Below are 71,328 nucleotides of genomic sequence, written 5' to 3'. Positions count from 1 at the left end.
CAGGAAGAAAGCAAAAATTCATTAAGAAGACAAGAAAGAAGGAAAAGGTCAAAATGGATGTCAGAAGAGACATTGAAACTTGCTCTCCAGTGTAGAGATTCTAAAGCAAATATGCATATTGGGGCAACTGAAAATACCATGGTTTAGGTCAGGTGTACCTTAGTCCTTAAAGTGACATCGTTGCTTTTGAACACTTTTTAAACAATCTTTTACAGCAGATTACAAACATCTGATGTAATATGTCATTTGATTTCTTGGCAGTTGCTTCCAAGGGTGTTTAAAGGGAATCAAAATAAATGAAGTCCCTGGCAACTTCAATTTTTTCTTCATTTATCATGATATTGCTTATTGGTCCAATTGTGAGAATTTTTGTTTTCTTTATGTTGAGGTGTAATCTATACTGAAGGTTGTGGTCTTTGATCTTCATCAATAGTGCTTCAAGGCATCTTAGATTTCAACAACCAAGGTTGTTCATCTGCATATCAAAGGTTTTTAATGAGTCTTCCTCCCATCTGGATGCCACATTCTTCTTCAATTATCCAGTTTCTAGGATTATTTACTAAACATACAAATTGACTTGTTAAATTAATTTTCAGTGCCATCAAGGAGGTTCTGACTCCTAAAGATGCTTTGTAGGGTTTCTAAGGAGCTGTTTGTGGGTTTGAACTGCTGACCTTATGGATAGCAGTCAAGTATTTATCCTGTAGTTATTTGGTGCAAAGTTACAACCTTAACACACACAGCTGACTTTTGCTCTGTTCAAACTACCATTATTTGGTGTTTGTACAGATTTCTCATGAGCACAATCAAGTATTCTAGAATTCCTTTTCTTCTCACTGTTATCCACAATTTGCTATGTTTCACACAGTTGAATGCCTTTATGTAGTAAGAGTCAGGTAAAACATCTTTCTGGTATTCTCTACTTTAAGCCAGATCCATATGACATCAGCTATATCCCTTGTTCCATGTCCAATGAATGATGCTTACATAATTTGCCTACAACTTTTTAGGGGAAAAAAAAAAGAGTATATTTCTCTTCCATCTTGGTTTGTCAGGAAGAGTCAACCTGGGTCTAGGTGCCTGCACTTTCTGTTTCCTTGAATGTGTGTAAGTGTATGTCTCCTAGTTAAACAGGCCGAAACTAAATAAGCAATCTGTACTGGGAAATCCATTGCTTGGAACATTAAAGCCATCTGGATGGCCAGGGACCAAGTGCTAGGCCCATCTTTATTCTTTGTAAAGCTCTGCAGTGTTTCTTACTAATGAGTTGTTGTTGGTAAGCGCTGTTAAGTCAGTTCCAACTCATAGCAACCCTGTATTGGGTTTCCGAGGAGCAGCTGGTAAGTTTGAACTGTTGACCTGTGGTTAGCAGTGCAGTGCTTATCCTAGGACTTCTCTTACTGTGAGTTGTTGTTAAGTGCCATTGAATGAGTTCTGACTCTTAGTCACCCTGTATAGGGTTTCAGAAGAGCAGTTGGTGGCAGTTCAAACCCACTGGCTGCTCCTCAGAAACCTTATTATAAATAGCAGCTGGTAGAGGTGAGGTAGGGAATAGGTCACTGGGGTTCACAAACAGCTTGTACTCAACTACTAACTGAAAGACTGGTGGCTTAAATCCCCCTAGCAGTGCTATGGAAGAAAGTCCTGGCGATCTACATCCATAAGATTGGTTGTTGGTGGTTATGTGCCATGGAGTCAGTTCTGAATCATAGTGACCCAGTGTAGGGTTTCTGTGGCTATAAATCTTTAGAGGAGCAGAAAGCCTCATCTTTCTCTGTGAAGCAGCTGGTAGACTTGAACTGCTGACCTTGTGGTTAGCAGCCCAACTTGTAACCCATTATGTTGCCAGAGCGTCTTAAATCTATAAGATTACAGCCATTGAAAACTTTTGGGGGACAGTTCTACTGTGAAATACGTGACGCTGCCATTAGTTGGAAATGATTATATTGCAAGGTGCTTTCAAATTTTTATACATGGGGAACCTGAAGCCCCAGTTGTTGAACGGCTTGCCTAGCAATGTACAATGGAAGGCTTTTGATACTGAACACTCACCAACAAGAAACAAGTGCCAGGAAAAAGCCAAATGTATAGCCAGTGAACTACAGTGTGAATACACTGGGTTTTTCACGCTTAGCATTTAGGAAACATATTCAATTGGTAAACTGGAAGAGGGTCATTTCATAGCCTTTCCACTTCATAGCCTTTGCACTTTTCTAAATTTGCTGCAGCATACAGGGAGAGTTCCTGCTTCAAATCTGATATATTGCTCCCTCCCTTTATTCTTCATGTTTACTCCTTAATATTTAGTCAAAAAGCCATTAGAAAAGCCCAGGCAAGGAGAAGGACTATGCAGAGCAGTGACAGGTCAGGGGGCAGTGCTCATGCGAGAAGGACATCTGAGCAGGGCCACAGCCCTGTGGGAGATTGGCCACTACAAGGGCATTGGGCAAATAAGCAAACATATTGAGGTTAAAAAAAAAAAAAAAGCCAGATTTCTTACTGTAAAAGAGTTACAAATATAAAGCAAGATGTATTTGCAAGTATGAACCCTGTGTTCTCGTGAGTTGAAACCGGAGGAATTAATATTAATGGTGAGATGTTGCTGTTGTTAAGTATGGTCAAGTTGGTTCCCTTCCCACTCATAGCTACCCTGTATAGGGTTTTTTAGGCTTTTAAATCTGTGTGAGAAGAAAGTCTCATATTTCTCCCAAGGAGTAAAAGCAAATATAATTATAAAGTGATGTGTATGTGTGTGTTATAGGTTGAAAACTGCCCCCTCAAAGTTATGTTGAAGTCCTCTCCCCTGTGCCTGTAAATATAACCCTGTCTTTCACCCAAACCACAATAAAAATCAAATAAAACACATATGAATGACTGTATTTGGAGACAGGATTTCCTTTTGTTATATTAATGAAGTCATGCTAGAGTAGAGTGAGTCCCAATCCTAATTCCTTCTAAGTGGTATTTTATTAAAAATAAAAAAAGGAAGACTAGATATGAGTACATGGAGAGAAGACAACACGTGAGTGAGCAATGGTCAAGCTGAGGAGTGCCAAGGAACACCCAGGTTACTGACAAGAAAGGACCCTTCCCCAAAGTCCCTGATTTGGTTATATAGCAGCCAGAACAAGGAGACAATAAGTTTCTGGTTTGGGAAGCCAATCACTTTGAGGTATCTTGGTATGGCAGCCCTAGGAAACTAGGGCAGTGTGTTTGTGTGTATGTGTCCAAGCCCTACCCACTGAAAGAGCCTGGGAACAGAGACAGCCCATTAGCAATGCACATCATTCTCCGCTAAAAGGAAACAGGACTCCTTGGAGAAAGGACTGATTCCAGGGCGGGGGTAGGGAATATAAAATGAGTCTGGAACATCTTTTTTTTGTACAAGAAAGTAAGGAACTGCTCAAAGAATGATGTGAATTTTCAATAAGTTACAGAAGCCAGCTTGAAGGGAATACACTGACCAAATTTGGGAGAGTTTGAGCCTCAAGACAAAAGATGGTAACAATGGACTGCAACCTACTGAACAAAATAAGAACCTAGAAGTACACATTGATATGAAGAAATGAATAAAAAGAAAGTAGACAAAGGAGAAAGGTGTTCATGAAAAGTTAATGCCAATTAATAAATGTAGAAGAAATAATGGAATCAGAAATTCACCCTTTAGCAATCATCAGAGTGATAATTCAAACAAGAAACATCAAGGGAAGGTAAAGCTAGTGGATGAAATTTAGATGAGGAGTGGGATATTTACATAGTCTCAGGAAAACTCCTCACAAAATGCTTATCAATTACAAAGGGATTGAGTGCAATTTTACAATGGGGAAGTCTAGCAGACACCTCCCTACTTAAGTGATGGAAGGTAATAGCATCAGTAATGGGGTGGTGACAGTGCCAGCTGATGAGCTACAGTGAGAAGACCACAGTATCATTTTTCTGTATTACCTGTGTCTAATCATGAGCAGACATCAGACAAATCTATCGATTGTTGTTGGTAAGTGCCATCAAGTTGTTTCCAACCCATAGTGACCCTGTATAGGATTTCTGAGGAGTGGCTGATGAGCTTGAACCGCCAACCTTGCATTTCAAACTGACTTAGCAGTCCAGTGCTTTAACCCACAGTGCCACACCAGGACGTACCTATAATTTAATTTAGGGGCATAAAGATCAAGAGAAACTCTTCTGGATAGAAGGAGATAAAAGAGACATGACAATTAAAAGCAATATGATCCTGGACTGGATCCTTCTGCTATAAAGGTCATTCTTGGGACAGTTGCCAATATTTGCCTGGGGTGTCTGGGTGAAGAATATGGAACACTATTCTTGCAACTTTTCTCTCAGTTTAAAATTACTAAAAATAAACAACAAAAAGCATATGCTGTGTCTGACTCCAATCAGTTGCAACTGAGTTTATTCCAACTCACGGTGACCCCATGTGCTTCTGAGTAGGGCTGAACCACACAGAAATTGCCTGACTGTTCTCCCTTTGCAGTAGATCTGCAGGTCGTTCTTCCAAGGTGCCTCTGGGTGAACTCAAACCAGTTAGTAGCTGAAGCCTTAACTGTTTGTGTCACCCAGAAACTTCCTGGTCTGATTGTATTCCACACCCATTTTACCTGCTAAACATTTGTGTGGCTTTAGGGGCATTATTCCACATTGCAGAACAAGATCTCTGGATAAAATGAATACTTACATCTGCATAGCCCCACATATCCTCCTAACAGCTTTCTCCCAATTTAAAGACAGAGGACATGTGGCTGAGCACAAGACTCCTAACTTGCTCTAGAGTGGCTTTGTGGTCCTTACCTACCCCCACCGTCCTTGAGCTCAATCCTGGTGCTTTACACAGGCAGCGGAGCTGTTTGAAGGTCTGGACTGTCATATCACTGAATCACAATTGGACAATTGGCTAAAATGAAGATGAAATTCTCTTCACTGGAACTACTTGGGCAAATACAGATTCTGGGAAAATCTGCCTACCCCGGGTTTAAACCCATAGGGATTTATTTAATCCACACTGTTGTGATTGTTATTGTTGTTAGGTGCTGTCCGTCAGCTCTGACTCATAGTGTGACCTTTTGCATAACAGAATGAAACACTGCTCAGTCCTACACCTCAGTCTTTGTTACACCTGAGCCCACCGCTGCTGCCACTGTGCCAATCCATCTCACTGGAGTCTTCCTTGTTTTCACTTAACTAAGCATGAAATGGTCCCTCCGGATAACATGCCCAAGCTATGAAAGATGAAGTCTCATCATCCTGGCTCATAAGGAGCATCTGGCTGGATTTCTTTCAAGACAGATTGGTTTGTTCTTCTGGCAGTTGTGGTACTTTTAATATTCTTCTCCAACACCATAACTCAAGTGCATCAGTTCTTTCAGGGTCTTCCTTATTCATTGTTCAACTTTCACATTCATATGAAGCAATCAAAAATGCCATGGCTTGGTATGTTCAAGTATATACACAATTAGAAATTCCAACGTGAACAGACCCAGTTAGTGCGGCAGTTCAGTCCCTGTCAGTCTTGACTCCCATCTCTCTCCACATCATCAACCTTAACACAATGTGCTATTTCTCATTGTCTCTGACTTGCAACATGGCTACTGCTCCTTGGACCAGGGCTGCAAACTGGTTCTCTGGGGATCTTATTAAAGTGTCGATTTAGAGTCAGTGTATCTGGGATAGAAAGGCAAGTTCTCAGCAGGGGTCAGACCAGAAAGAACCAGTTTGAAGTAGCCTTGCACACTTGCTCCCAGGGAGAAAGATGAGACTTTCTACTCCCGTAAAGATTTACACTCTCGGAAACCTTGTACAGGGTCACTATGGGTCGGAACCGACTCGACGGCACTTAACAACAACATCGCTATATGCTAAACACATGTATTTCCATGAATTTGAGTTCCAATCAGGAAGAAGAAAAGGGAAGAGAAATGGATGTTGGCTATGTCAAACCAAAACCAAAAACCAAACCCACAATTTCAACTCATAGAGACCTCACAGGACAGAGTAGAACTGCTCCATTGGGTTTCCAAGGCTGTAAATTGTTATGGACACTTGACTGTCCCATCTTTCTTCCATAGAGTGGCTAGTGAGTTCAAATCACCAACCTGTTAGCAGTGGAACACATAACCATTGTGCCACCAGAGTTCCTGATATCTGTCAGAAATCTGTAGCTGACTTACACCTCCTTAGGCAAATCATATCACATAGTCACCCGATGCTACAGGGAGTCTGGGAATTTTTTCAGCTATGCATCCTGTCCTCCATGAACAAAATTAATTTTATAAGGAAAGAATGGATATTGGAAAGGAAACCTGTAATTTCTGAGGGTGGTAATTTTGACTCAGGTGATCCTTGGACCACATTGCAAGAAAAACAGCTAGAACCATAGAATGAGCCCAGACTCACATTTTCATAAACCATCCTGGGGCAATGAACGCTCTTGTCATAGACATGTGTTATGTTGGCTCCCTAGAGGGCACTTCACCCTCACTCATACCCCATCATTTTTCTAATACTTGTCTTTCTATTTCACCCCAATACATGAGGTTGCAACAGAAGGACTCTCGGAGGTCTTGTTCATCTATAATGTGACCTAAAGTGCTGAATCAGAGCCTCATTTCCATGACTTTGGCACTGAGATTGAAATGTTAAGTCTCTCCTGATGGCTGGATCATATGAATAAAGCCTTATGACCAGACTTTCTGTCTCATGGACTAGAGTACGTGAGGGAAGAATTCAAGCCCTACACAGAAAATGTGTTGAAATCATTTTTGAGTTGACTTTCTGGTACTGGGTAATTCTCGAGGCCTGTGTTGTCTTTGCCCGTAGAGTTCACGGCATGACTCTATTTACTCAGTCCCACGTATGTGAATCATTACTTGTGGCCCAGGGTTCTAACTCATACCCTGGCCTCAGATGCCTGGTCTCGAAGGAGGAAGTGAAACATGACAGTTTTATCAATAAACTGGCTTCAGAAGAGACCCAAGGGAGAGTTCCTATCCTCTGGCTGTTATCAGGGAACTCTTGAATGTTTTTGTATAAGATCTCTAGGCTAAGTATCTAAAGAGTTGGTTTTATTTATCTCAACCCTTTACCTTGAGGTAAATCTGCTGTTCAGTCTCTAGCTTCCACTGCTTGTAAAATGTGAGGGTGCCTATCAGTTTTCCTGAGGTACAGGCATGCTAGACAGGTAGTGTAGTTCTCAGGAAAACCATACGGACTTGAGAGTCTGGAAATCCAGGGTCATCACTATGGTAGGTCTTTAGCCAAGTTCATTAAGTTCTCTCTCATCTATAAACCAGTGTTGATAATTCCCACCTGGGGAGGATGACCTGCAGAATATATGTGTGAAGCACACAACACAACATCTAAGAAATCCCTTTCAAATAGCCCAATGCTAAGGCCTGGGGCAGAGGCACAGAGCCCCTCCAGGAAGTTGTTACTGCAAAAACAGCTGACTGACTGCAGTTGGGTTGTTTTCTTTTCTTTTTTTCCACCAGCTGATTTGAGTGCTCCCCTGGGACTCAGTACTGGTGCACAGCCGTTTGCGGTTTAGCAACAACTAGCGTCTCTGAAACCCTATACAAGGTCACTATGAGTCAGAACGGAATCCACGGTACACCACCACCACCTTTAATTTAGGGAGCTCTGGTAGCTTAGTGAGTTATGTGTTGGACTGCTAGCTACTCTGCAGGAGAAAGATGAGGCATTCTGTTCCTGTAAAGATTTACATCTTGGGATGTAAACCTGTTTCAGGGTCACTATGAGTGGGAACTGACTCAACGGCACCCAACCACAACCCTTTCATTTTCTGTAAGGTTTCCACTTTACGGGGAGCTAGAACCCAGAGGAGGGAAGAGAGACCCTTGGGAGAGAGGATAAGAGGAAGCTAGTCTTTTAAATGATTTTAACTCAGCACCCACCATATGCTAGATACATCTACTCGGATAAGCTTTAACCCAGCTCAACTCAAAGCTACTCAGGTGTACCAGAGTAGAACTGTGCTGCATTCATTGTGTTTTCAATGGCTGATTTTGTGTGTGTGTGTGTGTGTGTGTGGGTGGGGTGGGGTGGGGGTGGGGGTTGGAAAGTAGATTTCTAGGCCTTTCTTTTGAGGCTCCTCTGGGTGAACTGGAACCCCTGACCTTTTGGCTATTAGCCAAGCACTTAAACTGTTTATACCACCCAAGGACTCCTGATGTGATTTGCATGTGTTGTTTTTGTTGTTTTTGCTGTCAAGTGTTAAGTCAGTTCAGACTCATAGCAACCCTGTATAAATGTGAACCCTTCAGTTAGCAGTCCAGTGCTTATCTACAGCGTCACACCAAGACTCTTTGCATGCATATTTTCTCCTTTAATTACTTCTTGGATGATAAATGAGGGGAAGAGGAAAGTATAACGTTGACAGTTTATCTGGATACCAACTAGGCAGTTCTGAAACGTGTCAACCAAAAAATCAGTTGCCCTCAAGTTGATTCCCCCCATGTGCGTCAGAGTAGGACTGTGCTCCATACGGTTTTCAATGGCTGATTTTTCAGAAGTAATCACCAGGTCTTTCTTCCAAGGCACCTTTGGAGGGACTCAAACCACCAACCTTTTGATTAGCAGTCAAGCACTTAACTGTTTGGGATACCCAGGGACTCCTGAACCCTACTGTTGTTGTTTAGTGCCATCGAGTTGGTTCCGACTCATAGGGACTCTGAATAAGTTTCCTAAGGAGTGGCTGGTGAATTTGAATCGCCAACCTTGTGGTTTAAACAGACCTTGCAGTCCAGTGCTTTTTCCCACAGTGTTAAGAGATCAGAATTAACTGGTTGGGGGCTGCTGGCTTAGAACATGCACATATACTGCCATAGCTCTGGTACAGACTTCAGACTACAGCCTGGGATCTGCCCCTCGGTCCTAATGAACAGATAGCTACTCTTCTACTAAGACGCTAGTTCTCTTCCATGGTGCTGATAACTGCAGCTAGGGTTCTAAAAACTCATGAGTCCCTATGGGAAAAATGAGTAAAAGAAGCAAGAAAATGAAAACGATAGGAAAAAAATAAGAAAGAGAAGGAAGGCAAGCAAGTCCATAACGATACTCATTCCTTTATTGTCAACTGTGTTAATTTGAACATGGCTGGGGCCTGCAGGCTGCTGGCAGCACCAAGGTGCATTTCAGCTCAACAGAGAGGTCTCCATCCTAAGCCAAGGAGACAGAGGGTAATGTTTTATATATATATATATTTATATATTACATATGTCCGGTACAGTCATATGCGTAGAGTGACAAGAATGGGCCACTGCCTTGTTAACTGTTGTTCAAAATAAAGACCACTGCAACAGACATGGAAATTTGGTCCTAATCAAGGCCCGTACTGTGTCAATCAAATGTCTGGTACATCAAAAGGAAAAGGAGGGGGAAGACAGAGAGACTGAGATCCAGCCACCCCTGGCGGCCCTGTTCCCAGTATAACTTACACTGAGTGTGGAGTATCTCCTGTGGAGGTAAACACACACACAAACACGCACACACATACCCACATACACAAAACCGCAGGCAGGAGCTCCTCCTCAGACCACACCTCAGGCCCAGCCCTCAGACTGGGGTTGGTGAAGTCGGGTAGATTGTGCTATAAGACTGTGAAGAACAAGTGACCAGACAATGTACAGTCAACGTGTCCAAGTGATGAATGGGGCAACACATGCTGCTTCACCCACAATGAGACAGAGGTCAGTGGGAGGGTCTGCTTAGTGCAGCCATGGAGGTCCCTCTGGGCCCAGGCCACCTGGAGCATCTGATACACACCTCCTATCCCAGCCATAGCCGCACCTCTTCTCTGACTCCTGAGTCTCAAATAATCCCTTGGGCTCTGATGGAAAATGTGACTTCCTTGGAGGACAGGAACAAATGGCAATGGAGTTGCACAACCACCAAGTCCAGTAATGACAGGAGAAATGACAGCATTGTTGAATTTAAACCAAACCAAAGTCTGATCTGATCTTCAGAGCAGAACTTGAACTGTTCAAGGACTCATTTCCTAATGGAAAGAGAATAACTGAGCAATCAGCCCCCACCTCCACCTCCCACATATCAAATTTCACATAAACCTGTCAGTCTCATGCCTTCACCCCAAAGATGGAACTCCTCATAGTCTAGGATTTGGAAGCTCCCACTATTTTGGCATTTTGAAACCCTAAATCTTGATTGCTTTTATGATCACCCTTTCCCCCTCAACCAGAATATGTACTTATAAGTCAATGAAAATTAATTCTGTTTGTTTTGAATAGAAACTTACTTATCACTTGGGATACCTAGAGACATCTTAAGATGTCACAAAGGTAGGTGAGGAGTACTGTTCTAGGGACCAAATTGCAGAACTGCTGAACAAAAAATGGGTCTATTTTCAACAAAATAGTGTTCCTGGCAAAATGTGATTCAGAAACAAGGAAGACAGGCAACACTGGCCGAGACTGTGCCTGGGTCTCTTTGTCCTGTGCCATTAATGAGGAGGAAAAGCAACAGATTTCATTCCCTTTGTCAAGCCAAGGGCAGAATGACACTGATCCCCCCTACTGTCAACTGGAATGCAGTCAGCTGCAGGGAAGAAAGATCAAAGCAGGAAGGAGCAGTCATCTCAAAAATGGGAAGTTGACTTGATTGCTTGTTGACCACAGTGATGCCTTGGAGACCCAAAGAGACTCACAAGAAACACTTTCCTTGATGGCCAGCCAGCTTGTCTTAATTTCTGTTCCGATTCCTGCAAGTCTTGAGGAGGAAGCAACTAGTTGGTCTGCAATTCCCCACCTAGGGTTGGGAAGGTGGGGAGGAAGCAGAATTTGGGAAGCCGGAGTGAGTTCTTGCCAACGCTGAAGAGCGTGAGCTGTACCAGTAAGGTTATTTAAATCCTTGAAAAAGTACCGAGAGGCCAAAAGAGGTTATCTGGGACCCAGAGTGGATCACACAGGTACAACACTATCAGGACCACTGTCTTTGGTCCTCAGTGGAAACCAGCATTTTTCTAGTCCCAGAAAATGCTTAGGACCTGTTCACCATCAGTGTAGAAGGAGATGGAAATTGTGGAGCAGAGCAGGTAGAAAAAGTACTTTTTTCTCAGGTACTGGCCGCCTGCACTTGTGGAGCAGCTGACAAGGGGAGGAGCTTGAGGTCTGACTGGGGGTCCAGAGTCAGAAGAAAAGGAAGCTATGCAGTGACCACTGCAGGCCCAGACAGCACAGTTGAGGGTATCTCCCCTGATACTAACTGAGTTCCATGAATAAATAACATGAATTAAATAAAGGAGGCTGAGAAGGGCAGACAGAGACACTGTCTGTCTGATTCTCACCCCTCCACACATACACACACGCACATGCACACACACACACGCACACACACATCAGGCGGCAGATGAGATGAACCAAGGTGGACTGCCTTGCTCCCATAGTCTCTCAGATGGGCAGTCTGACCACGAAAGCTGTCACTCATGGTCTAGCACTGCTGTAGGGCGCAGAGAAGCAGGGGCCAGTGAGGCATGTGTAGTGGAGGACGGGGGCCGCTGAGGACTCTGACACCTGTAGGGGGAGGGGATGAGGTGGGTGAAGGGGGGCAGATAGAGTTAGGAAAGTGCAGGAAGCAGACAAGTGAGGTCTTCCTTCCCGTCATGCTCTTAGCCCCAGTTACCACCCTGTCTCCAGCCGTTTGGGTACAATGCCATCCCTCTCCAACCTCAACCAGTCTACCGGGTTCTCCTCCCTCCTAAGTCTAGTGTTCATCCTGACCATAGGATACTAACCAAGATCTGGACTTTCGGACTTTAGAGGTGGAAGGTCTCTCGAGAAAGCTGTCCAACCGCATGAGCCTCTCCATATGTAGTGCACGTGGGTCTTGATCTTGGTCATGAGAGAATTCCATCTCAAAGACAGCTGGAGGGGACACATCCAACTCCAAGAACATTATGTTTTCAGCCTGTGGTGAGTATATCACATCAGACATGAGCAGAGGCAGACAGTAAATACTGAGCATAGTGAGGGGGATGAAGTAGTTAGAGGAGAAGAGCTTGGGATCATCACCTCCCTTGAGTTGCCTTCTCTCCCCACTGCCATGTCCCAGTTTTTTACCCGGTATCTGGGGTGGGATCCCATTGCCATGGCAACCCGAGCATACTGGCTGATAGGCCTCTTGTAGCCCACTGCAGAGGTTGGCCGCTTCTTCATTTGACTGTTATTGCTGTAGGAAAGAAGCTATATTAGAAGGGATTTCCTTGAAAACCAGAGATAAAATAATATCACAAGGAACTGAGTACCATTCAGGTAACCAGGAGGCCCTGCAGATCACAGAGGCTGAGACTTTCTTCTCCTTACTCTTACACAACCTGATAACTAAACCTGGAATGACACAGAAAGGCACATATTTCCTTACTTCTGATAATCTAATTTTTTTCCATAGTAAAGAAGGAGAAAGGTAATTCAATCTCATTTAAACTTTCAGATTCATATACTCACTTCACACAATACCCAGAACTGCTGCTGATTGCTGACTTTGCTTTTTGTTTTCCTTCATGGGAAGCAGCATAAGAAAATGGCTAAAAACTCAATCTTGAAATACAAGGGTCCAAGAATAGGCAAAACAAAGTTGAAAAAGAACAAGATTGGAAAATTTACCCTTTCCAATTGAAAAATTTACTACAAAGTTACAGTAAACAAGATACTGTGGTACAGGTATAGGACAGACTAGTAGACCACTGGAATAGAATTGAGTTAATAAACTATTTATGGTCAACTGATTTTTTTTTTATATATATAAAGATGCCAAGATAATTCAATTGGGAAAGAATAGTTTTTATTATTAAATGGTCCTTGGACAACTGGACAAAACCCAAAACCAAACTCACAGTTGTCAAGCCAATTTCAACTCATAGCAACACTATAGGATAGAGTAGAATTGCCCCCTAGGCCACAATCTTTACGGAACCAGACTGCTTCATCTTTGTACCATAAAGCAGTTGGTGAGATCAAAACACTGACCTTTTGGTTAGCAGCCAAACACTTAACCACTATGCTACCAGGGTTCCTGACAACTGGGTAGCTACATACGAAAGAATGAAGCTGTATCATATATTAAAGGTAACTCAAAATGGTTCACAGACCTGAATATTAAAAGCTAAACATACAAGACTCTTAGGAAAATACTAGAGTAAATCTTTATGACCTTCGAATAGGCAATAGGATATGATCTCAAAAGCAAAAGCAACAAAAGAAAAAAACAGATAAAATGAACCCTATCAAAATTAAAGACTTTGTGCTTCAAAGACCATCACCAAGAAATTGAAACTATAACTCCAAAATGTGAGAAAATATTTGTAAATAATGTCTGATAATGAACTTGTCCATAATATATAAAGAACTAATAAATTAACAATAAAAAGACAAATGACCCAATTTAAAAATGGGCAAAGGTTCTGAAGAGATGTTTCTCCAAAGATATAAAAATTGCCAATAAGTACATAAAAAATGCTCAATATTATTAGTTATTGTTGTTCTTGTTAAGTACCATCAAAACCATGGTAACATTCCATTTATAATAACATCTGAAGGGCTAAAATAGCTGGGAACAAACTTAACCAGGGAGGTAAAAAGACTCGCACACTGGAAATTACCAAACATTGCTGAAACAAATTAAAGATCTGACTAAATCCATTCCACATTCATGGATTAGAGAACATAATACTGTTAAGATGTCAATACTACTAAAAATGATCTACAGATTTAATACAATTTCTATAAAATTTCCAACAGCCTTCTTTGCAGAAATGAAAACACCAATCCTCAAATTTATATGGAATTTCAAGTTGTACTATAAAGGCACAGTAAATCAAAACAGTCTGGTACTGGTATAACAATGGATATATAGACTATTGGAATAGAATTAAGAGTCCAGAAGTAAGCCTCTATATCTACGACCAATCGATTTTTGACAAGGGAGCTAAGTCCATTCAATGGGGAAAGAACATTCTCTCCAAAGAATGGTGCTGGGACAACTGGATTGTCACATACAAAAGAATGGAGATGGACCTCTGTCTCATATCATATATGAAAATGAAATAAAAATGGATCAAAGATTTAAATGTAAAATTAAAACTACAAAATTATTTTTAAAAAATACAGATGTAGTGCTTTGGGGCCTACTTTTTGAAAATGGATTTTGAGATGACATAAAAAACAAGATGAACATGATACAAACTAGATAAAAATATTGTTAAGTGCTGTTGAGTTGTTTCTGATTCATAGTGACCTGTATAGGGTTTCCAAGGAGTGGCTGGTGTGCTTGAACCACTGACCATGTGGTTCATACTGATTTTGCAGTCTAGTGCATTAACCCACTGTGCCACACCAGGACTCCAGATAAAAATAGGACTTCATAAAAATTTAGAACTTTTTAGCATCTAAGGACTTCACCATGAAAATGGAGACAACTTATATAGGATTAAAGAAATATTTAGGAATCATATATCTGATAAATAAATAACTCCCACAAGTCAATAAAGGAAAACAATCCAATCAAAAGTTGGGTAAAGGACTTGAATACATATTTCACCCAAGAAGATATGCAAATGATCCTAAAGCAAACAAACAGATGGTAAATAGCATTTGTCATTAGTAACTAAAAAAAATTTGTTTTGAATCCTGGTGTAATGCTGTGGGATAAGCACTGGATCACGAACTCCAAGGTCAATGGTTCAAATCCTTGATCCTTGCAGTGAGCAATCCAGTGTTTACTGTATACAGAGTCGCTATGAGTTGGAATTGACTCTAAGGCACTTAACAACAAAAACTTTTTTTTTCTTAGCGTAGTGGTTACGAATCGGGCTGCGAACCTTAAGGTCAGCAGTTCGAAACTACCAGCTGCTCCGCAGGAGAAAGATAAGGCTTTCTACTCCTGTAAAGATTTACACCCTCGGAAACCCCTGTACAGGGTCGCTATGGGTCGGAATCGACTCGACGGCACTTAACAACAACAACAACAATTATATACAGTACTGCTGTGAACATTTCTATGTGGATATCTTCATGTGTGCGTTCAACAATTTCCCGGTAGTATATACAGGAACAGAACAGTTAGGTTGCAGGATATGTATATTTTCAACCTTACTAGATATTGTCAAATTGTTTTCAAAGTGGTTATATTTATTTACATTTGCCAATTGGGAATGAGTGTGATGTATTACTTTTATAATCTAAAACTAACAAACAAAGCAAAGTAAACAATATTATTTCCAATTTTAATAACAAAAGAAGACAAGTTTTGGAGAAATACAGACTTGAATTTGAATGCTGGCTTTGCCCCTTAAAGTTTTGTTACCTTGTTGTTGTTAAGTGCCTAGGAGTCACTTCTTATATTCATGCTCAGACTTATAGGGACATTGTATAGGGTCTCTGAGGTTTGAACTGCCAACCTGGCAGTTAACAATCCAGTGCTTAACCTATGTCACTACAGCAGAACTCCTTTGGGAAGTGGCTTAATACCCCTGTTCCTAAGACCATCATCCATGTCACAGAGGATAGTAGAGAAAGATAATGAGATAAGCACACTGTAAAAAGTTCAACACCTGGCAGTTCTGATTATTATATATGCTCAATTCAATTTGCTAGTTTCAAGCAGAGATACAAACGAACAACGAGACGGAAGAGCCAAAAGGCAGACAGTTGGGAAGCAGAAGAGAAAAAACAAGCTGGATAATTTACAGATAGGAAGTTCTGTCCTTGGATGGTAGAACAAGCTGTGCAGGAGCCGTCAGAACAATGTCTGCCTTCTGCAGGGTGGGGTGATGAGACACAACAGACTTATGGTCCATTTCCTCAAGCATATACAAGTGCTGGGCTCCATGGGGGTGTGGAGTGTGTCTCTGCTGACCCATTTTGTAAATGAAAACAAGGAAGGATATGGCTGCAGAAGCCCCAGCTCTCTGCTGTTCAGAGTCTGAATCAATGAGCTAGGACTTGGCAGGTGGGATGGCTAGTCATGTGAGGCAGCAGGGTGCTAGCGGCAGCAGGAATAGGACTCTGCAACAATGCATGTAGAAAGGCCCGGTTGCTCCCACTAAGAAGGGAGTGGAAAATAGGACATAACAGCTACACATTTATAAAGTGTGTCTGCATAGCTCATTTGAGCTTTACAACCTCCTAAAGTGTAGCTAGGGCAGGCAGGGAGATCCAGGCTCAGAAAAATGGCATAAGAGGTTTGTGATCAGCTGCTAACTTAATGGCTGGCAATTTGAACCCACCCAATGGAAGTAAAGCCTAGTAATCTGCTTCCATAAAGATTACAGCCAGGAAAACCCTCTGGGGCAGTTTTACTCTGTAACATATAGAGTCACCATGAGTGAGAATCAACTCCACAGCAATGCACTAGTGTTTCTCAGAACACAAGGAACAATCTCGCCAAAGAGCCCCTGTGAAGGCTGCAGGCCCTGGGAACCAGGACGGGGGACAGAGACGGGTGGGCAGGGCAGCAGATCTGTGTGAGCTGGCAGCCTGACCCAGTAAAGCTGCCAGGGCTATTCTGGGTGGCATGCAGGGAAGAAAAGAGGGCTGGGGGAGGGGAGTCTGCAATTGGGGCACCAAACGTCCCCATATCCTCCCCTCCTTAGCCCCAGGCCTACTTTCCATGATTGATCCCTCCTCTGTAGTGAACAGGTTGTGGCTGACCGCCCAGAGCTGAAGTCTGGCTGTGCATTTACCCCCCACCCCCACACACATTCCCAGAGTCCCAGGACAACAGTTCTCACGTGATTGTCAGAGCCTAGCTGTTCTCCTAGGGCCCTTTCTCCAAAGTCTTGGCTGCTAGCAGAGTATCTTTCTTCTTAATATAAAGAAGTCATCTCTTATCTCCCTCTTAAGGATTGGCCTTATCTCCCTCTTAAGGATTGGCTGACTGCTGCTCTCACGACTGGCTCTGTCAGATGGCATACCCTCATTTCCACTCCTGTTCTGAGAACTGGCATTCAGTGCTGCAGGGTTTCTTCTTACCCCTCTCTCCACACCCAGCCTGAGAAGGTGGAAACTGCTTCCATCTTCAGTCTCTTTGATTCTCACAGGCCTGTGAAGAAATCTAGAGACTCAACCCTTACCAGGGTCAGCTTCGCCACTATTAATGACAACGTTTAACTTTCTTCCTTGATTCTATTTATGCTCATTCTTTAAACATGAAAAAAAACCCACACCTTTTTCATGGCATTTCTAAGGAATGGCAATAGACTGGTTGCTTTGGGTTTTCCAAAATTACAATATTGGTTTATTGGTATGACTGCAACCATTTATTGATCATCTCCTTTGTGCTAAGCCCTGGCCTGGGACTTAACACACATTATCTCATTTAACCTCAAGAACCTTACAGAGTCGCATTATTATCCCCACTTTACAGTTGACGAAGCTTGGGTTTGGTGGTGGTGGTTTTGTGCAGTGGAGTCGAAACTGACTCATAGCGACCCTGTACAGGGTTTCTGAGACTGTAAATCTTTACAGGAGCAGAAAGTCTCATCTTTCTCCCGCAGAACAGCTGGTAGTTTTGAACTGCTGATCTTAAGGTTCACAGCCCGATTTGTAACCACTACGCTACCAGAGCTCCTTAAGCTTGGGTTTGTTGTCGTTGTTGTTAGGTGCCATCGAGTCGGTACCGACCCATAGTGAACTTATGCACAGCAGAATGAAACACTGCCTGATCCTGGGCCGACCTCATTACTGTTGTCTCACTTGAGTCCATTGATGCTGCCACTTGGCTAATCCATCTCGTTGGGGTTCTTCCTCTTTTTCTCTAACCCTCAACCTTACCAAACATGATATCCTTTTCCAGCAACTGGTACCTCCTGACAATATGTCCAAAGTATGAGAAATGAAGTCTGGCCATCTTGTCCTCTAAGGAGCACTCCGGCTGCCCTTCTTCCAAAATGGATCCATTGGTTCTTTTGGCAGCCCATGGTACTTTCAGTATTCTCCTCCAACACCATAACTCAAAGGCATCAATTCTTCTATGATCTTCCTGATTCACTGTCCAGCTTTCACATGCATATGAGGTTATTGAAAATACCATGGCTTGGGTCAGGAGCACCTTAGTCCTTAAGCTGATATCTTTGCTCTTCAAAACTTTAAAAAGGTCTTGTGCAGCAGATTTGCTAATGCAATATGTCATTTGATATCTTGACTGCAGCTTCTGTGAGTGTTGATACTTGATCCAAGGAGAATGAAGTCCTTGACAACTTCAATCTTTTCTCTGTTGATAAGAATGTTGTTTATTGTTCCAGTGGTGAGGATTTTTGTTTTCTTTACATTGAGAAGTAATTCATTCCAAAGGCTGTGCTCTTTGACCTAAGTGAGTCAGTCAGCACAGGAGGCACTCACTCATCTATGCCAAGAAATTTGGACGGCAACTATCTGGCCAACTGATTGGAAGAGATCCATATTTATGCCCATTCCAAAGAGAGGTGACCCAATGGAATGTGGATATCATCTGACAATCTCGTTGATTCCCATGCAAGTAAAGTTTTGCTAAAGATAATATAGAAACAGCTACAATCATACATTGACAGAGAACTTTCAGAGGTTCAAGCTGGATTCAGAAGAGGCCATGGAACAAGGGATATCATTGCTGATGTCCAATGGATCTTAGCTGAAAGCAGAGAATGTCAGAAAGATATTTACCTGTGCTTTATTGACTACGCAAAGGCTTTTGATTGTGTGGATCATGACAAGCTATGGACAACATTGCGAAGTGTAAGTATTCCAGAACACTTAATTGTGCTCATGAGGAATCTGTACCTGGACCAAGAGGCAGTTGTTCAAACAGAACATGGGAACACTGAATGGTTTAAAATTAAGAAAGGTGTGCGACAAGGTTGTATTCTTTCACCATACTTATTCAACCTGTATGCTGAGCAAATAATCTGAGAAGAGAAGCTGGTTTCTGTGAAGAAGAACATGGCATCAGGACTGCAGGAAGACTCATTAACAACCTGCAATATGCAGATGATACAACTTTGCTTGCTGAAAGTGTAGAGGACTTAAAACATTTACTGATGAAGATCAAAGAACTTGGGTTTAGAGAGGTGAAAAAACCTTAAGGCTACAAGTAAGTAGCAGAACAGGCTAGATTTTAGATTGTTCTAAATTGAAAGTCCAGTCTCTTTCTACAGTACCATGATGCCATGAACCCAGGATGGCTGGTATTGAAAAGCCCAAAGGGCTAAAGCTATAAATAGAATTTTGTGAACTGTAGACCATAGGCTGGAGACACTGCCAAATATAGAATAACCCTTAGAAAATAATTTTATATGGGCACAATTAAAAATCAAGTCTATCTTATGAGAAACTAAAAATAAGCCACCATACTTGTTAAGTAGTTATTGCTGGAGATGGTTGCAAAAAAGTTTTTGTCTTTATACAAAATAACTTGAACATAAAATTGTTTTTATGTTTGTCAAGTAGTTATTGCTGGAGATGGTTACAAAAAAGTTTTTGTTTTTAGATCATAAAATTGTTTTTATACTTGTCAAGTAGTTATTGCTGGAGATGATTGCAAAAAAGTTCTTGCTTTCATCCAAAATAACTTAAATATAAAATCGTTCAAGTGAGGTGCCTTGTATTTTGAAATTGGTGTGGCACTGTGGAATAATTCACTGGATCACAAGGTCTGTTTGAAACTCAAGGTGGGCAGTTCAGATTCACCAGCTGTTCATCTGAAAAGCTGTACAGGGTCTATTTGAGTTGAAAGCGACTGGAAAGCACTTAACAAGAGCTACAGTGGCTGCATGCATTGTTGTATAGTGTAGCGCCACATCAGGAGTCCAGTTGCATGCATTGCTGCTGTTGTTAAGTGCCTCCAAGTAGAGTGGAGGAAAAAGAAAAGAGAGAGACTTCCAGAGTGTTAAAGGATCTTCCTAGCCCTCAGCTTTCTGCTGTGAAAGGAGAGTGCTTGTAGCTGGTGGAGTTGTTAACTGCCATGGAATTGGTCCCCACTCATGGTAACTTCATGCACAACAAAACAAAACTCTGCCAACTCTTGCGCTGTCCTCATGACCAATTGGGAATCATACCACGGCTATCCATAGACTTTTCATTAGTTGATTTTTTTTCATCAGTGGATCACCAGGTCTTTTTTCTGAGACATGTTGAGCCTTACAGCTACAAGCTAGTCTTCATTACAGACAGTGGGTTGCATTTGAGGTATATCGGGGTCTCATGAATGGAAAGTGAGAATTCTACAACTGCCCCTGTGGAGGAGCTCAAAAGAACCAGGTGCTTCTGCCAAAGATACAGATCTTATTCCATTTTTCCTTTCTTTCTGTTTGCTGCTTATTCTGAGCTAACTTTCAAGAGTTAACTAGCCAACAAGCTGAGAAGCCAGCAGACACCTTCCTCCACCACTTGCCTTCACAGCATGCTCCCAGGCTGGCCCTGGAAATATCCATAGAATAAGCTGTTAAATGACTCAAATTTGGGATTAGCAAAATAATGTTTATGGGGTCCTGTAAATTCCTAGATCTTATACTGAAGCTCTGAGAACAGTTCCCTGCAGTACTTTGGTGAATCCTTACCAGGTAAGGCTCAGACCTAGAATGTTTTGTTCCTTTAAGAAACTTTAACAGAAGCTCCAGGTTGCTCTTTGACACCTTGTAGCCACAGTGCTGATCTTATTTGTTAGTTGCCATTGAGTTGGTTACAACTCCTGGTGACCCATGTGTGCAAAGTACAACTGCTCCAAAGGGATTTTAAGGCTGGGACTTAAAAAGCCAATCACCAGGCTTGTCTTCAAGGCACCTCTGGGTGGCTTGGAGTCACTAACCAGAGGCTGGTTTGTGCCATCCAGGGGGCTCCTTGTAGCTGGAGCGGAAGGAGGAAACAAAAGCAGATGCTTCCTAAAGGGGTAGCATGCCTAGGTAATTGCTCTCAAACTGTGCTTTTTATTCACTTGGGGTGTGGGGGGGAAGGGGGGGCTTCAGTGTCCTCATCCCCAAAAGACCTCAGGCCAAAGTTAAGCAAAATATTCCACATTTGAATTGAGCAAATAGAACAATGTCCTTATTAGTTAAATATGCTTTGGAAAGAAAGGGCGTTTCTGTTTGCTTTGAGCCCTAATTAAGTTATGTGCAAATGGTGGGCTCTTCTGCTGGGGGGAGGCATACTTCTTTCCAGGGAGGCAGCTGGATGGATTAAGATCCTCCCTGGCCCTGAAACCTGGAGAGTTGTGTTCTAGGGCCTCCCCAGCCCTCAGCCATTTGCTGTGAAATGAGGGTCTTACACCAGACAGTCTGAGATCTGGTCCAGCAACTCCAAGATCCTGCCCTATGTGACCGCCCCCTCAGCTGAATCAGAATCACAACTGGGATTACAAGTATGATGGAATTGTTTTTACTTTATTCTAACCACCAACTGCTTATACACACGCATATACACACAAAAGTAATTTTAAAAACTCACTCCAGATAAAAACACCCTAGATCCATTTTTATGTTTGTTGTCTTTTTTATATTTTGATGTTTTAAGTTCTCAAATAATTATTAAATATTGCAGTACTTGCCATGGTCAACCAGACCATGATATTAAAAAGAAAGGCAATATACTCTTATATATATATGTGTGTGTGTGTGTATATATATATATATATAATAGTAATTCAGAATAGCCTGTAGTTGGCTCCTTGTTATTGTCGTTAAGTGCCTTTGAGTCGGTTCCAACCCATAGCGACCCTATATAGGGCTTCTGTGGAGCAACTGGTGATCCTGAACCACTGGCTTTGCAGTCTGGCACATTAACCCACAGCGCCACTGCAGGACTCCTGGTTCCTTAGTACTTAATAATAAGTCTTTCTGAAGTAATTTATTTCTTAGAGTTCTTCCTTATGGCAGTCTGTGTTGCTGTTAAGTGCCACGGAGTCGGTTCCAACCCATAGCGACCATAATTTGTATTTTAAGTGTAATTGTGGTGCTGTAGGATACTCATTGAACGTCAGGGTCCATTTGAATCTCAAGGTCGGCAGTTTAAATTCACTAGCTTCTCCTCAGAAACCCTATGCAGGGTTCCTATGAGTTGGAACCAAATCAACAGCACTTAACAAAAACAAGAGAATACTGGTTATTGTCATAATTGCCTTGAATCTTTTGCCCTTAAACTGATATTACATATTTGAAATATATAATTGTATAAATTCTCAGTAGATACAAACGTTGTTGCTGTTGTCAAGTGCCATTTAGTACATTCTGTCTCATAGGAACTCTATAAAGGGTTTCCAAGAGCAGCTGGTGGGTTAGCAGTCCAGTGCTTATCCTATAGTACCACACAGGACTCCCAGATACAGATATAACCACAGCAACCAACAATGCCACAGTGGTTTTTTTTTTTTTTTTATGGTGGTGGTAGTGTGCCATGGAGTTGGTTCCCACTCATTGAGACCCTGTATAGGGTTTCCAAGGTGATAAATCTTTACAGGAGCAGAAAGCCTCATCATCTTTCTCCCATGGAACCGCTGGTAGTTTCGAAATACCGACCATAAGATTAGCAGCCTGACTCGTAATCACTACACTACCAGAGCAACTTGTTTTTTGATATACTTATATGGTGGTGGTGGCTGTGTGCCGTGGAGTCGGTTCCGAATCATAGAGACCCTGTACAGGGTTTCCAAGGCTATAAATCTTTATGGGAGCAGAACCCCTCATCTTTCTCCCGCAGAACAGCTGGTAGTTTCAAACTGCTGACTTTGCGGTTCACAGCCCGATTTGTAACCACTACGCTACCAGAGCTCCTTGATCTACATACACAGTCTCTTCTATAAAAGAACACTGTGCTGTTCTTAGTTGTTTTGGAGTGGAGTTGGAGAGTAGGATGGATCCAGGAGGTTTTCAAGGCTGTGCTCTTTCTGATGCACATTACCAGCCTTGGCCTCTGAGATGCCTTCCTTTGGGTTTGAACCACTAACCTGTTGACTAGTAGTGGAGCATTTACACTAAGTAGGGACTCCTAAGTTGTGAATATACTTAACTATAATTTTAGAACATTTTATCCATATATTTATGTCTTTAAAAGAAAATCTTTGGGGATTGGAATCAATGAGCTGCTAACATAAGTGTACGGCAGGAGTTTTCCCCAGCACACTACTACTATTGTAAGCTGAAGCAAGAAACTTTCAAGGAAAGATGAGAAAGTGCTGAACAAAGAATCAGAGGAGAAAAAAAGTGGGAAAAAAGAGCATTGCAAAAATCAAGTACTAATGTGCCATCCCCACAAACCTTGCCAGAGGGTCTTCTCATGCATAAAAAAGTGCTTGAAAGAGTGCTACTCTGCCTTTAAAGCAGAAGAAAAGGGTAAAAGAGACAAAGGGCTAGAAATGGCAATGGTTAAACAGTGAAGCTCTCAGCCTTTTGGAGGACTTCTTTCTTTTTAAAAGCTATTACTGGCATCTATTCTATAGGAGAACTGGTGTGGACTTTTAGCTTGGTGGGTCAAACCTGCCAGCTGCTTCTTGGAAACCCTTATAGGAATGCTGTGAGTTGGACCAGAGTCAACGGAACTTAACAACAACACTCCATGGGATAAGCACTGGACTGGGAACCACAAGGTCTACAGTTTAAGCTCCCTAGCTGCTCCACAGGAGAAAGATGAGGCTTTCTGCTTCCACAAAGACTTGAAGCATTGGAAACCCTATACTGGGTTGCTATGAGTCAGAACTCTATATAGCGACCTATGTAGGGTTTCTGAGGACAGTTGGTGGGTTTGAACTGCCAACCTTGTGATTCAACTCGACCTTGTGGTCCAGTGCTTTATCCTACATTGCCACAAAAAATCATATACAGTGTACTATAAGGAGCCCTAAGGAGCTCTGGTAGCATAGTGGTTACGGATCAGGCTGCAAACTGCAAGATCAGCAGTTCAAAACTGCCAGATGTTCCGTGGGAGAAAGATGAGGCTTTCTGCTCCCGTAAAGATTTACAACCTCGGAAACCCTGTACAGGGTCGCTATGAGTTGGAACTGACTCCACGGCACATAACAACAACAACAACAATAAGGAGTCCTGGCTGTTAACTTCAAGGTCAGCAGTTTGAAACTACCAGTGGTTCCACCAGAGAAAGATGAGACTTTCTGCTCCCATAAAGATTTACTGCCTCCAAAACCCTATACAGGGTCACTATGAGTCAAGCACATCACCACACCATGATAAGAGAGAGCTACTTTTGATAGATGAAATTTTAATCAGGCAGAGCTTAGAATAAAGATTAGAGTAGACCAGTATTCTACAGGTTGTTGTTGTTGTTAAGTGCCATCGAGTCCATTCCTACCCATAGCAACCCTGCATAGGGTTTCCCAGGAGCAGCTGGTGAGATTGAACCACCAACCTTGCAGTTCAAATGACTTTGCAGTCTGACAGGTAGGATGATATAAAAAGAGTACAAGACTATAAGTCAGGAATCCTGGGTTTAACTCTATTAAAAACTCTATTTTTAAACTGTGTGATTTGGGGTAATTTATCATTATTTAATTTTGTAGTACTGTGGGTTAATGAGCTGGACTGCAACAACAACCATTCTATTTAAATTTCTCCATTTATAAAGTAAAGCAATTGGAAGGTTTTTGTTTTTTAAAATCTTTTTAAAAATTGCATGAGGGACTTAAGGGAAAGAGATGTTCTTAAAATAGTGTCTTAGAAAAATAAGTTTGATGATGAAAGGGGAGAGGAAAGAAAGAATCTAGAAATAATATCAATTTGGAGATCATTGCATTTAAAAAAAGGCTGCTTTAACTTAAAATGGTTTATCTACACATAGAAAAAAAAAAAAGGGGGGGGGGGGGAAGGTTTAATATCCAAAAGTTAGTAGAGGCTACCTCTAGACACAATTTTCATTCTTCTGTTTATCTCAATTTCCATAACAAAGCATTATGTTTAAATTTAACTAAGAGTTAAATAAAAGGAAGAAAATAAACTCTAAAAAAGTATAACTAAGAAATGAAAATTCATAGGAATCCAGCAGAAAGCTCATTTTAGATTTAGGCAAAGTACCCACCATGCTTTGAGTCTGGATCATAGCTTGAGGCAACTGCCTCATTGCAAAAGTACAGGGACAATGTTTTGAGCAATGAATATATTTCTCTGACCCATGAAATTGCAAATCTCAACTCAAGATCCCTTCTTAGTTCCAGATTAAAGGAGTCCTGGTGCACTGCTGTAGGATAAGAACTGGACTGCTAACTGAAAGGCTGGAGGTTCAAACCCATCAGTTGCTCCTTGGAAATCCTATATATATTGTTGTTGTTAAGTGCCCTTGAGTCGGTTCCAAGTCCATAGCGATCCTGTACAGGGTTTCTAAGGAGTGGTTGGTGAGCTTGAACTGCCAACCTTGCAGTTCAAATGGCTTTGTAGTCTTACGCATTAATCCACAGCACCACACCAGTATTTACAGATGAGTGGTAGGTATAAAGTGACTGAAGCCACAGTATAATGATCAAATTTAGGAAATTTTCTATTTGCACAGTACTTACTATTACCATATAGGCACTAGTTGATTTTTGTCAGTTATCCAAATAATATCCTTTATGGCAACTTCCTCACCCTCCCCATACATGCTCATGCACTACATCTCATTGTAGAGTCTTTGTTGTTATTAAGCGCTACTGAGTCAATTCTGAATTTAGAGATCACCTGAAGAACAGATTTGATACATTAAACACTAAAGACTGAAGACTAGAAGAATTGTGGGATGACATCAAGAACATCACACATGAAGAAAGCATAAAGTCATTAAGAAGACAAGAAAGAAGGAAAAGATCAAAAGGGATGTCAGTAAGTTTGTTGTACTGTGATGGCTTGTGGGTTGCTGTGATTCTGGAAGCTATACCACGGGTATTTTAAATACCAGCAGGGTCACCAATGGTGGACAGGTTTCAGATGAGCTTCCAGACGAAGACAGACAAGGAAGAAGGAGTGATGAACTACTTCAGAATATTGAGTCACTGAAAACCTTACGAATAGCATAGAAACACCGTCAGATATAGTGCTGGAAAATGAGCCCCTCAGATTGGAAGGCACTCAAAATGCGACTTGGAAAGAGCTGCCGCCTCAAAGTAGAGTTGACTGTGATGACACGAATGAAGTAAAGTCTGTGGGAGTAAAGTCTACGGCACCTTCAGCTGCTGTTGGGGCACAATTCAAAATGAAGAGCAACAGCTGTAAACATCCACTGAAAATCAGAACATGGTATGTATAATGTATGAATGTAGGACATTTTGAAATTGTAAAAAATGAAATGGAACACATAAGCATTGATATCGTAGGCATTAGTGAGCTGAAATGGACTGGTATTGGCCATTTTTAATCTGACAGCCACACGGTTTGCTATGCTTGGAATGACAAATTGAAGAGGAATGGTGTTGCATTCATTGTCAAAAAGAACATATCCAGATCAGTCATTAGGTACAACACTGTCTGTGATAGGATAATATCCATGCACCTACAAGGAAGCCCAGTTAATACCACTATTATTCAAATTTATACACCAACCACTAAAGACAGGATGAAATAGAAGAATTCTACCAACTTCCTCAATCTGAAATAGATCAAACATGCAGTCAAGATGCATTACTGGTGATTGGAATGCAAAGGTTGGAAACAAAGTGGAAGGACCAGTAGTAGGAAAATATGGCCTTGGTTCCAGAAATTATGCTGGAGATTGCATGATAGAATTCTGCAAAATCAATGATTTGTTCATTTCAAACACCTTCTTTAGACAGTGTAAGAGATGATTATATACATAGACCTCATGAGATGGAATACACTGAAATCAACTTGACTACATCTGCGGAAAGAGACAATGGAGAAGCGCTATAGTATCAGTCAAAACAAGGCCAGGGGCAGATTATGGAACAGACCATCAATTGCTCATATACAAATTCAAACTGAAGCTGAAGAAAATGAAAACAAGTCCAAGAGAGCCAAAATATGACCTTAAATATACCCCACCTGAATATAGAGATCATCTGAAGAACAGATTTGATACATTAAACACTAAAGACTGAAGATGAGAAGAATTGAGATGACATGAAGAACACCATACATGAAAAAAGCAAAAAGTCATTAAGAAGACAAGAAAGAAGGAAAAGATCAAATGGGATGTCAGAAGAGACACTGAAACTTGCTCTCCAGCGTAGAGATGCTAAAGCAAATGGAAGAAATGAGGAGGTCCAAGAGAGGAACAGAAAATTTCAAGGTCATCTCCAGAAGACAAAGTCAAATATTACAACAAAATGTGCAAAGATCTGGAGTCAGAAAACCAAAAAGGAAGAACATGCTCAGTATTTCTCAAGCTGGGGGAACTGAAGAAAAAATTCAAGCCTCAACTTTCATTATTGAAGGATTCTCTGGGCAAATTATTGAATGATGCAGAAAACATCAAGAGATGGAAGGAATACACAGAGTCACTGTACCAAAAGGAAATGGTTAATGTTCAACCGTTTCAAGATAGCACATGATCATGAACCAATGATACTGAAGGAAGAAGTCCAAAGTGCATTGAAGGAATTGGCAAAGAACAAGGCACCAGGAATTAATGGAATGAAAATAAAAATTTTTCAAGAAAGTGAGGTGGCACTGGAGTCACTCACTCATCTATGCCAAGAAATTTGGAAGACAACTATCTGGCCAACTGATTGGAAGAGATGCATATTTGTGCCCATTCCAGAGAGAGGTGACCCAATGGAATGCAAAAGTCATCGGATAATCTCTTTGATATCCCATGCGAGTAAAAATTTTACTAAAGGTAATACAGAAACAGCTGCAAGCATACACTGTCAGAGAACCTCCAAGAGGTTCAAGCCAGATTCAGAAGAGACCGTGGAATGAGGGATATCATTGCTGATGTCCAATGGATCTTGGCTGAAAGCTGAGAATACCAGAAAGATGTTTACCTGTGCTTTATTGACTACGCAAAGGCTTTTGATTGTATGGATCATGAAAAGCTAGGGACAACATTGCAAAGTATGAGTATTCCTGAACACTTAATTGTGCTCATGAGGAATCTGTACCTGGACCAAGAGGCAGTTGTTCGAACTGAACATGGGTACACTGAATGGTTTAAAATTAAGACAGGTGTGCAACGGGTTGTAGTCTTGTACCATACTTATTCAATCTGTATGCTGAACAAATAATCTGAGAAGCTGGATTATATTAAGAAAACCACGGCATCAGAATTGGAGGAAGACTCATTAACAACCTGTGATATGCAGATAATACAACTTTGCTTGCTGAAAGTGAAGAGGACTTAAAATATTTACTGATGAAGATCAAAGAGCACAGCCTTTGGAATGGATTGCATATCAGTGTAAAGAAAACAAAAATCCTCACCAATGAACCAATAAATAACATTCTTATCAACAGAGAAAATATGGAACTTGTCAAGGACTTCATTCTTCTTGGATCAACTATCAACATTCATGGAAGCAGCAGTCAAGAAATCAAACCACATATTGCATTAGGCAAACCTGCTGCACAAGACCTTTTTAAAGTGTTCAATTGCGAAGATGTCAGCTTTCTCAAGCTAAGGTACCCCTGACCCAAGCCATGGTGTTTTCAATAACCTCATATGCATGTGAAAGCTGGACAGTGAATAAGGAAGACCATAGAAGAATTGATGCTTTTGAGTTATTATGGTTGAGGAGAATATTGAAAGTGCCATGGGCTGCCAAAAGAACCAACAGATCTGTATTGGAAGAAGTGCAGCCAGAGTGCTCCTTGGAGGCCAAGATGGCCAAGCTTTGTCTCTCATACTTCGGACATATTGTCAGGAGGGACAAGTTGCTAGAGAAGGATATCATGTTTGATAAGGTGGAGGGTCAGAGAAAAAGAGAAAGACCCCTCCAGCAAGATGAATTGGCAAAGTGGCAGCATCAATGGGCTCAATCAAGCATGGCAACAATAGTGAGGCTAGTTCAGGACCAGGCAGTGTTTTGTTCTGTTGTACATAGGGTCACTAAGATTCAGTACTGACTCAATGGCACCTAACAACAACAACAACAATGTGGCTACATAACTGAATGTCCTCCTTCTTAAGGAATACAGGTAAAAGGTCAGAATGTTTACAACTTAATCTCATGTGTTTAAGGGAGGGAGGAGATGGAGGAAAGGGGGAAATGAGAGATAGAAATTAATAAAGCAAAATGTGGCAAAATGTTAACAACTGGTAAATTTGTTTTTGAAGGGTATAGAAGAAGTTTTGGTACTATTCCTGCAAAATTTATGTTTCAAATAAAAAGTTAGTAAATGTTTGCCTTCTGAGAGTCTCTCTCAGTCTGGGTCTTGGTCTCTAGTGAACATGTTGATGTCACAGCTGCATCCAGTGTAATGAAACCCTTCCAATTGCAATCTTTCAACTCAGAAACTAAGCACAAAATAACCCTATGGTGCAGAAGCCTCGCCAACGTCTGCTCCAGCAGACGGCACTGTAGTGGTAGTTCCGATGCCTGGCTTTATTGCAGAAACACCTGGAAGCTTTAGAAGAAAGAAACAAATTAAGGCCTGAGATTCAACCAAAACCCTTTAAATCAGAAATCAGACTCTTGGAGACCAATTCTAATTGCAGCGAGGGTGGTGAATCTCCGTGTTAGATGTTGTAAAGGTCTCTACTTAGATGGAAAGTATGGATTATATATCCAAGGAGACATCACTGAAGATCTCCTATACCTACAAACTTGTTACTTACAAAAATGGTGACAAAAATCTAATTCACCTTGGATTTAGATAGGTCTTTCAGACAGAAGCCAAATTAAGTAGGAATCTGATATTCCAGTGAGTTTGCCACCCAGCTTTGAAAACTCCTGTCACATCTTGGTATTAACATTCCTAGGTCAGAGAGAGCAAAATAATCCCTGCAGAAATGCATTAGTGTCCAGCCTCCTAAGCACCTCTATAGACAGATTGCAATTGAGGGCCAGTGTGGTTGGGCTGGTGAGGTTTGAATATCCAGTCTGGGTCTTCAGCCACCAGCAGAGGGTGCTGTACAACCAGTTTAACAGCAGTAAACGCTACAAATGGGTTATGATACAGAAACAGGTGCAAATGCTGAATCACGAAGTCAAGCGAGGTGATGGAGATTGGACCACACCTGGATCAATTCATGATCTGAATAATTGTTTGTAGTTGCCATTGGACTGTAAGGTCTGACTGGATCTCTTTTATCATCTGCTACAGAGATTAGGACGGGGCCCGGACACAGTAAATTCTTGGCAAATATTATCTATTGTTATTGCTTCTCTTTGGCACTCAACAAGTAAGTACTAATCAGAACTGGCCAGGTGTTAGCATTCTCCAGGATCGCCAAGAGAGGAGGTCCTAAAGCACCTCAGGATATTAAGCATCCCAGGCCAATAAATCATTTTGTTTTCTTTCCAGAACACTCTTCCTTCATGGAGGCCTCTACAAATTAAATTAAAACCAAAACCCATTGCTTCGGAGTGAATTCTGACTCATGGTGACCTCATGTGCACCAGAGTAGAACTGTGCTCCATAGAGTTTCCAATGGCTGATATTATGGAAATAGATTTCCAGGCTTTTCTTCAGAGGCACCTCTGGAAGAATTTGAACAGTCAGAAGCTGAGTGTGTTAACATTCAGGGATTCCAAATTAGGTCCTGAGAAATTACTCTTCCATCTGTCCCAATCTCAATAACCCCCTTCCAATTTACAAAACACCTGTGTTTTTCCTCAAGCAGGGCCTCAAGCCCGAGCTATTCCCTACTGAGAGTCCCTAGGCCCAGACAACTGGGTAAACAGACTCACACTCCAGCTGGTACAAGTGGCTGGAATTTCCACTGCTCCTCCTCACAGTCCAGGAAAAGCCGGTTCATGATCTTGTTCTTCTCTTCAGGGGGGATGAAGTTCTCAATGATTAGGTACCTGAGAGTAGGAATGAGGGAAGCATGGGCAATTGGAAATGCAAGGTGACACGGTATAGAAGAAGGTGACAGATTAGAAACAGCAAGCAGAGGCAGAGGGAAAAGAGGAGGAGAAGGAAGGAAAGCCAAGGAGGTTGGGGGTGGGGGGATATCCCTACAAAAATAATGAAGCAGGAAAATCACTACTTCTAGTGCAAAGTCCTGGGGTGGTGCTGTGGATTGATGCGCTGGACTGCAAAGTTGGTTTGAACTGCAAGGTTGGCGGTTCAAGCTCACCAGTTGCTTCTCGGAAACCTTATACAGGGTTGTTATGGGTTGGAACTTACTAGACATCACTTAGCAACAAGTGCAAAGATTATCCTTAAAGATTAACCCACTGCCACTGAGTCAATTCTGATTATGTAGAGTTTCCAAAGCCATAAATCTTTACAGGAGCAGAAAGCCTTTCTCCCATAGAGCGGCTAGTGGACTCAACCTGCTGACCGTGTGGTTAGCAGCCTAATGCGTAACCCACTACACCACCAGGGCTCCTTTTCCCCTAAAGATTACAGCCTTAGAAACCTTAAAGAGCAGCTCTTCTCTGTTCTGTAGGTCACACTATGAGTTTGACTCCACAGCACCACTTTTTAAAAAAAAATGCAAGAATGAATGCAGGGCCTCAGAGATCAGTTTTGGCTAGCACCCAGCATGCATTTATGCGGGCAGTGTTCATCAAATACATGCAGAGGAGAAGAAGGAGAAAGAAGGAGAGGAGGCAGAAGAAACTCGAGAACTAGGGCCTATCCCTTATCCCTCAGATATGTCTTATTCCTGACATATGGACTCATGGACAAGTAGATAGCTCGACTGAGGCATTCAGGAAGGAGTGTGTTGGGGAAACAGCCTGGGGAATGAGGGATGGCTGTGAGGGACCTCAACAGGAAGAGAAGGGGGCATACTTGAGTTTGAGTTCCCGGGTCTGCTCATTTTGCGCCTCCTCCAGGTCCTGCCGCACACGGATGTACTCGTCATGCTGGTCCTGGATCTCCGCCTTCACCGCCTGCAGCTTGGCATAGAGCTGGTGGAGATAGGCGAGGCTCAGAGGCTGCACTGTGTGGCCAGGAGGCTCAGCCACCCAGCTTGGGTCTCAAGGCTGTAGACTCAGGGGCCACCAGCTCATCCCAGGAAAAAGCGTGGGGCCAAGTCTGAACCTCCCTCCTTGCTCTCCCATATGGAATCAAGCAGGGCTGTTTCAAGGGTTCCAGGTTGCCCTGCTCCTTGTGACTATTACCTCTTAGATGCTTCCAGCACCAGGGAATTTTGTAATGCTGGGACTGGGAGAACCCGAGGGGCTTTTTGGTCTAATGTGCTCTTTTTTGTAGAGGAGGAAACTGAAGCCCAGACTTGCTCAAAGGTACACAACTAGTAAATAGCAAAGCTAGAATCAGGACCCAACTATCAAGACTCATTCAGAGACCTAGGACTCAGGAAGTCCCGGGATGGGATGTGAGTGGTCCTCTCAAAAGTGGGGTGTGGAGGGCATCACTCAGCCTGTTTTCACTTGGGACCCACTGAGAGTCATGCCCTCTACCTGGCATGGCCAGAACCCAACCTGAAACCTGCCACTCCTTGCCCTCAACTTTTATCTCACAGGCATGAATTTTCCAGGGTCCTGCTGACCAGATGACATGCCATCAAGGGTCTCTGAGCTTCCTTCCTGAGCATCCCCAGGCTGGGGTTTTCTCCTCAAGCCTCCTCGGCCCTCCACTCCCCTGTCCATGCTCCAGCCCAGGCATCTCAGTTGTAGCTCAGTGACCATACTGTTAAGGGGAAGTTTCTCAAGACCAGGAGGATGGCAACCATGGAGACTGGAAGTAACAAGCATTCCCAACCTATCAGGCTCAGCTGTGGCCAGCAGAAAAACTTCTGTCCCCCTCACCCCCATTAGCAGAGCCCTACTCCTCCTCCTGGTATGGTGCTGGGCATTAATGCGCCTGACTTGCAAAGCTGTTTGAACTACAAGGTCAGTGGTTCAAGCTCACCAGCTGCTCCTTGGAAACCCTATACAGGGTCTCTGTGGGTTGGAACTGACTCAACGGCACTTAACAACAACAACTCCTCATCCCAGTAGCCCCAGGTATGTAGCTTGGGGGTTCAGCATTTCAGGCAGAGTGGGCAGAGGCTGCTGGGCCATTAGCACACTCTGGGCCTGTCGTGTTGAGACATCTCACCTTCTTGAGTTTCTTGGTTTTGACCTCCACCTCCTGCTGCAGGGATGTGTAGGTGCCCCGGAGCTCCATGGTCTCCTCATCTCGGAGCATCATCTCCTGCTGCATTTCCCGCTCTCGGCGTTTCTAGGCCAAGACAGGGCATAGGGCCTCAGTAGAGCAGGTAGTGCTGGGGGAGGGCTGAGGGAGCTCAGGGGTGGGGAGGGCTTCCAATGGTCCATGCCCACTGCTCTTAACCAATCCTGAGTGAAACCTCTGTGAGCGCTTCCTCCTTCTCTGGTATGGCCCTGCCTTTGCCAGGCATTGCTCTGTTAAGGATAGAGGCCCAACCCTCATGACTGGCATGCCCCAGAGGTGTCAGCCCCATATACAGCCCCACTTGCTACCTCTCCTCAGCTGGTGTTGTGGTTGACTGCTAAAACCACGAAATTGTGGCTCTTGGTTTAGGAAACAGTCTTACAGTTGGCAAGAGCTCATAGTCTGTGGAAGGCCCAGCAGTTCATTCCAGATACTTTGTGGAAACCAACATTATGGAAAACTACCATTTCCTCTCCCTACCAGCCTGCAATGCTCCTGCCAGATACAGGCCTCTAGTCAGGGGTCGACCCATGGGATCTAGGGGGTTATGTTTTAGGTTCCGCTCTGGAGAGCCAGGGATCCTTTCTGTCTCTGATCTCAAGACAAGACTTTAAGGCCACGTGTCTCCAGGAACTGGAAGCCTGGCAGCCCCACCTGCTCAGCAATCTCCTGCCTCTTCAGTTCCAACATCTTCTGCTGCTCGTTGGTGTGATCCATGATGTTCCTGCCTCCAATGAGCAGCTTGCTCTCCATAGCCTGAAAACACAGAGGGGAAAGAGAAGGGCTACTCAAAGGCCCACAGCATTGCCAGCTTGGAAGGTTTTGCTTCCCTGCTCTATGGTCCTTCCAGGAGTGGACACAGATACATGGAGACTTAAAAACAGTCATGAAAAAATCCCACTCTCTTATAATCCCCTTTTTCCAAGAACTTTTTGAAGCCCCCTCATACATCCCAGATGGTATCATCATGTCCCTCAGTGAGAATGACTATTTCTCCTCCAGCCTCGTGGGTCCCATACAAGGCTTCCCACTGTCATCAGGATGGCAGGTCCCTGATCTGTTTGTTGGGATACAGAGAGAAGTTTCGTTCACCATGCCGGGAGCAAGGTACTGCTAATTAAGACCAGCTGGTAACCAGGAGGGACCGGGAAGATACAGTCACTGGGCAGCTTTAGATGACTGGTTCCTGACTCAGGCAGCAAACAAGAGTCTCATCCTTTCATGGCATGGAAAGCAGATAAGTCAGACAGAGAAGACTGTGGCAACAGGGGGCAAATATGTGGCCAGAAGCAGCACCTTGGGAAATGGCCAGAGTGACTTGGGTTCTGTTCACTAACTGTGAGGCCTTGGGCAATGTAGTCCCTTCAGTTCTCACAGCTATAATATTGGAGCACACCGTCTACATTTCTGGAAGGACAGCAAACATTTGCTGAGTGCTGAACTAAGCCCTTCACAGACATTACCTCCTTCCTCACCCTGTGAAAGAGGTACTATTACTCGCCCCATTAGACAAATGTAGAAACAGTAACTAGCCTAATGTTGTGCCGTTAATAAGTGATGAAGAAATGAGGTAACACTCCCTGAGCCTATACTTGAAGTCTGTCAGCCATGTGGAAAGTCCCTGGCCCAGTGTTTGTTGAATCTGAAACCTACATAAATTGGAATTGTATAAACTGTGACTGTCTCAAATGCATCATCACCAGTACTAATAGGAGGGTATGAGGCAGTGGTGGCTCCATAGTAGAAGTCTCACTTCACGTGCAAGTTCGATTCTTGGCCAGTGCATCTCATGCAATGCCACTACTCATCTGTCAGTGGAGACTTGTGTGTTGTCATGATGCCAAACAAGTTTCAGCAGAGCTTCCAGACTAAGACAAACTAGGAAGAAAGGCATGGAGATCTACTTCAGATACCAGCCAATGAAAACCCTATGGATCACAATGCCCCGATCCATAGCTGATCAAGGAGATGGCACAGGACAGGGCAGTGTTTTGCTCCATTGTGCATGAGCTTTCCATGAGTTGGCAGCAGATGCCTCCACAGCTAATGACAAAAACAAGTAAGAGATGGCTGTCCCACCCTGGCTGTCCTGATCTCATCAGAGGCTCCCCTAAAGGTTGAAATCACCTTTAGCCACTGGAAGAAACTGGCTGCCTCCCCAGTGGAATTTTTTCCCCAGTAGAAACAGTTGACTTAGCTGAGGGATCTCAAAGCAGGGGGTATTGTCAGACTGGGGGAGCAGGGGACCCCTGCACCACCTATGAGAGCCTTGTTATCGAGGACAAAGATAATAGAGGCTAAGGATCATTTTCTGGAGGTTGACATATGTGAGGGTGTGCCAGCTGACACTAAACAAAATGGGGTCTGTCAGAGACATGAAAGCCTTATGTTAGCCCCATGCAGCCTCAGAGGCCAGGCAGAGCCATGTTCAATGTTCCCCCATCCATCTGTCCTTCACATCATACCCAGGGGGAGTCACCAAAAACACAAGTCTGAACCTCAATTCATTTAAGGGGCTTCCGTTCCTTGTAAGAGAACGTCTGAAGTCTGCAGCACAACAGCAAAGCTGCCTCCTCACCTCCACTCACACCACGTATGCTGTGCGCTCCAGCTTTTCCCCAATGAATTCCAGCTCCAGTGAATTCGTGCTGTTATTTCACAACTCTGGGCTTCTCCCAGTGCCTCATGCAAGACCCAGCTCTAGCATCTTGGGAAGTTTCCCCTGATCCCCTTACAGCTGCACATGGCCTCCTGTGATCCTCCATATAATTAGGACATATTCCTACTAAATTCACATAATATGACCATTATTTATCCTGTGAATTCCTTCAGGGCAAGAATCATGTTTTATTAATATCTCAGTGTCCTGGAGACCTAGCATAGTGCTTGGCACATGATAAGTGTTTGATGAACTGAGTCTTTGGTGGGGGAAGGAGATTGTGAGGGGGGAGGGAGAGCTCTAGGTCCTTTCTCTGGGATCTCTCTCCCAGAAAAGTCACAGAGTTCTTTGTCCCAGCTTCCTCTCCTTCAACTCCTTCACACTCACTGCCCAGAGCAAGAAGGACAATGCAGTGGGATCTGAGCAGCAGAGAAAACCTGGTGGGAGGGGACAAGGTGGGTGCAAAGAGGAAACAATGAGAGAAAAGACACGGCAGGACTCTTTTGTTGTGGATCAAGGATAGCTAATCCCTTTAACTGCTGTGCAATGAATTATTAGGAGGATTTAGGATTTGATCTGATCTCCCATTCTGGGACATACTTGTCCACTTCAGCCCTGAGTCCCTGCACTTCCCTCAGTGTTTTATATAAGTCTATGCTTCTTCATTCTTTGCCATCTGTCATGGATTGAATTGTATCCTCCAAAAAGATGTGTTGGAGTCCTAACCCCTGATTTAGAATATGAGATCTAGAAATAAGGCCTGTGAAAATGTTATCAGCTGACTCAACATAAGGTCATACTATATTTTCTTTTTTTTTTTAATGTTTTATTGTGAATTATGCGATAGTTTACATGGGAGATCATTAGTTTTACATTCATCCTATTGTATATCATTTCATTGTCATGGTTACAATCCCCTCCATGCATCATCAACCAAGCAAAGGGTATAGCCTAAAAGCCTGTCCCCCGGTCATCAGCACACAGTCCCTCTCCTTCTCTAGGTCTAAAGTCCCTAGCTGCTCCATCTCTCCACATCATTGTCTCTTCCTCCATCTCTGGAGTCGCTGCTTTTCTGGGTAGGGTCCCACTCTCGGCTCTTCTCCGTTGATGGTCCTAGGGACCTCCGATCCTAGACTGCAAAGTTAATCACTCCCCTCCTTTTGCTACAAAACGTCTACCTTTACATTTCCAATCAGTCCTGATAACAATTATCGCTACTTTATCACAAGAGACCTATCCGAATCTCATTTCATCAGCCCCACCTAGACAGATTGTATACTACTCAGTGGAGACTCTACTTTCCTCCACGCCCTCTGGATCTAGGTTCCTCTTGAAAGTTTATAAGCCAGTCACTTCTTGCCTTTGTAGCCCTCCCACTTTGGGTAGACCAAGTTCAAGTTGCCCATCCCTGTCTACTCTGTGTATGGAGGGGGTGGGAATGATCCTTGCTGTAAAGATTTGTTCCCCCTTTTGAGATACTGCATCCATAGGTGTAGGTCAAGTTCATCAAATTGTATCAGATTATTCTTTTTTACCTTTTCTTTCTTCTTCTGGCTGAGCTCTGATCATCTAGCCATTGAAGCCAGGTCAAGTGGGTATTGTCTGTAAGTGTGGGTGTTCTTTTGTACTACATCTTTGACTGGTAGTGTAGTGGTTACAAATTGGGCTGCTAACCTCAAAGTCAGCAGTTTGAAACTATCAGCCATTCTGAGAGAGAAAGATTAGGCTTTCTGCTCCCGTAAAGATTTACAGCCCTGGAAACCTTGTACAGCATTGCTATGAGTTGGAACCGACTCCACGGTATTTAACAACATCTTTGACAAAGGGATGAAGTCCATTAAATGGGGGAAGAGACCATCTCTTTGATAAATGGTGCTGGCATAACTGTATAGCTACTTGTAGAAAAATAAAACAGGATCCATACTTCATACCAAACACAAGAAGGAACTCAAAATGGATTAAAGACCTAAATGTAAAACATAAAACTATAAAATTCATTGAAGAAACAAAAAACATAGGAATAAACCTAAGGACCCTAAGATAAATTAGGGTCCCTAGGTTTGTGACTATCAAACAAAATTGAAACTAAAAAAAAAAAAAAAATTAAATTAAATGCTTATAAATACTCCCTTAATGGGACCATGAAGGGAGAAGAGCGGAGAGCGGGACTCTACCCAGAGAAGTAGTGATGCCAGAGATGGAGGCAGAGAAGATGATGTGGAGAGATGGAGCAGCTGGGGACTTTAGACTCAGAGAGGGAGAGGGGGCTGTGTGCTGACGACCAGGGGGAGAATCAAAATATTTCATCAAAAGTGTGAAAGGAGAATCTATTTTGTTAGGTACCATCGAGCTGGTACCAAGCCATAGCAATCCTATGCACAATGGAACAAAACATTGCCCAGTTCTGAGCTACCTTACAGTTGTTGCCATGCTTTAGCCCACTGATGCTGCCACTTTGCCAAGCCATATCACTGGGGATCTTCCTCTTTTTCTCTGACCCTGCCACCTTACCAAACATGATATCCTTCTCCAGTGACTGGTCCCTCCTGACAATATGTCCGAAGTATGAGAGATGAAGTCTGGCCATCTTGGCCTCCAAGGAGCACTCTGGCTGTACTTTTTCCAACCCAGATCTGTTTGTTCTTTTGGCAGCCCATGGTACTTTCAATATTTTCCTCCACCATCATAGCTCAAATGCATCAATTCTTCTATGGTCTTCCTTATTCACTGTCCAGCTTTCACATGCATATCAGTTATTGAAAACACCATGACTTGGGTCAGGCGTACCTTAGTCCTCAAGATGACATTTTTTCTCTTCAACACTCTAAAGAGTTCTTGTGCAGCAGATTTGTCTAATGCAATATGTCATTTGAGTTCTTGACTGCTGCTTCCATGAGTGTTGACAGTTGATCCAAGAAGAATGAAGTCTTCGACAACTTCTATCTTTTCTCCATTGATAAAAATGTTGTTTATGGGTCCAGTGGTGAGGATTTTTGTTTTCTTTACAGTGAGATGCAATCCATACAAGGGCTCAATCTCTAAAATTTATATAAAACTTCAACATCTCAACAACAAAAAGACCAACAATCTATTTTAAAATGTACAGAGGGCATGAACAGACATTTCACCAAAGAAGACGTCAGGTAACCAATAAGCACATGAAAAAATGCTAGCAATCATAAACCAGTTTAGGCAAAATATACATCAAAACTAGAATGAGACAGCATCTCATCCCTGTAATAATGGCAATGATCAAAAAAACACAAAGAACAAGTGCTGGTGAGGCTGTGGGGAGGTGAGAACTTTTACAAGCACTGCTGGTGGGACTGTAAATTGGCACAACCACTATAGAGTGGAAAACTGTAAGATGCTTCCTTAAAAAGCTAGAAACATAAATACCAGGTACTCCAGCAATCCCACTCCTAGATATGTAGCCTAAAGAATTAAGAGTTGTGATACAAATAGCCATATGCACACCCCTGGCCATCACAACAGCAAAAAGATGGCAACAGCCTAAATATCCATTAATGGATACATGGATAAACAATGGAATACTAAGCTCCTTAGACCAACCAACTGTTTGCAGCCAAGAGGGCAACATTTGCCCAAAACCAAAGATGTTAAGGCAGGGAGGAAGCGAGATACGGGATGAATGGAAAACAGGGAATCCAGGGAGGAAATGGGGAGAAAGCTGACTCACTGCAGGGATTGCAACCAATGTCATGGGACAATGTGTGTATGAATCACTGATTTGCTATGCAAGCTTTAACCAAAAGCACAATTTAAATGTTCACACACAAAAAAGGTCGCACTACCATAGGAGTCCCAGTATGGCGCTGTGGGATATAGGATTAGACTGCCAGGTCGCTTTGAACCACAAGCTCAGTGGTTCAAACTCACCAGCCGATCCTTGGAAACTCTATACAGGGTGGCTATGAGTCATAAGCAACTTCATGGCACTTAAAAACAACAGTAGGGAGGGTCCTAATCCCATATGACTGGTGTCCTTATAAAAGGGAAAAAGGCACAAAAAGAGAAGACGCCATGAGAAGATGGAAGCAGAGATTTGGAGTCAGAGAGGCCAACGATCACCAGCTGTCACCAGAAACAAGAAGAGCAGCATAGAATAAACTGTCCCTCCGACCCCTCACCAACGCAACTGACGCCCTGTTTTCAGACTTTTCACCTCAAGAACTGTGAGACAATACATTTCTGTTCTCATAAGTCACGCAGTTTGTAGTCCTTTGTTATAGCAAACTTAGAAAATTAAGATGTTGTTAAATATCAACGTTAAATATCGAGTCAGTTCCAACCTAAAGTGACCCTGTATAGGGTGTCCGAGGAGTGGCTGGCAACCTTGAACCGCCGACTTTGTGGTACAAACTAACTTTGCAGTCCAGCACATTAACTCACAGAGCCGTAGCAGCTCTAATATGCTGCATATTAGAGTCACTTTTGTCCCTTCCCTCATAGCTACGACTATGAGAACTCCCACCAGATACACCAGAGGAAACTAATAAGGAAGAAATGGGGTAATGGAATATAAGACTAAAAAACCCAAACTCATTGCTGTTAAGTGGATAGGGTTTCCAAGCTGAGCAGTTAACCACTGTACCACCAGGACCGCTGAAGAATGAATACTCTGATATTCCCTGCCTGATTTAAATAAGACTGGGGAACTGAGGTAGACAGAAGCACAGGGCAGATAACCAAGAGGAGGAAAACTATTATTTTCTTAGGTGCTTTACATTTAATCTTAAAAATAACCTTTTAGCAGTGGGTCTCAAACATCTTTAATGTATATTAGAATCACCTGGGAGTCTTCACAAGCCCTAGTGCCCAGGCATTTCTGTGCTAATTAAATTGGAACCTGAAAAGGAGTGGGGAGGGAGGGAAGGGAAAGGTGGCGAGGTGTTAGTATCAGTATTTTTTAATGTTTCCTAAGTGATTGTGTGGCACTATAAGATAAGCACTGGACCACAAGGTCTGTAATTCAAACTCACCAGCCACTCCTCGGAAACCCTATACAGGGTCGCTATGAATTGGAATGGATTCCATGGCACTTAACAACAACAAAGTGATTGTGTGGAGTCCTGGTGTGGCACTATAGGATAAGCACTGGACTGCTAACTAAAAGGTTGTCAGTTCAAACCCACCTGGCCGCTCCTTGGAAATCCTATACAGGGTCACTGTGAGTCAGAAGTGACTCGACGGCACTTCACAACAACAAAGTGATTGTAGTGTGCAGTCATATTAGCAAATCCCTGCTTTTTTGAGGTGACCAGAATTGGTATCACCTGGGAGTGTGTTTAAAACTCTGAAGTTCAAGCCCCACCCAGGTCCAGTGAATCAGAATCTGCACTGTAACGAGACCCCTAGGTGATTAGTATGAGCATTCAAATCTGAAAAGAAATGCTCGAAGGGGCATACTGTTAATACCATTTTTCAGACGCAGGCTCAGAGAAGTTAACCTATCCAAGGTCACATCATAGTAATTAATTTTCATGGAGGATCCAGACCCAGGTCTACCTAGATCCAAAGTCTGTAGTCTTTCTCCTACAGACATGTTGAATGTTTTAGGAAATATAACCCACTGAAGGAAAAACAATTAGCTTCCAGCAAAAGGAAATCATGTCTGACTAATCCCCGAGAATTCTTTCAGGGACAAAATAGGTTATTATAGCACATGGGGGAGCCAGTGGCTAGGACTTGAGTCATTATAAAGCTCCTGGCAAGGTTCCTCACCCGAGGTTATTCAAAGTTACATGTGTGGTAAGGATCCAGAAAAAGGGGAAGAGTTTTCTCATAATAAGCAAAGGAAACAGAAATAAAGAGGCATTTCTCTATATGGAAAAATGTTCAAGGGTTAAACAACAGGATTGTCACCATTGATACTTGTGCAAGAGTGCATCACACCAGTGAAATTACCCACTGCACAGATGCCCCCAGATGCTCTCAGGTGTCAAAGTGCAAGAGAATTACTACGTCATGGGAGCTGACCAAAAAATGGTAGTTAAAGCTTAATTACAGTCTTACATTTTAGGGAAAAGCAATCCTAAATCTCTACTCATTAAATCAAAGCTGGGACCAATCAGCGATAAGTACAAAAACAAAAAACAAAAAAACCAGGGGGTGGGGGAGAGAGCACTTCTTTACAGTTCCCCAAAGACATTAGCTTTATATGCTGCCACAGTTTAAAACAAAAATAAAATCAAAAACACCAATAGCATCTGTCCGGGCACCATCGTGAAGGATTTTTGGAAGCATGACAGAAAATACAATATACCCTTGCATAAAACCAGGAAGTAGCTGAATCTAGAATGTGCATTATAGTTCTGAACACGGTGTCTCCAGAGACAGAAAGGAGAGAGAAAGATCTAGAGGACAGCTAAAACCATCCAAGGGCTATTCTAAGAGACTTAAAAAAAAAAAAAATAGGACTCTATAGTCTACAAAGACAAAGAAAGGTTAAATAAAAGAATAGGCCTGAAAACTGCACAGTCACAAAAGGTGTGAAGAAAAAAAATTCCAGACTTTTCAATCTCGGTACACAAGAGCCTACACCTTGTTTTTGTTTTTTACACCTTGAGTTCTTAAAGCAGCAATTTTAAGGACAAATAAAAGGAAATTCTATTGTTTACAGAGGTACTTTCATGGAATTCGTTATCTCAGGAGCTGGTACTGGATCAAATACTGAACAGTTTACTAAGGGACTCTGGGGCACATTTTAACTTTGTATTGTCTTTCCTTCCATTTAGGAAAAAAAATCACATAAACATCAAAATAATCACAGAGATAAAACAAAAAGAAAAAAAAAAAAAAAAAAAAAAAACTTCACACACTTCCCCCTATAACTAATTAGCTTTTGTTTCCCTGTTTTTCCAGATTTTTTCATATACACACATGATTTTTTCATTTATAATCATGGTATTAATATTCTGCAATTTCTATTTTATCTAATATCTCAAGCACGTTCTGTTATTTGCATAATATATTATAGTTGTAATGATAATATTTAGAGGATACAAATTATCATTTAATTAACTAACCTTATTTTCAGATATTTAGGTTATTTGCAATGTTTGCAATAAACATCCTTTGCATATAATTTTCTCCTTCTCTTAGATAGGACTTCTAACTGCTTCAGCCTGATTCAGTCAAGGCCAACAAATCAATAGCAGAACATACCCACATTTAAAAAATATTGGTGAACTGGAGTGTTGTTGACCAGAATGGGAAAAATTAGGGGCCAAAGCCCTACTAGAAACTTAGTCTTCCTCTTAGAAACAAGGGCAACATGTACATTGTATAGTCGACCACGCCATTTTGTTGCTCTCTAGTCTTGTGACACAATGTCACACTTCAGTCTCCTGAAAGAGCTCACTTCGCCTATTGCAAGTCTCCAATTCCAGGGCTTTGACCTCTAATTCTTGCTGTTCTGGTTAGTGTTCTGGATCACTCAAATTTTAAGAATTTGGGTCTGTTCCAGTTTTGCTTTGTCAGCCAAGACAACTGGCTCAAACTAGTTCCCAAGCCCTGCTTTTAGAGATTGTTTTAGAATGAAATTTCAGGAGTGGAGACTGGCTTATAAACATTTTGTGTACCTTGAACACACATTGTCTAATTACCTTCCTAATGGGTTATACCACTTAAAACTTCCAGCAATAAATAATGGAAACCCCTTTTTCTTTTGGAAACACTTTTATTAGACCTCATAGGTAGGAAGTAATTGTTATTATGTTTTTACATTTGCAATTTAATAAACAGTTAAAGCTCCCCTCTGGTAGTGTAGTGGTTACGAATCGGGCTGGTGAACCTTAAGGTCAGCGGTTCGAAACTACCAGTCGCTCCGCGGGAGAAAGATGAGGCTTTCTACTCCCGTAAAGATTTACACCCTCGGAAACCCTGTACAGGGTCTCTATAGGTTGGAACTGACTCAAAGGCACTTAACAACAACAACAATTTATTTATTATTCACTATTTCTCTGAGATAATCTCATAGAGGTGTAGTCTTCTCTTTTACAACATACTCTTTTGTGCCACTGAGTGATTTTTAAGATGACCCCTGGTTCTAAATAGAATTCTTTGTCTACTCAACCTCTGCCTTACCCAGTTACCACACCTAGGCCCACATGTAACTCATTCAAAAGCTCCACCTTACCCAAATCTTGAACCTATCTAAACATTGTCAAAGGAGCTCTGGTAGCATAGTGGTTACAAATCGGGCTGGTAACCTCAAGGTTGGCAGTTGTAAACTATCAGCTGTTCCGCGGGAGAAAGATGAGGCTTTCTGCTCCCGTAAAGTTGTACAACCTCGGAAATCCTGTGCAGGGTCACTTTGAGTCGGAACCTACTCTATTGTACTTAACAACAACAACAAACATTGTCAAGCAGAATTTGAGCTGCCAATCAGGTCTGGCATCTATGTATTAGTCAAGATCACAGGGCTTTCATGTAGCCCCTCCAAGTCCCAACCTGATCCCACCTACATCCACCCTTATGATATGATTCCCAGCACTGGTTTCTGCATTGGTTCTTGCTAATCTGCCTTCATGTTAGACCTCCTCCTTGGACTAGAGATCTGCTTCAGAATCTCTCCCCTTGGTGGGCCCTGCACTTCATGAATAGAATTCCTGGATGATGACTGAGTGAGTGCCCATTATTACCCTATTCCATTTGCCAGTTTTCTGATGTTGTGCTCTGCCAGCCCCGCTGGGACCCAGTGCAGACGTGGTGTGAATCACAACCAAATCTGCCTTTCTGTTTGCCCACCATGTCTTGCCCACTAGTCCAGGCCCACACGATCAGCCAAGCTTGCCTTACAGAACTTGTCTTGTGCTAGGAGAAGGGACTGGCCCAGCATGAAATCTGTTGGTGGGCCGCAATCCAGGTGCCCAATCTCAGCCCCCTCTTTGTTCCCAATCTCAACCTATGCCTTTCCTTCACTTCCATGCTCTGAAATCTATCACACAGAAGCACTAATTCTTTGCTGAGAGAGTTTTATTTCCCTCTTTTCCCTTTATTTTCCCCATCTCTCTGAAGATATCAATGACTATCTCCTGCTTTTCCTCATAGGTCTGGGTCCTTCACCATCAAGGAATTAACCTGCAATCCTTAGGCCTAACTCAGGCTGGGGTGTACAAAACATAAGGCGTGAGAAGATGGAGTTCTTAGCCCTCAAGAAAAGCTCACTGGAACTCTTAGTCATTCTGTCTATCAGTGCTTTCTTTGTGATCTGTCAGGGCAAAAGGATACAGGTGGGTGGGGCATGTGGGCAAGACTGGGTTTGATTTTGCTGATTCTAAATAAGTCCAGTGTAACTAAAAGGTCAGCAGAGACTGTGGGGGTAGAAGACATAGACCTAGTAGTTTCAGGGCACTGTGGTCTGACTCTTGAGAAAAGGATACTAATTACAGGGTACCAGAGCCTAAGGGACCTCAGGGACTAGCCACCCTCAGCCCCTTGGCTTTGTTGTTGTATCCCATCAAGTTGATTTTGAATCTTAGCCACTCTATAGGGCTGAGCAGAACTGTCCCACGTGGTTTCCTAGGTTAAAGTCGGTTTGAACTGCAAGGGTTGGAATCGACTCGATGGCACTTAATAATAACAGATCTTTATGAGAGCAGATCATCAGCTCTTTTTTTTACCTTGGAACTCAAACTGCCAACCTACTGGTTAGCAAATGAGTGCTTAGCTGCTGTACCATCAGAGTTTCTTCCCTTTGCTTTACAGATGAGGAATCTGAGGCACTGAGAGAGGACCATATGCATAGAGCCTCACAATTAAAGAGTCTATGCGTATCTCTGCTGTGGCGCTGTGGGTTAATGCACTGGGCTGCAAAATCAGTTTGAACAGCAAGATCGGTGGATCAAGCTTACCAGTCGCCCCTTGGAAACACTATATAGGGTCGCTATGGGTTGGAACCGACTCAAGGGCACTAAACTACAACTACAGATGAACTATGCACTTTCCTAATAATATGCAAATCATTTGCCAATTTGATCAGGACCCAGATGCCAGAGGCAGGTCAGCTGCTGTCACAGTAACCTGCCAAGATCACCATAGGGATCATGTCAGCTTGTGGATACAGCTTGGGATACTAAGAGACTTACCATTTTCTATTCTAGGATGTGTTGTAGTGCATTAGCTAATGTCTCTTTTAGACATAGTCTATAACTCCCACCAAACAACATTTTTGCCCTGCTGGATACGGGTAAGAGAAGGTTAGAGAAGATACTGATAGAATGACATAATTCAGCTGTGGATGTTAGCAGAGTTCATTGTAATTGTAAAAACTTGAAACTTACATGGGTTTAAAAAAACAAACAAACAAACAAAAAAACGAGCCATCTCAGAGGCAGGAGGGGGGAATCTCATTATCATCAAAAAGAACTAGGAGTGAAGTGTGTCCTTTGGAGGCTGAGAACCTCCTTGACAAAATGCTGTTACAAAAGGGGAGTAGCAGAGGAGCAGCAGCAGAACCAAGAACCAAAGCATGAGAGAGAGCAGTGGGCTTTTCAGCCCACAGAGCAAGGAAAGGTAAGTGACTGGGCAGGAAGCTTGCTTGTAGAGTGGGTGCCTCCAGGCATTTAAATGGGGAAGCTAGGTTTGCTGACTCACTGAACTAGAGCCGAGTGCCATCAGGTTGAGGCATATGGTGGAGTGGTGGGTCCTGTGGGCATTTATCAGCAGCTGACTGGAACAGCTGTGCACTGAGCATTTCTGACCCTGAATTGTAACTGTTAACTCCTCTAATAAAACACATAACTGTGAGAATAGTGTCTGAGTTCTGTGTGGCCACTCGAAAGAATTATCAAACCCAACTGAAGAGTGGGGAGAGTTGTGGGAGGAATGGTTTGTTGTCACAGTTTTTCATAAGAGCAACTGGAGTAAAGCCAGAAGAAGGAGAAATGACGGCCCGAATTCTCAGTAAATGCTGATCTAGAAAGCTAGAATGGAGACAGCTGGCCTGGCCAGCCACTCCTCTGGGAAGATACCATCAAGTATGACTTTACAAGGATACAGAAGCCAAAGAGTCTTGGCTCTGCCAATGCCAGCTAATCTATGACATTTTGGAGAAGAGCTCCATTTCAAAGAGAATTCAACGGAATGTGGAAACCATCAGACAATATTATTAATATTGCACGCAAATTAAATTTTGCTAAAAGTAATTAAAAAACAGCTATAGCAGTACATTGACAGGGAACTGCCAGAGGTTTAATCTGGATTCAGATGAGAATGTGGAACTAGAGATATCACTGCTGACATCAGATGGATCTTGGCTGAAACCAGACAATTCCAGAAAGATATTTACTTGTGCTTTATTGATTACGCAAAGGCTTTCGATTGTGTGGATCATGATAAACTATAGACAACATTGTGGAGAATGAGTATTTCACAACACTTAATTGCGCTCATGAGGAACCTATACATGGACTAAGAGGCAGTCACTCAAATAGGACAAAGGAAAACTGAATGGTTGAAAACTAGGAAAGGTGTACACCAGTGCTGTATTCTTTTACCACACTTATTCAATCTGTAATTATTCAAGACTCAGGATTATATTAAGAAAAATGTGGCATCAGGATTGGAGGAAGACTCATTAACACCTGTGATATGCAGATGATGCAAGCTTGCTTCGTGAAGAGAACTTAAAATACTGATGAAGATCAAAGACCACCACCTAAGGTATGGGTTACATCTCAATGTAAAGAAAACAGAAATCCTCACCACTGGACCAATAAATAACATCAAGATAAATGGAGAAAAGTTTGAAGTTGTCAAAGACTTCATTTTGCTCAGATCTACCATCAACACTCATGGAAGTGACAGTCAAGAAATCAAATGAAGTATTGCATTAGGCAAACATTCTGCCTAAGACCATTTTAAAGTGTTGAAGAGCAAAGATGTCAGTTTGAGGACTAAAGCGAGCCTGACCCAAGCCATGGTATTTTCAATATCCTCATATGTATGTCAAAGTTGGACAATGAATAAAGAAGACCATAGAAGAATTGATGCATTTTGAGTTACATTGTTAGAGAAGAATATTACAAGTATCATTGACTGCCAAAAGAGCAAACAAATCTGTTTTGGAAGAAGTGCAGCCAGAATATTCCTTAGAAGCCAGGATAGTGAGCCATTGTCTCTCATACTTCAGACATGTTATTAGAAGGAACCAGTTCCTGGAGAAGGACATCATGCTTGGTAAAGGGGAAGGCCAGCAAAAAAGAGGAAGATCCCCAATGAGATGGATTGGCATAGTGGCAGCAGCAATGGGCTCAAGCATAACAACAATTGTGAGGTTGGTGCAGTACTGGGTAGTGTTTTGTTCTGTTTTGCAAAAAAGCACTATGAGTCACTACCAACTTTATGGCACCTAACAACAACAGGAATCTCAGATGTAAGTTTCCATGTGCCAGTGGCTGGGATTGGTGCTTTTCACATTAATCATTTTAAGAACCTTTTGAGATAATTGATGATTATGACCCCCATTTGACATAAAAGCAAACCAAGACTCAGAAAGATGCAGTGACTTGGATTATGGCAAAAATGGCAGAAGTGACACAATGGTCAATTGGCATAATATCCACAAAGACAATGTTCCAAATCCTACTTTACACAGAGTTGTTGTTAAGTGCTGTTGGGTTGGTTCCAACTAATTGTGACCCTGTATTTACGGTTTCTAAGGAGTGGTCGGTGAGTTTGAACTGCCAACCTTGCAGTTAGAAGTCTAGTGCTTATCCTACAGTGCCATGCCAGAATTTCTCATTGGTGAATAGTGACCGGGATCTTAAAAGCTATGAGCAGCCATCTAAGGTGCAACTATTGGTCCAAAGGAAAAGAGTGATGAAAACAGAAGACACTTGGAAACAATTAGTCCAATGAATTAATGGACCACATGAATATCAATCTCCATGACCCCAAGACGAGAAGAACTAGATGGTGCCTGGCTATAGTACAACTGCTGTGAAACGGTTCACATTTGAAGGTCCTAGACAGAGAAGAGGAAAATATGGAACAAAACTCAAAATCATAGAAAGAGCAGGCTTACTAGTCAGATACAGACTGATGGATGCCCAAGACTCCTGGTCACCCTTCAAGTCTGGAACTGAACTCACCTACCACATGGTTCAATTGTCAGCCAAGCAATAGACAGGTATTGTCTGTCCCCTCTGGGGACAATAACAGTAGTGCCACTACAATGTCAATTTGTCATACTGTGGTGACTTGTGTGTTGCTGTGACATTGAAGCTTTACTACCAGTAAATACCAGCAAGATCACCCATGGTGGCCTGCTTTCAGTGGAGCTTCCAGACTGACATAGATGAGAAAGAAGTGATGAAAACCTTATGAATAGCAGTAGAACATTATCTAATCTAGTGTCCCTCAGATTGAAAGGCACTGAAAATATGACTGGGGAAGAGATGTCTCCTTATAACAGAGTTGACCTTAATGACGCAGAGAGAACAGAAGTTTTGGGGCCTGCATTTGTTGAAGGGGCATAATTCAAAATGAGAAGAAAAAACTGCAAGTGTCCATTAGTAATTGAAATGTAAAATGTACAAATTATGAATCTAGCAAAAATGGAAGTCATTAAAAATGAAACAGATCAATATCATAGACATTAGTGAGCTGAAATGGACTGGTATTGGCCACTGAACAATATCATTAATATCACATGCAACTAAAATTTATAATATAATTTAAAAATGGTTACGGCAGTACATCGACAGGAAGCTGCCAGAAATTCAAGCTGGATTCAGATGAGGATGTGGAACAAGGATATCATTGCTGATGTCAGATGGATCTTGGTTGAAAGTAGAGAATACCCGAAAGATGTTTGCCTGTGTCTTATTGACTATGCATATGAATTGACTGGATCATAAACTATGGATAACATTGTGGAGAATGGAAATTCCAGAATATTTAACTGTGCTCATGTGGAACCTGTACATCCACCAAAAGGCAGTCATTTGAACAGAACTAGGGGATACTGAATGGTTTGAAGTCAGGAAACGTGCATGTCAGGGTTGTATCCTTTCACCATACTTTTTCAATCTATATGCTGAGCAAATAATCTAAGAAGCTAGGTTCTATGAAGAACAATGTGACATCTGGATTTGAGGAAGACTCATTAACAATCTGCGATATACAGGTGACACAGCCTTGCTTGCTGAAAGCAAAGAGGATTGAAATATTTACTGATGAAGATGAAAGACTATAGTCTCAGTAAAGAAAACGTAAATCCTCACAACTGGACCAATAAATAACATCATGATAAATGAAGAAAAAATTGAACTTGTTGAAGACTTCATTTTGCGTGGATCTACAGTCAGTGCTCATTGAAACAGCTGTCAACATATTGATTTAGGCAAATCTGCTGCAAGACCTTTGAAAAGTGTTCAAGAGCAAAGTTACTGGTTTGAGGATTAAGGGGATTGTGACCCAAGCCATGGTATTTTCAGTTGCTTCATATGCATATGAAAGTTGGAGAATGAAAAAGGAAGGTTATAGAAGAATCAATGCGTTTGAAGTATGGAGTTGGCGAAGAATATTGAAAGTACCATGAACTTCCAGAACAACAAATTAATCTGTCTTGGAAAAAGTACAGACAGAAAGATCCTTAGAAGCAAGGATGGCTAGACTTCATCTCACATACTTTGGACATATTGTCAATATGGACCAGTCCCCAGAGAAGGACATCATACTTGGTAAAGTATATAAAAAAAAAAAAAAGTGAAAAAGAGGAAGACCCCCAATAAGATGAATTAACACAGCAGCAGCAATGGGCTCAAGCAAAGTAACAATTGGAGGATGGCAGTGTTTTGTTCTGTTATGCATAGGGATGCTATAAATCAGAACCAACTGAATGGCACCTAACAATAACAACACAACACTAGTGAGGTACACACACCAAAGAATAGCCAATCATGGGAGATCAAAAGGGCAGCATCTCCCTAAGGACAAAATTCAGAAGAGTTGAGAAAGGAGGAGGAATGGAAACAAGAAACAGGGAGGAAACAGGATACGTGAGGTTATATTGAGGGGATTACAATCATTGAGATGTGACGAAGTGTATGATTTGTTGAATGTAAAACTAATGATGTGCTCTGTAAATCTTCACTCAATTCACAATAAAAATTTTAAAATGGCAAACGGGACATTTCTATGTCACCCTCCTAACTCTTAAGTCCAAACCAAACCAGTTCCTGTTGAGTTGATTCAGACTCATGGGGACCACATGTGAGCAGAGTAGAACTGCTCCAAAGGATTTTCAAGGCTCTCACTTTTTGGAAGCAGACTGCCAGGTCTTTCTTCCAAGGTACCTCTCCATAGGTTTGAATCAGCAACCTTTACGTTACCATTTGGGCTCTTAAGCACCCTGGGACTCCAATTCTATGTCCAGTGGTGTCCTTTCCTCTGTTACATAACTTTCTCCTGGATTTAGGCAGGAAGGAGCCTTGGGGAGAAGCAACATTTGGTATTTGCATTTTTGCTAATTCAGGAACCACTAGGAAAACTGAGAACACCATTTCTTTCTCTTCCCTGCTATGAGGTCAGGCTGTAGGTACCACTGTTGTTGTTATGCACGAGTCGGTTCCAACTCATAGTGACCCTATATAGGAGTTCTAAGGAACAGCTGGTGGGTTTGAACAGCCACCTTGCCAGAGATGTTAAAACCTGGAAGGCTCTTTGCAGGGCTACTTCTCAAGTCCTGGTGTGGAGTGATAGAGACTGGGCATGTGGGCCAGAGGGTACATACTCTACCACCCTATCTGCTAGGAATCCTAGAGCACCAACCCTCAGAACTTCAGTTTTCTCATCTATAAAATTGTTCAGGGGACAGATGGTGAGTTGGACGTAGATGTGAAAGCACTTAGTGTATAATACAGTAAAACCAAAGGTTAGTAGTTACTACTGTTTCAGTACCACCCACCCCAATGAACAGAACAAAAACTATCAGTTTAACAATCCTGTGGTACAACTGGTGGGTTTGAACCACTGACATTTTGGTTGGCAGTCAAGCACTTAACCAATGTGCCACCAACAGGAAGACCTTCTACTTCAGAAAGCAAACCATAAGTACCTCAGGTCTGATACTGATGTTCATTCTTTCTCCTGTACGGCCTTCCCTTACTTGTGGCTTTCTAAAATGTCTTGGTGTACCAGGGCTGCAAATGACATACAGCCAGGTTACTGTTATTGTTAGGTGTCATTGCGTCTGTTCTGACTCATATTGACCCTCTCTCTGCACAATAAACACCGCCTAGTCCTTCTCCATCCTCACAACTGTTATGAATGAGCCCATTGCTGCTGCCACCGTGTCAGTCACCTAGTTGAGGAACTTCCTTCTTTTCACTGACCCTTTTCTATGCCAAGTATGAAGTCCTTCACCAGGAACTGGTCCCTCCTGATAACATGTCCAAAGTACAAGAGAGGAAGTCTCACCATCCTTGCTTCCCGGGAACATTCTAGCTGTACTTCTTTCAAGACAGATTTGTTGTTTTTCTGGCAGTCCATGTTACTTGCAATATTCTTCACCAATGCCATAATTCAAATGAATAGATTCTTTTACAACCTTCTTTATTCACTGTTCAGCATTCACATGTTGTGTGTGCCATTGAGTCAGTTCCAACTAATAATGACCCTGCATAGGGTTTCCAAGGCTGTAAATATTACATCTTAATGTCAAGAAAACAAAAATCCTCACCACTGGACCAATAAACAACATTCTTATCAACAGAGAAAAGATTGAAGTTGTCCAGGACTTCATTCTTCTTGAATCAACTAGCAACACTCACGGAAGCAGCAGTCAAGAAATCAGACAACGTATTGCATTAGGCAAATCTGCTGCACAGGAACTTTTTAAAGTGTTGAACAGCAAAGATGTCAGCTTGAGGACTAAGGTGCGCCTGACTCAAGCCATGGTATTTTCAATAACCTCATATGGATCGTAGAAGAATTGATGCCTTTGAATTATGGTGTTGGAGGAGAATACTAAAAGTGCCATGGGCTGCCAAAAGAACCAATAGATCTGTTTTGGAAGAAGTGCCGTCAGAGTGCTCCTTAGAGGCCAAGATGGTCAAACTTCGTCTCTCATACTTTGGACATATTGTCAGGAGGGAACAGTCGTTGGAGAAGGATATCATGCTTGGTAAGATGGAGGGTCAGAGAAAAAGAGGAAGACCCCCAACGAAATGGATTGGCCAGGTGGCAGCACTAATGGACTCAACTGTGGCAGCGGTAGTGAGGTTGGCCCAAGATCAGACATTGTTTCGTTCTGCTATGCATGGGGTCGCTATGAGTCAGTTCTGACTCGATGGCACCTAACAACAACAAATATTTATGGGAGTAGATAACCTACTGCAAAAAAAAAAAAAACCCACACTGCCACTGAGTCAGTTCTGACTCATAGCGAACCCTGTATAGCATTTCCAAATCTATAGATCTTTACAGGAGCAGAAAACTTCATCTTTCTCCAATGGAATGACTGGTAGATTCAAACTTTGACCTTGTGGTTAGCAGCCGAGGTCGTAATCCACTACGCTACCAGGACATGTAAAATAATGGAAAAATACCTTGGGTAAGGTGCACATCAGTCCTCAAACTGACATCTTCGCTCTTTAACACTTTTGTTGTTGTTGTTAAGTGCTGTCAAATCAGTTCCGACCCATAGCAACCCTGTATAGGATTTCCAAGGAGTGGCTTGTTAGCTTAAACCGCCAACCGTGCTGTTCAAACTGACTTTGCAGTCCAGCGCACTGACACACAGCACCACACCAGGGCTCCCTTTAACACTTAAAAGAGACTTTTAATGGTGCTGTAGGTTAAGTACTGGATTGTTAATCACACACTTGACAGTTCAAACCCACCAGCTGCTCCATGGAAGAAAGATGAGGTTTTCTCATCATAACAATCTATAGACTTGGAAACACTAAACAGGGTTGCTATGCATCAGAATTGACTCGATGGTGCTGGGTTTGGCTTTAATTTATTTGCAGCAGATTTGTCTAATGCAAAATAATGTTTGACTTCTTGACTGGTGAGCATTGACTGTGAATCCAAGGAAAATGAAGTCTTTGACACCTGCAATCTTTTCTCCATTTATCATGATATTATTTCTTGATCCAATTGTGAGGATTTCTGTTTTCTTTACACTGAGATGCAATTCATCCTGAAGGCTGTAGTCTTTGATCTACATCAGTATTTCAAGTCCTCTTTGCTTCCAACAACAGGACTATACTATCTATATATTGCAGGTTGTTAATGAGTCTTCCTCCAATCCTGATGTCACACTCTTCATCATATAATCCATCTTCTCAGATTATGTGCTCACCATACAGATCAAAAAAGTATGGTGACAAGATACAACCCTGAAACACACCTTTCTTGATTTTAAACAATTCCGTATTCCCTCGTTCTATTCAAATGACCTCTTGATCTACATACAGGTTCCTCAGGAGCACAAGTAAGTGTTTTGGCATTCCCATTCTTTGTAATGTTATCCATAGCTTGTTATGATCCACAATGTCAAATACCTTTACATAGTCAATAAAGCAAAAGTAAACATGTTTCTGGTATCTCTGCTTTCTACCAAGACCCATCTGTCATCAGCAGTGATATTCACTGTTCTACATCCTCTTCTGAATCCAGTTTTAATTTTTGGCAGCTCCCTGTCCATGTACTGCTTCAATTGTTTTTAAATTATCTTCAGAAAAATTTTACTTGCATGTTATATTAATGATCAATGATTTCTGCATTCCTTTTGATCACTTTTCTGTGAAATAGGTACAAATATGGATCTCTTCTAATCAATTGGCCAGGTAGCTGTCTTCCAAATTTTTTGGCATAGATGAGTAAACTCCTCCAGAGCTGGAACATTTGTTGAAACTTTTCAATTTATATTCCATCAATTCCTGGAGCCTTGTTTGTTTGTTTTAAAGTTTTTATTGTGAAATGAGTGGTAGTTTACATGGGAGAACATTGGTTCTACACTCATCATTTCACTGCAATGATTACAATCTCCTCCGTTCATAATCATTCAGCAATATTTGCTTCTATTCCCGGTTGTTGTTGTTTTTTTGGGGGGGGAGGGGGCGGTGTACACAAAATCACTCAGGAATATATAATCATTTAAGAAACCAAAGGGCATATTCTGTAAGCCTGCCTCCTGGTTCCCAGCACACAGCCCTTCTCTTTCCATACGTCTAGAGTCCTCAGCTGCTCTATGTCTCCATGTCCTCATCTTTGCTTCTGTCTCTGGTGTGCTGCTTCTCTGGATAGGGTCCCACATTCCACTCATGCTCTTCTCCCTTGATGATCCTAGGGTCCTCAGTTCCTGGACTGTAAGATTAACTACTTCCCCCGTTTGTTACAAAACTGCTACCTTTACAGTTGTGACAGCTGCAATTAGTGATGATAACAATTATTCACTATTGAATCATAAGAATTTTATCCCCATCTCCTTTCACCAGATCCATCTAGACAAGATGAAAACTATTCAGTGGGGATTCTACCTTCCCCTGCACACTCTGAAACTAAACTCCCTCTTGAAAACTTGTAAGCCAGTCACTTCATGCCTTTATAGCCCCCCCATCCATTTTAGGTAGCCAGCCTAAGTTGCCCATCTCTATCAATCCCATATACAGAGGGATTTATCCTTGATGTGAAGATTCTTTCCCTCTCAGTTGGTACAGTTGGTATTTTGAGCTACTACATCCATAGTCATAGGTCAAGTTCATCAAATTGTAGCAATTTAGCCTCATATCCTTTATCAAAAAAAATTTTTTTTTTATCTTCCTCTAGTAGAGTTCTGATCATCAATCCATCGAAGCTAGGTCAAATGGGTACTATCTGCAAGTTTGGGCGTTCATGTCCCTCTCCTCTCACTTAATATCAGCTCTCAGTTCTAGCCCTCCGTGGCTATGTCCTTGTCCATGGGCTCAGGAGTCCTCAGGTTTCACCACACTTCGGACCAATGAGCCCTTCCTCTTCTCTCTCTTATCTCCAAGTCTATGGGGGTCTATGGAACATGGTCGAACTCAGCCCATATCTTCATTGTTGCCTTTCCCCTTCTTCCACTCACCAGTAGACCAATGTGGTCCCCAGCAAGCTTACATGCCTTCTCATGTGTTCCATTTGAGTTTCAGTCTTGGAAGGGGGTTTTTCCTGAAGAGAATTGATTGCTTGCCTTGATGGCTTCTCGAAGAATAACTTACTTGTTCTTGTAGTAGCCAATCAGACTGTCATTTTTGTTTTGGATTTTTCCTGCTGGTCTTTCTTTCAAGAAGTATCTTCTGTTCCTCTAGCTGCTACAGGCTGATCTGCTTGTCCTTTCAAGTGGGAATGTCCCAACTCAGAAGGTTCTGGATGGGACTCAGGATTCCACCAAAGGTCCTATCCACTACAAAGGATCTGCAGGGAGCCTATTTCACTGGGCAAGTTCTAGAACCCCTCTTAGGTATTCCTGTCAGTTCTGGAGCCTTGTTTTTTGCCATTGCCTTCAATGCAGCTTGGACTTCTTTCTTTGTACTATCAGTTCTTGATCATATGCTACTTCTTGAAATGGTTTTTGGTACAGCAAGTCTGTATATTCCTTCCATCTTCATAGCTGGATCATAAAATGCAGCAATATCAAAACTGGATGAGACCTAAGGACCTATAATGTAGCCTAGGACTTTTACAGAGTCTCTGCAAACAGTTAAATGCTAGGCTATTCACTGAAAGTGGTTTGAACCCACACAGAGGCACCTCCGAAGAAAGGCCTGGATTTCTACTTCTGCAAGGACAAAGTCTTGAAAACCCTAAATAACAGTTCTACTCTGCAACAGCTGATTCAATGGCAACTGATTTTTGAGCATTTTATAGATGAGGTATGAGGGTCTTGCAGGGTTAGGTGGACCTCCTGGGCCATATTGCCTCTAGGTTCCCAAGCAAGACTCGGTCATCCCTCTCCAGGCTTCCACTGCCCCTGGTTAGACCTTAACCCTGGGCTCCTGACCTGCTGCTTCCATGGTCAATCAGCCAATGGTACAGAGGATGGAATCACCTAATGATTACCTCTTAAGACCCTTTGGAAGGTAAGTGACTTGTCCAAGGTCCCAGATTACAAATAACTGGGTATAACTGAAGATGATTATCAAGCTGGAATTTTGATTTAAAGTAATCAATTACCCATTACTTTTAAGAAAATCTTCCAAATAAATGTCAACAACACATTTCTTTTATATTCTCCCCCTCATTTTTAAAAACATCTTGAATCTCAAACTCCTGAAAAAAGGTTATTTTGTTTTACTTGGGCTGAAAATAAAGCATTGGCATTTTGGCCATTTGAACAACTTAGGGACATTTAATGCATCCGCCATGTTGAGCAGGCAGAACCCTTCCCCACCCCACCCCACTCCCCGGTTTTCCACATGGCTTCATCATCCCTTAGCAGAAATTCAGTAACAGCGGGGTTCTCCCCTCCTTTAAAAATGTTAGAGTAGTTTTTGTTGAATTATGAAAGTAGTATATGCTCATTGTAAAAAACAAAACAAACAGCCAAAAATGAAGACTTAAAAGAGAAAAATAAAAGTCACCCTCTGCATTTCAATTCTTAGAAACAGAAAAAATGTAAAGAGTAAGCTAATAATTACCTCTACTGATTTCTATTCTTGGCCATGGGTACTCAAAAAGATTATGTGATTATAGGAATGAATGGATGGTGTTGGGGTAAGGGCAGAGGCTTGCATCATATGGAAGGCTAGAGATGAGTTAATCATCTCGGGAGACAACAGCTCCCAAAGGGGCCCATTAGGCAGGGATCTGGCATGAATCCCTCCTTTCTGAGCCGTATCACAGTGTGGTGGAAGGCTGTGGGTTTACAGTCAAAGAGCCACAGGCTCATGCTCTGGACTCACTGCTTCCACTTTTCACATATGTGTCACTGAATTCATTTCTTCACTTGCTTCAGGATCCTCATTTGCCACATGCAGATTAAAATCACACTACTTCTTGGTGTTATGGTGAAGACTGAATAAAATAATGCACAGAAAGAAAATCAGTGTGCTCGGCAATGTTGTTGGAGTTATTATCATCCTGCTGGCCTGCCTCAAGAAAGGATGAAAGTCTTCAGGTCCATTCTTAGTGCTATAGAAACATCTCAACCCAGGGCTTGGAACTCTGTGGAGCATCAAGGAAGGAAAGGAAGACAACTAGAAAGTAACTCTTTATTCGCCTATGAATGTCTCAGGATATTAAAACTTCTAGATATACCAAGCCTCAATTAAAAGTTCTAGATACACCAAGCCTCAAGTACAGGGGTCCTGTGAAATATGAGTGAGTGTAGGGGTCTGCCTTGCACAGATTCCCAATTCAAAAGGCTGGATCTATGGGAAAGGGCCCATTTTCTTACCTGCTGAGTCATGTGACTCAGTTTTCAGGTTTTGAAAGTTCTGAAAGAGGTGCCTGGACTAGCCAGGCACAGCAGCTGGTGGGATGCAAGGAGAAGAAGGATACCCCACTGTAGCTGATACCTCTTCCTAGTCCTTACAGCACCAGTATCACAGAACAGTATCACAGCTACATCATCCATCACTTCGCTAGCTAAGGGCCGGAAATGACTCAGGATAACTTGATAATACACTCCTCCAGCCAACATACATCATGAGAAATCCAACACTGTACCAAAAGATCTGCTGAGCCTCCAAATAACTTGAAGCTCAGAACCATCTTGTATACTTTCTGTTGGCCAAATGTTTATGTTACAAAATGCCCCTGACTCATCACAATTGCAAGCAACCATACCTGCCAGTAGTGGTAAGAAATCAAAGTTACTGCTCCTACCAATTCCAGGAGGCCACAGACTCTGACATAGATGATTGGAGTGTTGGTCACTTTTTTCCCCCTATGTGTTAGAAGAAGTGCAGCCAGAATGCTCCTTAGAAGCCAGGATGGAGAGACTTTTTCTCTCATACTTTGGACATATTATCATGAGGGACCAGTCCCTGGAGAAGGATATTATAGTTGGTAATGTGGAGGGTCAGCAAAAAAAAAAAAGAGGAAGACCCCCAAAGAGATGGACTGACACAGTGGCAGCAGCAATGGACTCAAGCAGAACAACAACTGTGGGGCTGGCACATGACCAGTATTTTGTTCTGTTGTGAATAGGGTCCCTATGGGTAGGAACTGACTCAACAGCACCAAACAACCTTGTGAAAATATATACAACAAAACACAGGCCAATTAAACAGTTTTACATGTACAATTCAGTGACACTGATGACATTGTTCAAGTTGTGCAACCATCCTCACTATTCTATTCCAAATAGTCCCACCATCATTATCATAAACCCACTGCCTCCTTAACAAAAGCCCACCCTGTCGATCTTCTATAATACAAAGCTTCTCTCAAGGTCCTGGCGAAATCAGCTGGGGTAAGAAGGTACCTTTCCCATGAATTTCAGAGTATGCTGCATGGAACTGCTGACCTTGGGGGCAAGTTGAGAGGCCAGAGTAGATTTGTAAAGTGGGTGCTCTGTAGGCTACTGTGGAGTCTCTGGAGCCTGGGTTGTTGTTGTTAAGTGCTGCTGAGTCAGTTCCAACTGATAGTGGCCCTGTATAGGATTTCCAAGGAGCAGCTGGTAAGCTTGAACCAGCGACCTTGTGGTTCAAACTGACTTTGCAGTCCAGTGCATTCGCGCACAGTGCCACATTAGGGCTCCCTTGGAGAGTGGGTAGAACCCTATTTAGAGTCTAAAATCATGCATTTGAGTATGGTGTTGGAGGAGAATATTGAAAGTACCATGGACTGCCAAAAGAACAAATAGATCAGTGTTGGATGATGTATAGCCATAGTGCTCCTTGGAAGCCAGGATGGCCAAACTTCATCTCTCATACTTCGGACTTGTTGTCAGGAGTGACCAGTCACTGGAGAAGGATACCATGTTTGGTAAGGCGGAGGGTCAGAGAAAAAGAGGAAGACCCCAGCAAGATGGATTGGCACAGTGGTAGCATCAGTGGGTTCAGGCATAGCAACGATCATAAGGTTAGTCCAGGACTGGGCAGTGTTTTGTTCTGTTGTGTATAGGGTCACTATGAGTTGGTACCAACTCAATGGCACGTAACCACAACAACAAATCATGATCGGAGCAGCAAAATGACACTATTTAACTCTCTACTGCAGCATTTTCTTTCCCAATTTGGGTTTCTTCTCCCTCGAGGCCCTGCTACCCACTTCTCTACCTGATTCTCCTTTCTTCTTTCTCCTTGCTTAAAGATGATTTCTCTTTCCTCTCTCCATTGTTCCCTCTATTTCTCTCTTATCCTTCCCCCATTTTCTGTCTCTTCCTCCCTTTTCTTCTCTTTGTCTTTGACTGCTCTAATTGGCCATGATAAAAAGTTGAAATATCTTTTATTACTGGTTGAAATTATGTTATATTAAAATTTAAACATTATGATCTTAATTTTTAAAGACGATGAACTGGACGTTTATATTTTACTCTAAAAGATATTACATGTAAAAAATTAAGGACTTTATAAAGAAGAGGGGACTTTAAAGATCATCAACCTCAATGGCTTTCCTGAAATACGGCTCTTTCAGAACATCTCTGACATTCAGTATCTCCTTGAGCACTTATAGGGATGGGAGCCTATTACTTCTTAAAGCAGTCCATTTCTATGAAAAAAGTTGTTTGTTTAATATTAAACTTAATCTGTTACCATTAATTCCACTCCCTGGTCATCAGGGGCAATGCAGGACATGAAATAGTACAACCAACAGAACAGAGGAGTACATGATGAATTCAGGGGGTACACAAGCTGGCTAAGGGGTTCTCCTACAGGAATATTTAGGTAGGTAAGATTCAAAAGTTATATACTACAGTGTTTATAGGTCTTGGATGTCAAGCTAAAATATGATGTGTTTGAAGTACCAGGAAGGCAATCAGATAAAAACAGCTATTTCCCTATATTCATAGGCAGTTGAGATAAAAACAGTAATAATAGTTCCTATTTACTGAACATTTATTATGTACCAGAAACTGGAAAAGCACTTTACATTGAATAGCTTGCTGATCCTCTAAAAAAAAAAATATCCTCTCAAAAGTACCTATACCATAGGTCCTATTATAGATAAGGAAGCTTGGTCTCAGAGGTTCCTGAACTAGTAAGTAACCAAACCCAGCCTGTGTGAGTCTAAGACTGTGCTTTGAACATAACACTCGACATACTTAGGTCAGTCCAGTGATTAGGACAGGAGACTTGGATTTGGGAGTCACTTACACAGAAGGAGAGTGTCAAAAGCAGAAGTCCCTGATACTAATCTGCAGTCTTTTCTAACAATGGGCCCCAATCTCCATTTCCAGTTCTGAGCCTGCTTGTAAATTCCACTAGACTCATGCATGTGTGTATATGTCACCTCAGATTCAACACATTATCTCGTTCCCAACCCGATTTTCCTAATTCTTTAACCATCAAAGACCACCAAATTTTATGTCAAACTGATTTGCCATATACAAACCATGTGACCTTGGAGAAGTTGACATTCCTAAGCTTTAGCTTCCTCAACTATAAAATAGAGACAATAACAACACCTTTTTGGGAGGGACTAAATGAGAGAATTTGGGAGTCCTGGTGTGGCACTACTGGATAAACAATGGACTGCTAACCACAGGTCAGTGGTTCAACCCCACCAGCCACTTCTCAGAAACCCTATATATTTTTTTAATGTTTTATTGTGAATTATGTGATGGTTTACATGGGAAAACATTAGCTTTACATTCATCCTATCTTAAAGTGTTTCATTGCCATGGTTACAATCTCCTCCATGCATCATCAACCAACCAAAGGGTATACCCTGCAAGCCTGCCCACCCCCACCCCCTCCAGTAGTCAGCACACAGCCCTTCTCCCTCTCTGGGTCTAAAGTCCCCAGCTGCTCCATCTCTCCACGTCATAGTCTCTGCCTCCATCTCTGGCGTCACTGCTTCTCTGGGTAGGGTCCCGCTCTCTGCTCTTCTCCCTTGATGGTCCCAGGGACCTCCGCTCCTAGACTGCAAATTTAATCACTCCCCTCCTTTTGCTACACAACATCTACCTTCACATTCTTGGAAAACCTATTCCAGGTCACTGTGACTTAACGGCACTTAACAGCAACAAAAACATATAGTGCTTGGCACATAGCAAGTGTTCAGTGAGTGCCATTATTATGGTTATTACTGCTATTTTCCAAGCTTGAAACTCCCTGTCTTGTATCCCCTTTATGATTAATCCCATGCTGAGAAGTAGAAGAGAGACCTACAAAGGGAGAATACAAATTTAGTGCAGTTTGTGTTTCCTGGGATGACCTCATCTCTGGCTTTAGGGGCTGCTTCTGCAGGGTTTGGTTTCTCCACCATCATGGAGCAAGTCAGGCTCTAACCAAGAGGTCCCTGCTCTTCTCTCTCCAGACCTACTTCCTGGGGGAACACAGGCAGTTCCATTGTTCTACCTCTTATGCGCCTCTTTGCCTTCCTAAAACAACTCTCTTTTCCCAAGGACTTAAAATCATATCTAGACCAAGCACTCAAAAAGTTTAATTTCAAAATTAAAGTGGTCACTTAAAAAAATATTCTTGTACAATTATCCAAGTAAAGTGGATCTTTCCCCAATTGGTGTGCAATCAACCAGTCCTCATTACACTAAATTTGCAGTGTATATTGTGTGCAATTTTTGATTGGATCCACTATCAACACTCTTGGAAGCAGCAGTCAAGAAATCAAACCACATATTGCATTAGGCAAATCTGCTACACAAGATGTCAGTTTGAGGTCTAAAGTGTGCCTGACCTAAGCCATGGTATTTTCCATAGCCTCATATGCATGAGAAAGTTGGACAATGAATATGAAGACCATAGAAGAATTGACGAATTTCAATTATGGTGTTGGAGAATACCAGAAGAACAAAAACCAATCTATGTTGGAAGAAGTACAACCAGAATGCTTCTTAGAAGCCAAGATGGCCAGACTTTATCTCTCATACTTCAGACATATTATTAGGAGGGACCAGTCCCTGGAGAAGGATATTGAAAAAGTGTGGGGTCAGCAAAAAAGAGGGAGACCCTCTAACAAGATGGACTGACACAGTGGCAGCAACAATGGGCTCAAGCATAGCAACAGTGATAAGGATGGCGCCGGGCCTGGGTGGTGTCTTGTTCTGTTGTACATAGGGTCAGTATGAGTTGGAACTGACTTGATGGCACTTAACAACAACTGTGTGCAAACATTTGAGCTTTAACTGTGCAGTACAATAACCTGTTATGGGTCTGTGACTTATTCTAACATCTTCCTACCTGATAGGTTTAGTATGCTCTCATGCTCCCCCTACCCTAACCCTAGATACTTCTTAAGTATGGATTGTTAATGATTAATAAAAGACAGGAGGGAGGGTCAAAGGCTGATCACAATCACAAGTCTTCACACACCTGCATACCCTCACATCCTATATCCCCTGAGGTAAACAGGAGACATGCTTGGTGTTTGTACACAGCGAGGGGAGAACAAAGGGAACTGGGCAGTCTCAGAAGGAAAGCAGGCAAGACAGACTGTAAAATGAGTCAGAGAGAGTGAATGAGGGCACTGGGTCGTGTCAACTGTCTACCGCTTAGCTGCCCCCAGAGGGTGTCATGAACTGGAAGAAGGGGGTGGGGATGGGGATAGGATATGTCATCACTGTTTGAGTGGGGAAGAGTAGTTTGTAATTGGGAAGCAAAAGCTCAGCTAATTTCAAGAAGGGACCCGAGCTCCTGCCCTGGGACATCTCCTAGACCTTCCTTCTTCTCAGAGCTGCTGCAGAATTCCAGCAAGGCAGCTGGGCTAGCAGGGTGAGGAAGGAGTTAAGGCATGTGCTAACAACAAAGATGTCAATCCTGGTGATCACTGGACCCCTGCTTGGCCAGACAGAAGCCACCCAGTGGCTGCTAATGCCCTCCATTTATTTGCTTTCAATTTATTTCAAATGCCTTCATACTAATGATCTCATTTAATCTTTCAGGCAACCCTGTGAAACAGGCTGGACTGAGACTATTATCTCAAGCGTGCTCCTCCCCTCTTTATCCTGTGAATTGCTCAAGAGCCCTCAAATTGTTTCCACCATCCTGGAAACAGCCAAAGCAGAACCAGGCAGTGACTTAGGGACACTGAGAAGTTTGGGTCCACTCTCTAGACAGATGTCCTATACTGGTGTGATGAAAAGTCACGCGATATGGACTCATTTCCCTCCTGGAATTTCCCAGACACCCTCCCCTTTTGCTTGTATCTGAAGGCCTGGCATATAAGGACCATTGCACCCACTCCCCAGGGAGCTATGAAAGGCTTCTTTCTCATTAGGCGAATGGAAGCCTGAGGTGAGAGAGCCAGAGGCCTTCGCCTCAGTGCTCAAACCTGAAGGGGTCTGTGATGAAGCAAAAAGAGCACAGGTTTGGGGTGGGTTCTGCCACGTATCATTTGGGGTGACCAAGACAGTCATTCGACTTCCTCAGTGTTGGTTTTCCTAACTGTCAAATGTAAATAATAATACTCATCTTTTGGATTTGTTGGAAGGATTAAATGAAATTACAATTCCAGAGTATCAAACTGAATGTCTATGGTTATCAAATTGCAAGGGTAACAGGGTTCTCATATAACAGAAAGAGGCAGGAGCAAGTATAGGGTACAGACTCATGGAGAAACTTGGGAGTTTTTCTTGGGAGAACAGGGAGATGGTTGAACAATATGATGAACATAATTAATGGCACTGAGTGTACATGTGAAGAATGTTGAAATGGCAAATGTCTTGCTACATATATACTGAACACAATTTTTTAAACAAGTCTCAGTTCCCCTCATGCCACCTTTGTCACACTGGGCAAGCCAAAGAGCCTCCTTGTCAAAGCCTCTGCCTTCTATGAGATTGTGGGGTTCCAAGGGCTAGGCTTCTTCTAGTGCAAGAATTCTGGCATGGCTGCCCCAATCTCTTGACTATCCCATTATTTATGCCCCATAAATGCCTTAGCTTCAAGGGCCTCATTGAACATAGCCAATCAGTTCCCAACAATGGAAACCGTAGCTTTATCCCTCTACCCATTTTCTCAGGAGGATGAAGTATGTTTCTATGCTCTCCTCTCTTCTTACACTCTGTTGCCAGGCCCCTGCCCCCCTTTACAATCCAGCAGGCTGTGTGTGTGTTGGGGGTGGAGGGGAGGACTTTGGTCATAAAACCAATGACAGATTGCCCAATGCAAGACTTGTCAGCTGAAAGCATCAGAGTGCCTGGATTTCTTCCCTCCCAGGGAAAGACAAGTCTAACAGCCCTGTCTTTGATGTCCAGCTTCTCCCAGGATATCCCTTGAGCTTTTTCTTGAGGAAGCAGCTCGTCATAACCCTTGCTGAGCTGCTCATGAGGTGAATTAAATATTAAACATGATGGCCAGAGCGCCTGGTGCAGCAACGCATTCGCATGCCTGACAATGGCAAACAGCTCAGAGGCTGCAGTTCTCCGTCTTCGTCCTGGATTTCCCTCTCCACAGACCACACTCCTGGGAGGGAATGAGAAACGGCAACGCTTTGCTTTTCTCAGCAAGTAAGCAGGTCATGGTTCCTTGCATCTTTCCTCCGATCCCCAGTGTTGAGGGCCCCCACTGCTATTGAGTTGATTCTAACTCACAGCAACCCTAAAGGACAAAACAGAACTGTCCCAAAGGGATTCCAAGACTACTACATCTTTCTCCCACAGAGCGGCTGCTGGGTTTGAACCATGACCTTTTGATTAGCAGTTAAGTGTTTTAACCACTGCACTACCAGAGTTGAGGGTCCCAGGGACCTGAAATGTCTGGAAGTTTTGAGTTGTGGCATCTGCAACACTGAAATTTACCAGGTCCATGGCTGATCAGGAGACTCATAGGAAAGGGAATAGCTCAAGAAAGATACTGAAGCCCTGACATCTCTCAAGGAAGTGGGGAATTGGATCTTACTGGGATGAGGCGTGGATGTAGAGCCAGATTGAGATTAACACAAGTGATAAGAATTATCAGGTTGGAAGACTCTCTGAAATCACCCAGGCCAACCCTCTATTTTACACAAAGGGAAACTGAGGCCCACAGTGACAGGTAATCAAGTTGCACATGTCATTCTAGAGACTGCAGGTCTCCAGTATACAGCTTGGTCTTCCTTCCACCCTACCTCTTGTGTGATGGATCCTTTGAATCTCCTTTCAATGACACAAAGCAAGGGACCCTACCACATGATCCTAACAGACTATTTTCACAGGGAGCAGGATTCACTCCTGGTCTCACTCTGCCACCCAAGAACTGAATGAGCATGAGGCTCATGGGTTCTAGCTCAGCTCTGTCACCTGGTAGAATGGAATCTTGGACATGTCACTTCTCTTGAGTCTCAGCCCTTCTTCCGTAAAATGGAGATTCAAGAATGACCAACCTAGACGACTACTGTCAGGAACAGATGAAATCATGCATATGAGGATATTTTGTGAACAGTGCGGTGCTATCCAAATGTCAGAGAGTATTAAAATACTGTGAGGTCTGAAGGTGATATAGAGGGAGGAAGTTGCAGGGGAGGTGTCTAGTCAGGAGAAGAACGCACACTTATATGAAACTGAATTTCCTGCCAGTTCATCCCACTGACCTGACTGATAATGGGGCCACCAGTAGAACAGCCAGGCAGCAGGTGAGACCACCCAAACCCACTGGTTTGACAGACCACCTGCCTGCTTTACTTAATGAGTGTGTGTGTATGTGTATCCCTTCTAAACCATCCTTAGAGGCTCTGCCTATCAGTGTGGTATCACAGGAATTTGTCTGGCTGCTTCAGGAGAGCCAGGCTATAGACCTTCAAAAACTGACAGATGTTCCTGCACTTCTCAGGGACTTTTCAATCCACCACTCCCTTTGGGGGTCTTACCTTATACTTGGCAGCGAGCAGTTCTGTGGCCTGCTGCTCTCGCCACAGGTCCTCCAGCATCTTCTCCTTCTCCTGCAACAGCTTCTGTTTCTCCTCGCTTACCAAGCTGCGGTCATCCTGGATGGCTGCCTTCTCCTCCTCTAGCCTCTCCTTCTGCTCCTGCAGGTAATTCTCCACGTTCTTCTCCATGGCTGATTCCAGAATGGGCTGGGGCGGGCAGTTGTTGTTGTTGTTGTCATCCTCCTCTTCAGCCACCCAAGCCTCAATTACTGGCCCCTCAGGGTACCCTGCTGGAGCTGACACGGCCTTCTTCTTTCGGCTGCTCTTCCTCCGGGGCCGCTTCCCCAGCATGCCCTTCTTCTCTAGCTGGGCCTTCAGACGGGCAATCTCCTCCTGGAACTCTCGCAGCAGTGTGTCCTTGGGGTCCTCATTCACTCGAGGCTTATTCTTGATGTTCTTGGCTCGATTGGCGAAACGTAGTGTAGAGAGGCTCTCATCGTAGCTATGGGAAGCTGGCCCTAATGTGGCCACCATGATGGTCTTGGCATTCCCCCCCAGAGAGTCCTGGAGCAGTCGGGTGAGCTTGGAGTCCCGGTAGGGGATGTGTGTGCTCCTGTTGCCTGCTAGAGCAGCAATCACATTGCCCAGGGCCGAGAGCGAGAGGTTGATCTTGGAGGCCTCTTTAGGCCTCTCTCCACCACCACCACTGCCTCCACTGCCACCACTACCACCGGAAGACTGTGTGGCTGTCCCTCCAGCTGTGTTGGGGCCAGCCTTGTTCTGCCTCTCACTGCCAGCCAGGTCTACCAGGTTGAGTTTGCCCACACGGATGTGGTCCTGGCCATCAGAGCCACGCTCGCTGCACTCCACCGTGATGACAAAGATGGCGTGGGAACGGGAGCTGACCTCGTTCATGTGTGTGCTGCCCACTGCTCGGGTCTGATTCCCCAGGTTCATCACATGCTCGATCTCCTTGACATTCTTGGTGACAAAGGAGGAGAGGTCCTTGATGTAGACACCTGTCTCAGGATTCTCCTTCAGCTCTAACCTCTTGCCTGGCTCCTTGGAGAGCAGGTCTCGAATCTCCTCCTGGTAGATCTCCAGGTAGGAGGCCCGGACCAGGTACTGCTGGTTTTGGGAACGGGAGATGTTGGTGAAGATGTGCTCAAAGGCGTTGGGGATGACCCCACGGAGCTCAGGTTCCACCCAGGTACCCTGCATGGTGTGAGTCTTGCCAGTACCTGTCTGGCCATAGGCAAACACCGTGCCATTGAAACCCTGAAGCACTGAGTCTACCAGCGGCCTCACAGTTTCATCATAGAGGTCTGCCTGCTTGGAGCTGGGGTCATACACGGCATCAAATGTGAAGGTCTTGGGCAGCTCCCCCGGGGCAGCGCGGGGGTTGCGCAGGGTCACCTGGCCCAGCTTTACATCCATGGTCAGGATCTGCTCATGACCAGCAGCCTCCTCCTTCCGGCTGAGGGGGCGGCACCGGGCCACCACCTTGAGAGCCTCACTGGCCTTGGTTTTACTGGCCATCTTGCTGTTCTGCTTTTCCTGTCCCGGCCCCCCTTAGCAGCCTGGGAGGTCTTTCTGTCCTCCTCCCTAGGTCCGGATCCGCGGGGCCAGCCCAGCCCCCAGGCGCCGCTCTTCTATCTGCATGCAGCTTCCTAGGGTGGGGATGCTGGGAGGTGGCCCCGCCGCTACTGCAGTCCGGGCCTCCACTGCTCTTCGGTCCTCGCAGCACCGGCTAGGGAGGTAGAATTAGGCAGAATCCCTTGGCATCCGTGGGAACAGCGGGTACACTGCCGGATGGAAGGCAGTGACTGGAGCCCGCCCCATGCTGGGGCAGAGGGAGCGCTGCGTAAACAGCACGGCAACAATGAGATAAAGGAAGAAGAAAATGGGATGGGGGTGGGCAGCAGAGCTGTCTTCTCCGCCTCCTCCTTCCTCTAGGGATCCATAGCGGAGACTGTGGGTCCTGGACAGCCGAGGGTCCCGGCTCTCCCGAGGGCAGAGGCTCACCTGGAGTCCTCCTCCCCAGCTGAGGGATCATTCATTGCAGCCAACGCGGTTGCTGTTGCTGCTGCAGCTGCTGCTTCAGCCTCCGCCTTCACCGTCGCCGCCGCCACCCGAGAATGAGAGAAAAACAGAAGGGGATGGGGCGGAGCAGCGGCGGCGAGAGTGATGTTGCCGCCGCGCTGCGGCCCGGGCTAAGCCTCTCGGCTGGGGTGGGGCAAGGGGCGGGGCCGCAGGGCCCGAGACTCGAGCCGGGCGCAGAGGGTATGCTGGGGAGAGCGGGGCATCATCAGCCCCGCAACCCCGCGGACCCCTCAGTAATGACAGGCTCCCGCGCCGACCTAGGTCCTGCGCCCACCAGTCCAGTGCAGCACAGCCACCGCCCGCCGTCACCCCACCGGGCCGAGCATGCTGGGAGTTGTAGTCCCGCCTTTGTTAACCGGGTGCTAGCAGGTTGCTAATATCTTTTCCAGGCCGGTGGCCCCACCCTCTCCGGCCTGCAACCGGAGTGACGACTGAGATTGCACACACCGGGTGGGAGTATCCACCACCCACACTTGTTCCCTGCATAGCCATCATTCTCGGTCTTTCCAAAGTTCCTGTTTTCCTGCTTGCATATGGGTACATGTCACCCCTTTCCTTCAAGGGTGTTCTCAGGTTTTGTGGCGCCTAGCTCCAAATGTTTCTTGACCTTGTCCTTTCTCTTCCCTACTTCAAGCTTTCCTCTTCGCTTTCCTAGAACCCCCTTCCAGCTGGTTCTTTCTTCATTCCATCACTGCACATACACCTGGTCCCTCTCCTGCCTTTCCTGCCTTCCATTTTGTGTACAGGCTCTACGTCTTCTGAATCCTGCCTAACTTCCCAGTCTGGCCACCAGCTTCTCTCCTATATGGAATCTGTACTTCAAACACTCATTTTTCAACCAATAGTTATTCAGCGCCTGCTAAGCCAAAGGCCCCATTCTATGGGCTGGACCTTTCTGTCCTTAAAAGCTCACATTCCAGGAACTATGTTTTTGCAAGCCGTGTTGCATCTCTGTGCCTTTGCAGCGAGGATCCTGTCTCTTCCTTGGTTCCCTGCCACTTGGGCAGTTCAAGTACCACCTCCTCTGTGATACCGTCCCTGACTCATTGCTCTTTCATAGCAAGAAAGAGGCACAGAATTTGCATAACAAAAAACTTGAATTTATTTTCCAGTTATGACCTTCTGACTTCCATCCAACAATGTGACTGAACAGTCACTTTCCTTGCCCTGCCCTTAGTTTCCTCATCTATTAAAAAAATAATAAAGTAGAGAGGTGGGGTGGGGATAATAACTTATTACACAAAGGGGTTGTGAGCTTAAATGAAACAATGACTCGTAAAATATGGTTCCAGTGAGAAGATTTACTAAGGAAGCACTTAATATATGCACCTGGACTGGCTTGGACTACTTTACAGCTCCTGCTTCCTTGAGTTTCTAGGTGTATATGTGGTGTTCCTTTGTGAAATCTTCGTATTTTTTTCCCCCACTAGGATGCAAATTAGTTGCTCTGGAAGTTTAGTGGTTACAAATCTGTTTGTTAACCTCCAGGTCAGCAGTTTGAAACTACCAGCTGTTCCACAGAAGAAAGATGAGATTTTCTGCTCCTGTAAAAATTTACAGCCCTGGAAACTCTATACAGGGTCACTATGAGTCAGAAACGATTTCATGGCACATAACCACCACCACGACCACAATGCAAATTAAGTGTAATTCCACAAGTACAAGTAGCAAGCAGGTCCTCTTCATGTACTACTCTATAAAAACCCAATCCAAACCCATTGCACTTAGTTGATTCCGACTCACAGCTATCTATCTTATAGGACAAAGTAGAACTGCCTCATAGAGTTTCCAAAGCAATAAATCTGGTGTGGTGCTGTAGGATGAGTGCTAGACTGCAAACCACAAGGTCGGCAGTTCAAACCTGCCAGCTGCTCCTCAGAAAACCTATTCAGGCTTGCTATGAGTCTGAAGTGACAACTGATTCCATGGCGCTTAACAACAAATCTTTATAGAAGCAGACTGCCACCCTGCCATTGACTTTTTTTCTTTTTTTTACTGTTTTATTGTGAATTATGTGATAGTTTACATGGAAGAACATTAGTTTTACATTCATCCTATCGTATATCGTTTCATTGCCATGGTTACAATCCCCTCCATGCATAGTCACCCAACCAAAGGGCTGCCATTGACTTTCGCTTGGGCGCCAAGCACTTTAACAATTGTGCTAATAGTGTTCCTCGCCACTTGGCAGAGGGAAGTGTAATCTATTGAAGGAGACCAAACTCTCTTTACTCCCCACTGAAGATCCAGATCAAAGAGGCACTAAGGAGGGTTTGTGCATTTTTAGGCTCTGGGAGGAGCTCTTGGTGGGACCCTCCGGGTTGCTTTCTCTTCATTATCAGCTTCTGGCAACACACTGGCTCTGTGAAAGACAGCCATGTGCAGATCCTGGTGGTGCTTGCTCTTGCAGATGGGGAGGTGGATGATATTGAGTGTGGCCTGGGCATTCTGTTGGTGGTAA

General features: G+C 43.2%; 1 protein-coding gene across 1 annotated transcript; it reads right to left on the bottom strand.

Moving 5' to 3' along the window:
- Positions 1-11,464: 11,464 nt before the first annotated feature.
- KIF3C (kinesin family member 3C) lies at positions 11,465-68,870 on the bottom strand. Its single transcript, XM_006835226.1, has 8 exons — positions 66,765-68,870; positions 33,848-33,949; positions 33,119-33,241; positions 31,847-31,965; positions 30,793-30,909; positions 12,105-12,213; positions 11,780-11,952; positions 11,465-11,558 (listed from the first exon to the last, which is right to left on the bottom strand). The coding sequence occupies exons 1-8, from the start codon at positions 68,301-68,303 to the stop codon at positions 11,465-11,467; spliced, it is 2,376 nt and encodes a 791-aa protein (XP_006835289.1). The 5' UTR covers positions 68,304-68,870.
- Positions 68,871-71,328: the final 2,458 nt, after the last annotated feature.

The sequence above is a fragment of the Chrysochloris asiatica genome, unplaced genomic scaffold (genome assembly GCF_000296735.1).
Source record: "Chrysochloris asiatica unplaced genomic scaffold, ChrAsi1.0 scaffold00016, whole genome shotgun sequence".
Taxonomy (NCBI): domain Eukaryota; kingdom Metazoa; phylum Chordata; class Mammalia; order Afrosoricida; family Chrysochloridae; genus Chrysochloris; species Chrysochloris asiatica.
Note: the sequence above shows the minus strand (reverse complement) of the source record. Positions and strands in the feature narration are given on the sequence as shown.

Coding starts and splice junctions, on each gene's coding strand:
- KIF3C (XM_006835226.1), bottom strand. CDS start 68,303: ATGGCCAGTAAAACCAAGGCCAGTGAGGCTCTCAAGGTGGTGGCCCGG. Junction 33,950..66,764: donor TGCTCGCTGCCAAGTATAAG/GTAAGACCCCCA, acceptor CTGTGTTTTCAG/GCTATGGAGAGCAAGCTGCT. Junction 11,559..11,779: donor GTCCGAAAGTCCAGATCTTG/GTTAGTATCCTA, acceptor CTCCCCCTACAG/GTGTCAGAGTCCTCAGCGGC.